The 60948-nt window shown below is 53.4% G+C and overlaps 1 long non-coding RNA gene across 2 annotated transcripts; it reads right to left on the bottom strand.

The window, feature by feature from the left end:
- Positions 1-13654: 13654 nt before the first annotated feature.
- LOC103348737 (uncharacterized) lies at positions 13655-34873 on the bottom strand. Of its 2 annotated transcripts, none has more exons than XR_007920443.2 (3): positions 18923-19507; positions 16052-16210; positions 13655-14604 (listed from the first exon to the last, which is right to left on the bottom strand). It is a non-coding gene; the product is annotated as an uncharacterized lncRNA (long non-coding RNA). The 2 variants fall into 2 exon arrangements; XR_517025.4 differs by lacking the exon at positions 18923-19507 and adding an exon at positions 34761-34873 and having other exon boundaries at positions 13665-14604.
- Between the last annotated feature and the right edge of the window lie 26075 nt (positions 34874-60948).

The following is a 60948-nucleotide window of genomic DNA, read 5'->3' as shown; positions in this document are numbered from 1 at the left end:
CTCACTCCCTCTCAGAAGGTGTCTCCTTGGTCATGCACAGAGAGAGTGTGTTGAAAGGTCCTTGTTCCCCGGGGAGCCAGCTAGAGGGCCACTTCACAGCACAGTCAGCGTCCGGGCCGCCGTGGGCCCTCTGCAGTCACCACTGCACTCCAAGTTCACAACATCCACTAGTGTTAGGGGACGTTGAGGAAGGGCTGTGCGCATCCCAAGCAGATGGGTGCACATGCCAGCTAAGTTTCCCTGCATGTTACACCCATCTCGTGTCCAGTCGGAGATGCAGACTTAACCGTTACAATGCACCTCCCATTTCCAGAGGTGAATTCAAGGGGATAGCGCTACCATGCTGGAGCCCTGAAGCCAGTCAGGGTGAGAATGGGGATTTTTTTTTTAAGATTCTATTTTTAAAAAATATATTTATTTATTTGAAAGTCAGAGCTACAGAGAGAGAGCAGAGGCAGAGAGGCAGGGAGAGACAGAGAGAGAGGTCTTCCATCTGCTGGTTCACTCCCCAGTTGGCCACAACGGCCAGAGCTGTGCCGATCCAAAGCCAGGAGCCAGGAGCTTCTTTTGGGTCTCCCATGCGGGTGCAGGGGGCCCAAGGACATGGGCCATCTTCCACTGCTTTCCCAGGCCACAGCAGAGAGCTGGATCAGAAGAGGAGCAGCTGGGACTAGAACTGGTGCCCATATGGGATGCTGGTGCTTCAGGCCAGGGCGTTAACCCTCTGTGCCACAGTGTCGGCCCAGAGAACAGGGCTTGCAGCGTCTTGATGAGAAGCAAGCAGCCACGGAGCTGTATCTTCGTCCACTCATCTGCCCTGCCCCAGCCTGCGAGGTGCCTGCTTATTACCTCTGCTTCAGTCAAGGCTGAGTGATTTCCTCTGGGGGGAAGGGGGTGTCGCTGTCACCCCACAACCATCAACACAGAAGACTTCTGTGACCTTATAAGGTACAGGTGTTTCTCCGCACCAGCCAGACAGCATCATTTCAGTAGGCGACACCAACTGAGTGTCTTCTAAGCCCAGTCAGTTCTGACACTGTCTCCCGGGAAGTGGCATCAGATCCCACAGATCAAGGGCTCTGTCCCAAAACTGCCCCACCCACTTTAGGTGCCAGTCGCAAGCTCCAAATCGTTTTTGTCTATGCTTCTGACCTTTTTTTTTTTTTAAAGAAAAAACTATTTATTTATTTGCAGAGTTACAGAGAAAGAAAGGGAGACACCCCTCCCCCAAACACACACACAGAGCTTCCATCTACTGGTTCACTCCCCAAACGGCTGCACTGGCCGGGGCTGGTCCAGGGTGAAACCAGGAGCCAGAGACTCCCTCCAGGTCTCCCACGTGGATGGCAGAGGCCCCAGCACTTGGGCTGCCCTCTGCTGCTTTCCCAGGCGCATTAACAGGGAGCTGGATTGAAGGTGGAACTGGAACCCGTGCTCCGATATGCGATGCGGGCGTTACAAGCAGTGGCTTAACTCACTGCGCCACGGTGCCGGGCCCCCTTCTGTGACTATCACCCCAATCCTACAACAAAGGAAACCGTGCGCTGAGAAGCTGGTGAGTGGCTGTGCCAGGATTCAAGGCCAGGCCTGCCCAGAACAATTTACCTAGTGAGGCAGGCGGAACTGAGACCCCCTCACAGTTCTCCAGTTCTCCGGGAAGCCCCGCCCTCCCCTTGTCTCGCCCCGCCCCCGGGGCACCCATCCTCCTGCTGAACTCACAGACCCCCAGACCTGGGCTCAAGGTTCTCATTGGACGGAGCCGGAGCCTTGCGCACCCGGGGACGCGATTTGGCGGGCGGGACGGGAGCACAGAGGCTGTGGCTCAGACGCGGGGGCTGAGGCCTGAGTCGGGGACTTTGGGATTGGCCCAGGGGACTCGGCCACTCTGGATGGACCTCCGAGTGCTCTAGGTGGGCAGACACCCGGGCGCCGCCCGATTCCCGTGCCGCTGCGTTGTGGCTTTCTCTCCCAGGCTGCGCTGCAGCCCTTGCGGCCCGGCCGCTTTCTGTCTCCGGGCCAGGGAGGCACCGGGCAGCCCAGCAGTCGGCCATTTGCTTCTCGGAGGAGCAGGTGATGGCTCCAGTCCTTGGGCCCCTGCCACCCACATGGGAGACCTGGATGGAGTTCCTGGCGCTAGGCTTCGGCCTGGCCCAGCCTGGGCTGTTGCAGGCATTTGGGAAATGAACCAGTGGATGGAAGAGTTTTCGCTGTTTTTCTGACTCTCAAATGAGTAACAGTTATCTAAAAAAAATAAATAAATAAATCTACTGGCAGTGTGGATGAGAACCCCTGATTGTCAGGTAAAATCATGAAAGCTGCTGCAGGTTGGATAGCTCCATCTTCGTCGGTGTCCGGGCCCCTGGCTGCCCCGCCCACGCCGCACGCGGCTAAATCCAGGGAACTCCCCCAAGCGCGCAGGGGGCCCGGCCGGTGCCGGCGCGGCGACTGCGAGCCCGGGCCTGGCGGTTCTCGGCTCTGCGCTGCCCCCTCCTGGCAGGTTGTTGCGATGCACCTGCAGAGCGGGGTTCGGCTTCCAGGTCCTGCCGGGAGCAACCGTCAGGCCACAGTCTGGGGGTGTGCGTGTGTGTGTGTGTGTGTGTGTGTGTGACGCAGGTCCTCAGCCCCTCTTAGTTATTTCAGCGGCTCCCTCAGGGCCTCCCCTGGAAACTCCAGGCCCCGGAGATCGCCCTGGTGATGTAGACACAGCTGAGGGAAATCAGGAAGACTTGGGGTGTCTTTCCCCCAGGGCCCAGGAGGAAGAGAGAAAGGAGGGGGTGAGGACTGGGATCTCCCCGGCTGGCGTCGCCCAGGGGGTCCCCACGTTCCCTGGGGCAGGAGGACCAGCGCGGAGCCCCCATTTCCGGCCCGCGGGAGCCTGCCTGGGCGCTGAGCTGCTGAGTGCCGCGGCCTAGGCCTGGGCCCCGCGTCCCTGCCGTCCGCCCATCTTGGAGGACCCTGTGTTTGGGCCGCAGGTGCTGAGAGCCCTGCGGGCCCTGGGCACCCCAGCCGTGTGGGGACTGCGAGACGGGGCTGCCGGACCCTGGGCCCCTCTGCGCTACCGCCAGATCCACCTGCTTCACGCGGGTGCTTGCAGGCTGCAGGAAGCTCCCCAGCCAGGAGCAGGCCGGGTGCGGGTGGCGCACCAGACCCTGACAAGGCCGGGGAGGCTCTGCCCGCCAGAGCCCTGCCCAGGAGGGCCTGGTAATGAAGTTACCCCTCACAGAGGACACTGTCAGCACCGCCGCACTGTGCTCAGCAGCCGCTGCTTTCGGGGGGGCTCACCTCAAAACTGAATGTGAGGAGGTCCCCGACCCACGGAGAAGCTGACCCTGCGGCTCCAGGAATGACAGGAACGCCCCACCCAGAGTCACTGAATAAAAAATAAGTATTTGGAAGGCAGAGAGAGAGATAGAGTTCTGCCAACCCTGGTTCACTCCCCAAGCGGTTGCAACAGCCAGACCTGGGCCGGGCTGAAGCCAGCAGCCAGGAACTCCCACATGGGTGCAGGGGCCCCTGGGCCATCTTCTACTGCTTTCCCAGGCCATAGCAGAGAGCTGGATCAGAAGAGTTAGACAGTGAGAGAGACAGAGAGAAAGGTCTTTCTTCCATTGGTTCACTCCCCAAATGGCCACTACGGCCAGAGCTACACCGATCCGAAGCCAGGAGCCAAGAACTTCCTCCTGGTCTCCCATGTGGGTGCAGGGGCTTAAGCACTTGGGCCATCCTCCACTGCCTTCCTGGGCCACAGCAGAGAGCTGGACTGGAAGAGGAGCAACCGGGACTAGAACCCAGTGCCCATATGGGATGCCAGCGCCGCAGGCGCCGGCCTACATATTCAATTTTTCATAATCATCTCCCAAACATCTCTTGTAACTGATTTTGTGGGCTCCGGATCCAATCTAGATCATGACACTTACATGTCATGGCTGTTTATCTGTAGTGGCTTTTTAAAAAAGATTTTATCTGAGAGGCAGAGTGACAGAGAGGGAGAGAGAGATCTTCCACATGCTGGTTTACTCCCCAGATGCTTGGGCCTCCATCTGCCGCCTTCCCAGGTGCATTAGCGGGAAGCCAGATTGAAAGCAGAGCAGCTGGGACTCAGACCAGGTCCTCTGATACGGGATGCAGGCGTCGCGAATGCTGGTTTAGCCCGCCATGCCCCAACGCCCGTCTCAGTGGTGCCTTTGCATTTAGGAGAATTCTCTTGGCTTCATAGCAGTGATGTGTTGGAAGCCCCAGCCAGCTGTCTTGAAGACCTGCCTCACTTTGGATTTGTCCATCTTTTTTTCCCCCTCACTGGAGTCAGTGGCTGCTGCGTGGGTCACATGAGGTCTTTCTCTGTGCATCGCCTCGGCAGGCACAGGCGCCTGGCCGCTGCCACAGCCGGTGACACTGGATGCGGTCACTTGCTGAGGACAAGTACCACTTCCAGATGGATGGAGCATCAGAGAGAAACGGAGACAGAGACAGAGAGAGAGAGGAAAGGAGGGAGGGAGGGAGGCAAGAAGGAAGGAAGGAAGAAGAGAAACAGACAGACAGAGAGGAAGACTCCAGGAGGAACTCCAGCCAGGTCTCCCATGTGGGTAGCAGGGAGCCAATGCACCTGAGCCTCACTGCTGCTTCCCAGGTGTGCATCGGCAGGAGGTCAGGAGCTGGGCGTGGGCACTGAACCCAGGCGCTGTGGTGTGGGCTGTGGGCGTCTCAACCACGAGGCCAAACCCCCACCCCAGTGTGAGTGGTTTTGATGCTCCAGTGGCCCCAGTGGTGGGCCGTGGCCATCTTGTACACCAGCTCCCGTGTCCTGCTTCTTTTTTTTTTTTTAAAGATCTATTTTTGTATTTGAAAGGCAGAGTTACAGAGACAGGGGGACAGACAGACAGACACACACACACACACACACACACAGAGGAAATCTTCAAGGGGCTGGCGCTGTGGCATAGTGAGTAAATCCAACACCTACAGTGCCGGCATCCTCTATGGGCACTGGTTCAAGTCCCGGCTGCTCCACTTCCAATCCAGCTCTCTGCTATGGCCTGAGAAAGCAATGGAGGATGGCCCAAGTCCTTGGGCCCCTGCACCCACGTGGGAGAGCTGGAAGAAGCTCCTGGCTTCAGATCGGTGCTGCTCCAGCTGTTGTGGCCATCTGGGAGTGAACCAGTGAATGGAAGACCTCTCTCTCTCTGTCTCTCTGCCTATGCCTCTACCCCTCTGTGACTCTGCCTTTCAAATGAATAAATAAATAAATAAATGCTTTTTTAAAAAAATCTTCTATCCACTGGTTCACTCCCCAAATGGCCAAACAGCCAGGGCTGGGTCAGGTTGAAGCCAGGAGCTGGGAACTCAGTCTGGGTCTCCTATGTGGGTAACACAGACCCAAGCACTTGGCGCATCTCCTGCTGCCCTCCAGGGCACACATTTTGGCAAGAGCTGGAGTGGGGAGCAGAGCTGAGACGCAAAGCCAGGCCCTTGGGGATGGGACCCGGGAGTCCCAAGCAGCAGCTTAACCCCTAGGTCAAACATTAGCCCCTCAAGGGGTTTAAGCCACTTGTCCAAGGCCAGCTACTCAGTAAGGAGTGGAGTAGGGATTTGAAAGCAAATTTGCAAGAAAATAAAGGATATTGCCCCTCGAGCTGCTCACAGCTATTGTGGTTAGGGACACACACACAGACACACATATGTGGACATACATGCAGACATGCAAGACATACACACACACAAAGCACGAAACACACACAGGCACAAAATACACAAACACACACGCCCTGGCCGGCGCCGCGGCTCACTAGGCTAATCCTCCGCCTAGCGGCGCCGGCACACCGGGTTCTAGTCCCGGTCGGGGCGCCGAATTCTGTCCCGGTTGCCCCTCTTCCAGGCCAGCTCTCTGCTGTGGCCCGAGAGTGCAGTGGAGGATGGCCCAGGTGCTTGGGCCCTGCACCCCATGGGAGACCAGGAAAAGCACCTGGCTCCTGGCTCCTGCCATCGGATCAGCGCGGTGCGCCGGTCGCATCGCGCTGGCCGCGGCGGCCATTGGAGGGTGAACCAACGGCAAAGGAAGACCTTTCTCTCTGTCTCTCTCTCTCTCACTGTCCACTCTGCCTGTCAAAAAAAAAATAAATAAATAAATAAAAATAAAAAAAAAAAAAAACAAAAAACAAAAACACACACGCCCTACACATGGGCTCTGGGGAACAGCAGTATGCACAGTGACCACCAGGTGGCGCCCCAACACCACAGTCGCGACTTTCGCTTCCGCTGCCGCTCTGAGAAGAAAATCAGGTAAGGCAGCCAGGTGGGTTTTGTGCATCTAATCTGACTCTCGTGCGGGGGCCCAGGTGAACTTGCGGCTTGGGCTGCGGGAGCCCAGTGTGGCAGTGGACACTGACAGGGGCTCACCTGCAGTGGTCCATGTGCCAGTCGCTTCCAGGCAGGGGTGGGTCAGCGCAGGAAGGCTTGTGCACGGGGCTATTTCTGTAAGAATTCTAGAAGTCTGGGATTCCATAATTGACCACGGGAAACTAACTGCTCAGACCAAAGCCAGTGTGGTCTGCCTGGATGCAGGGTGCGGGCCTGGGGCTGCTGGTTTGTCTGCGGTCCCCGCTCTGGGCTGACCCCACAGGGCGGCTCTTTCCAGGGTAGGTGTTTTCCGATGGGATGCTGTCTCCTGCTCTCCTATCTGAACAGGTGCGAAGTTGGGTGTGTAAGACAGGTCACCTCCTGCACTCCCCGACCCTGGATGCTGTGTGCATTTCCGGCGTCTGCTCCATGGGGAGGCTGGGCTTCCCTAGGGGTCACTGGCATTGGCCCAGGTCTAGGGGGCGTGGCTGACAGCATGGAGTGTGAGAGCATGGAAGTGAGAGGGGGGCTGTGTGTGTGCATGCGGGCACGTGTGTGTGAGGCAGGCTGTCCTCGGATGCCATCTGGGGCACCTGCTCTGTGGGTCCTCACCGGTCCCAGGCTCTCCCTGTGGCTTCTCTGCCAGCCTTGGACACTAGGAGACACAGGAGTCTCTGCTGGCTCCCTGCGGGGTGGGCTCAGGTCCCCTCTGCCCATCTTGGGTGTTTCAGGTCAAGACTGGTAGTGCAGTTTTGGTGTCTCAGAGACTCGAGGGGAGTGGCTTTCTGGGCTGGGGTCCAGAGACGTTGAGCACCTGTAGTCAGGGGGATGTGGGGGCTCAGGGGTCAGCTCTAGGAGGCACCTGGACAGGACAGGAAGACTGGGGCCTCAGGACAGGACCTGGAAATGACACGCTGAGAGGGGAAGGGCCCCTGGGGCAGGACAAGTGCAGCGGGGGCAGTGTTGGCCATCCCTGTACCCCTCATCCTTCCCCGTCACTCTGCTGAGAGCGAACTGCTTTATGCTGTGGGCAGGCATCCAGCCCAGCTGTCGAGATGCCCGCGTCCCACATCAGAGCACCTGGATTGCAGCCCCAGCTCCGGCGCCTGACGCCAGCTCCCTGCTAATGCAGACCCTGGGAGGCAGCAGTGATGGCTCAAGTGGTTGGGTCCCTGCCACTCACAGGGGAGACCCGGATTGAGTCCCTGGCTCCTGGCTTCTGTCCCAGCTAGGGGGCATTACAGGCATTTGGAGAGTGAAGCTGTGGTAGGAGTTTCTCCCCCACCCCCACACCTGTCACTCTGCTTTTTGGATAAATAAAATAATCTTTTTAAAAAAAATGCCACATAGCGGCATCCAAAATGCAGGCACCAGGTCTTCTTTTTTTTTTTTTTAAGATTTATTTATTTGAAAGGCAGATTTACAGAGACAGATACACACACACACACACACACACACACAGAGAGAGAGAGAGAGAGAGAGAGAGAGAGAGGTCTTCCATCTGCTGGTTCACTCTCCAAATGGCCGCAATGGCCAGCCAGCAGCCAGGAGCTTCATCTGCGTCTCCCAAGCAGGTGCAGGGGCCCAAGGACTTCCTCCCTCTCCCGCACACACGGTGCTGCAGGCCCACCTTGTGCTTGCTGTGACCGGGCCTGGCTTGAGCTGTGGCTCCCAGGACCCTGGTTCCGGTGACTGGGATGGAATTCAGAAACCACAGCCTCAGTGCTGGCTGTGCCCGGGGCTGCTGGGCTCTCACTGCTCCGGGGCCCGCTCCGCAGATGGAGCTGGGAATGTCCCCTCCCGCGCCCCCATCTGTCTGTGGAAAAGCTCGAGTCACGCGGAGTCCCCTGTTCCAATCCAGCATCGTCAGGGTCACTCTCTTTCTGGAGTTTTCCGAGCGCTCGGACCCTCTCGTGAACACCTCGCACAGTCCCCACGGATCGGGTCCCTGTAGGAGCCCCCTCCTCTGTCCCCTGTGCACCTGCCACTCTCTCCGCCCTGCTCTCCTGCCCCTTGCGCATTCTCAAGGTCTCTTCTCACCCAGGCCACACCTTGCAAGCTTGGGTTCGTTTCTCTCTGCACGATCCCAGGAATCACAGATTACGCCAAAGCCAGTTGTCTTGGGACTGGCGCTGGGGCACAGTGGGTTAAAACCCAGGCCTGCAGGGCCGGCATCCCCTATGGACTCCGGTTTGAGTCCTGGCCGCTCCACTTCCGATCCAGTTCCCTGCCAATGTGCTTGGGAAAGCAGCAGGGTTTGGAGCGGCGCTCAGATAGGTGATGCGGGTGCGTCAGGCCGCGGTGCCACCAGTCCTGCCCTTTTCATCAAAGCTTCCTGCCCCACTCCCCCCCCCCCCCCCCGCACCCTGCAGTTCCCCAAACTGCTGGCCTCTGGCCTACTCTTCCTGTGCGTCCCCTGCACACGAGCAGGCACCTGTGTGCTTTTTTCTCCTCCCCTCTTCCTTCCTTGAGACACTGCTGGTCACAGACACTCTGTAACGCTTTGCGTATTTAACATCTGAGGCAGAGAGATCAGCAGAGAGGGCGCTCCGGACCACGCGTTCGTTCTCCAGAGACCTGCGCTGGCTGGGGCTAGGAGCAGGAGGTCGGACCAGGTCTCCCACGTGGGTGGCAGGGCCCGGGCGCCCGAGCCACCGCAACTGCCCCGAGGCCCGCCCTAGCGGGAAGTGGAAGCAGGTACGCAGCCAGGCCCTGAGCCTCGGTTCTCCGACGTGGGGCGCGGGTGTCTTCCCTGCCGCGCGGTGCCACCCCGACGTGTCACTTCGTCAATGTAGCAGGACGGCTCGGCTGTCGCTCCCTTCCCGTCTCTGCCCTGAGCCTCCGCTCGGTGGTCCACGCCGTGCGCGCGCGGCGCCCCTCTCTGCACCTGCCGCGTCCCCGGCGCTGTCCTTCCCGGGGCCCGCGGGCGGCTCGGGGGCCTGGTCAGGCGCGGGGGCGGCTTCCCAGGAAGGCCCGGGTTCTGGCGCTCCTCGGTGGGCAGCGCCGGCGTCGGCAGTGCCCGCGCCCCGCCCGGGTCCCGCAGCCGCCTCTGCCGCAGCTCGGCCACTCTCGTCCCGGCCGTGCGCTCTTCTGGCGTCCGGAGCCGCCCGGGGACTTGCGCAGAGCTGCGGCTTCCTTTCAGCGGCTGGGTCGGGTCGTCCCTCGGGATTGGGGGCCAGATGGCCGAGGGGTCTTCATCTGTCAATCACGGGCGCGAACCGGCCCCGGGGCCGCCTCCCCGGCTGTACTACCGGAGCCGGCCGCTAGAGGGGGGCATCGCCCCGCCAAGGCCGCCTCGCACCGCTCGTTTCCCGGGCCCGGGCCACTAGTGTCTGATCTGGGCCGGGCAGCCAGGCCGCGCCGCACCCGGGCTGCCCCTTACCGCCGCCCCGGGGCCGCAAGGCGAAGGACGCCGTAGAGGGAACCCCGGGCAGGTCCGGGAGCCAACGGGCCAGGCACAGAGGGGCCTGTCCTGGAGCTTCCGGGCAGCCTCGCCCTGCGCTGTGCGCACCACCGCGGCGGATTGAGGCCGGAAGGCCAGCTGCGCCTGTGTCTCTCCTCCCCGTGCCCACGGTGGCCAGGGCTGAGCCAGGGCGAGAGCCTGGGGCTGGGAGCTCGGTCCAGGCCGCAGGAACCCAGAGACTTGAGCCGTGCCCGCTGCTTCCCGGCTCTGCGTTCGCAGGAAGCCGGGGTCGGGAGCTGGAGCCGGGAAGTGAGCCCAGGACCCTACAGGGACATGGGTCCTGCACCAGCGTCTCCCCGCCGGCACCAACACCTGCCCCGAGGGAGCACGAGTGAGCATTCCTACTTTAAAGAAACCCACACAGAATCGATTTTCACTGTGCAGAGCCCTCTTTAGAGTGAAAAACCAAACGTTGATAAAAGAGGAGGAAAACTCCCCATGGTCCTGGGTCCTTCTCCTTTGTCCTCAGCCAAGGACCTCGTCCGTGAGCACTGGGACACCGAGAGGGGGCCTCGGCCCACATGGCCAGCCCCCACCTAGACCTCCTCGCGGCAGGTGCTGCCCTCTGATGCCGGTGTCGATGACGCCCGCGTGTGCCCGGCTGGCTGAGCCCCAGGCGGGAATCAACGACCCAAGGAGTGTCCCAAGCCAGCCGAGGGAGGAGCGGCGCCACCTACTGGCGCCAGCGGCTTCCAGCACACGGGCTGGTGGGCGCCCCACCTGCCCCCTTACTGATGCACAGCAGAGGCGCACATTTCCCGCCCACTCAGGAGGGTTTGGGAGCCTATGTGAGCGCCGACTCAGCAGGTGGAGGGAGGCAGGTGCCCATGACCCTGACTCTGCCCTCTTGAGGTCTGGCCTGTGGGAAGTCGCTGGCCAGGGCTGCAGCAGGGCATGAGGGCCCCGCTGTCCAGAGCACAGGCCCTGGGCCCTGGGCCTCAAGCTGCAGGGGCAGTGTGGTGTCAGGGAAGGGAGGATGTGGTCCCGGCGCCCAGGGCTCTGACCCGGCCCCTCCTGCCCTTGATCTTGAGTCCCTGGGAAGGTGACAGCATCATAGCACTCGGTGTGACAGGTGTCATGCAGCAGGGAGAGGCAGGTGCAGGAGACAGGGGCAGGACGGCTGGGCGTGGCCACAGTTGTGACTTCCCAGAGTTCCAGCAAGCCAGAGCAGCAGGGCCTGGAGCAGGGGAGAGGCTGGGAGCCAGGCAGGCAGGGGCAGAGCGGGGCGGGCAGCCGCAGGGGCTCCTGCGTCAGGCCCGCATGGCCTGCAAGGTGCGGTGAGAGTGTCCCCAAGGCGAGGAGCAGGGGCTGGCCGCGGGGCAGCAGTGGGCAGCCAGAGGGACCTGCGGCAGCAGTGGGGCTCTGCCTTCAGGCTGCTCACCTGTGACACGGATCACAGGAGCCAGCCAGCCTCCCTCACCACGCTGTGGTCAGCAGCCCAGGCCAGGAGAGAGGGCCCCCGGGTTGGGGTGGGGGAGGCTGGCCCGGCGCATCAGGGGGCCTGGAGCTGCACCTGCAGGGCCTCAGCCCCAGAGCTGGGAACAGACTGGGGCGCAGCATGGGAGAGAGAGTCCTGGCCAGGGAAGGGACTGCGGCTGCGTGGCAGAACTGCGGCAGGTCCCCCGCTAGGCTGCCAGGAGTTCCCACGGGGGTCCCAGCAGGACCCGAGGTGAGTCATAGCGATACGCGGGGCACAGTGGGTGTCGCCCCATGTGACACACCGTCTGACCTGTGTCTTCTTCATCCCCACCACATGGACGGGGAGTAGGGCTCAGCAGGTAGTGAGTGCCCAAGGCTGACACGCAGCTGGGCGGAGCTGGGGCAGCTCAGACTCCAGGGCGTGGCTCCGCCTACCCCCGCCTGCGTCATCAGAGGAGGATGAGCCTGGGCTCCTGGCTCGGGAGCTCAAGCCCCAGGGGAAGCTACTGTGGCAAGGCCCACTTTTAAAAGCACAATGGGCGTTGTGGGAAGCCCATTAAGCTGCCCCTCAGGATGCCTGCATCCCATGTAGGAGCGCTAGCCGCTTCCAGTCCTGGCTACTCTGTTCCCATTCAGCTTCCCTGGGCCCCTGCCACCCACCTGGGAGCCCTGTTCCCTCGCGGACGTCTCTACTGCAGGCCAGCAACCCGCGCGCGCCCCCTCGGGACCGGTAGCGAATACTGCAGCGCTCCTCGGGGCGCTGGGGCTGCGCAGCTCGTGGGTCGTCTCTCTCTGCCCTGAAGACCCCACCGCGCGCGCCCCCTCGCGGCCGGCAGCGAGCACTGCAGCGCTCCCAGATGCCCCCCGCGTGTGGCGCCCACTGAGACAGTGGGGCCGGGGTCACCCCGCGGGACGGTGCCGCTGCCGCCTGCACGCCCTCGCTCATGTCCTCTCGCCGCCTCTCTGCAGGGCGCGTGCTGCGGCTCTCGCCGTCCGGGGGAGGCAGGCGAGGCTCTTAGGCGCTGCCACCCAGGACTGCACCCCCTGGGTCCCGGCTGAGCCGCAGGGGCGCCCTCTGGGTCCGAATCCGGAGGCGGGTAAGGCAGCAGGGAGCCCCATCCCGAGCTCTGCCGCGCGGCTGGTCACAGCCTCGTCACAGGGGCCGCGAACAGAGGAGTCCCCGGAGGGAGCGGAAGAAAGCAGCCTTCGGAGGGGGCCCCGTGGGAGCGCAGGGGGCGCGGGCTGGGCCAGAGCAGGAGGCGAGCCTGCCCGCCCGCCCGCGTCCCCAGGGGTCCGCGAAGCCTGCTGTGAGCAGGGAGATTGTCCAGGGGAGGCGGAGCGGGTCCCCCGGGCGGCAGGAGGGGGGTGGCCGGGCACTCGGCTCGGCACCTGGGGACCCGCACGGCGGCGTCTGCGCACGCACGGACGGGGACAGCAGTGTCACCCGCGGGAATGCCGGCGTCGCTGCAGCCGCCCTTCTGCATGACGCCACAGACGTGCCCCGGGTGAGAGCGAGGAGCTGCCAGGGGCTTCTCGGGCTGTGACCCCCAGCACCTGCCCGCGGCACCGCACCCGCACTGGAGCTCGTGGCAGGGGTCCCAGGACGGGGTGCGCCAGTGGTGGGCTCTCGGGGTGGCGGGGCGGGTGCCATGGGTCGAGGATCCGGGCTCGGACGAGGAGGAAAGCAAGGCGACGGCACGCTGCTGCCGGGGACCAGAGCACTGGTCAGGGCCACAGGCAGGCGGGCGGCCCGGGCACCGTGAGACCCTGGGAGGAGCCCCTGCGAGAAGCGGGAGGGAGCGCTCAGGTCCCTGACCAGGAGGTGGCCCTGACCCGCGCTTTCGTGACCGACCCTCCCCGACCTCGGAGGGGACATCAGCGTGAGTCGGGGGCTTCCCGTGTCGGTCACCAGATCCCCAGGTCCTGTGTGCACGCGTCCGCAAGATGGCGCCTTTGAGAGGGGCTGCGTCCCCAGGGCTGCCCTCCCCAGGAACTGGGGCCTCCCCGAGCTGACGTCATCACAGCGTCGGGTGACGTCATCGCAGCGCTGGCTTCCCTGTGTGAGGAGTCTTTGATGATGACACGCACATTGTGAAAAACCTATGCGTGGATTCCAAGCTTTTTGCGCTGAAATAAACGTCTTCTAATTCCTTTTGCCTTGATGAGTGCGAGTTCTCCCTGGCTCTCTCCTGCGGCCTCCTTCCTCCCCCCGAGATGCGCTCCCAGATGGCAGCCACCGAAGGGCCAGGCCCAGGGCTGGCAGGACTCCAAGGGCAGGCCCCAGGGATGAGCGCTCAGCTCCGGGGAGCAGCGTCTTCGGAGAGGGGCGTGGAGCCCACCCAACACCAGACCTGGAGCACCCATGAGGAGCAAGACCACTGGCGAGGAACCAGCCCCGCTGGAGCTACGCTCACTGCTGGAGCAGACGGTCCCAGGGGCCGCTGCAGGAACTCTCCAAGGACAATCCGTGGCCAAAAGGGGCGGGCCTTGGGGAGGGTCAGCTTCCAACGTCTGCCTCAGGTGCAGCTGGCCTCAGCTCTCTGTGCGGCTTAGTGGGCTGCGCCCTCCCCTGGAACCCTGGGAGAGACGTGACTTGGGTGTGGCTGGGCACAATGACCACCCAGAGAGTTCAGGGGGTGGCAGGCGGTCAGATCTGGTCAGAGGGACTCGGCCCCATGGCTGTGGTAGGAACCATCGGGAAAGGAGTGTCCCGGGCCAGGCTGCTCGGGTGAGAGGATGGGGGCTGGACACCATGGTCTGTGTGCGTGCACACATGTGTATGGGAACATGACAATGATCACACCCATGTGGCCTTTCTACGTGGACTGTAACTCCTGGCCCTCGCACATGACGCCTCTCTAGCATCCATCACCCTTCCTTCATCCAGGGCCCATGGATAACCCTGCTTCCTCCTTCCCACGTGGACCGATGGTGCTCAGCCTCAGGTCAGGCCCAGGCCCAGGCCCAGCAGTGCATCTCATTTGCATGGCCACAGTCACTGGTGCAGAGCTGGGCACATGATCTAAGCTAGGCCAGTCAGAGTCAGCCTTCAGAATTTTAAAGGTGCTGGAGAGGCGAGGTTCTCCCTTGCTGGGATGGGGAATGGTAGAGTGTCTGTCTTTGCAGCCCTCTTGTCATCATGAGGCATTGTCTGAGAAAAGAGCTCAAGGGAAGTAGATCCAAGGAACAGAGAAAGACAGAAATTAGGTCCAGGGTGTTGGTCCTAAATTGAATTGTGTTCAAAGCCAGCTGCCACTCTGCAGCATTGTTGAGCCAAGGCGTTTATGTTTTCATGTGGTCTTTTCTGCCCCTTCCAGTTAAAGCAGTGTCAGAGCCAGCGGTGAGAAGAGCCCCATTCCAGGAACTAGAGATGATTGGCCAACCTGGAACTGAACAGAAAGCAGTAAAATAAATGTGATTGCAACATTTAAAAATACAAAAAATACAGAAAACAGTCATGAATAAAAGAGGCAAATCTGATAAAAAAATAGATTTTAAGAAATACAAAAACATAGTAACTAACACTGAAACTTCACGGATCAGTGAGAGACATGATGAGATGTGGCTGGAGAGGGAGGGGGTTGGATTGGAGCTGAGAAAGCTGCAGCACCGGTGATGAGGAGATGGCACACGTGACAGTGATGTGGAGAGATGGGCAGGCAGGACGAGATGGCTCAGATACGGAGGGAGGGAGCGGTGAGGAAAGACTGGAGAAGCACATCAGGTTCCAAACAAGGGAAACAGATGCGGCTCCACACCGGACACATCACTGCAGAACATCAAGCACACAGACAGGGAGAGGAAACAGCACAGTGAATGTGGAGCGAGGATTCAGCTGACAGCGGACTTCTCAGCTGCAGCTACTGACGCCGAAAGGCAATGGGATGAATCCTCACCCAAGCAAAGCTCTGAGCTGCAGCTCATCGTCCTCCAGCTAAACAATCACCCAATAACGGGATGAGCTCCACGGTGTTCAAACAGAGACTGAAAGGGTTTGTTATTCACACTTCTCACTTGAAAATTGGTAAAGGATTTTCTCCATGAAGGAGCAGTGTAATGAAGGTTGCAAAGTAGGCAAAGAAATCAGCAAGAGGATTGGTGAATCTAAATAAGCACTTATTGCTAAAGAAAATACTAATTCATGGCGGAGGGGTAAATGTTAGGTGGAAGTGAAGTTAGACACACATGTTGACACTCCATGTCAGCTGGAGACAAGCTCCATGCTTAGACAAGCATGTTGACACCCCGTGTGGGCTGGAGATGTCAGCTCACCTCAGACATGCATGGTGATGTGCAATAGGATAGCAGGACAGCAACAGAAAAGGGTAAGCTGTAAAAACTGGACCGGGAGCCGGCGCCGTGGCTCAATAGGCTAATCCTCCACCTTGCGGCGCCGGCACACCGGGTTCTAGTCCCGGTTGGGGCACCGGATTCTGTCCCGGTCGCCCCTCTTCCAGGCCAGCTCTCTGCTATGGCCAGGGAGTGCAGTGGAGGATGGCCCAGGTGCTTGGGCCCTGCACCCCATGGGAGACCAGGAAAAGCACCTGGCTCCTGGCTCCTGCCAGGATCAGCGCGGTGCGCCGGCTGCAGCGGCGGCCATTGGAGGGTGAACCAACGGCAAAGGAAGACCTTTCTCTCTCTGTCTCTCTCTCACTGTCCACTCTGCCTGTCAAAAAAAAAAAAAAAAAAAAAAAAAAAAAAAAAAAAAAAAAAAAAAAAAACTGGACCGGGAACAGAAATATAAATTCCATCAATACAGTGATGATGCAGAAAGAGAAAAAAGTAAACAAAGGAGAAAGGATGAACCGCCATAAAATTAGATGGTGGAAGGAACACCTGATGGCTGGGTGATCACAGAGCCTGAGCGAGCCCTGGTGCAGGCAGCTGTGTGCGTCTCTGGCTCCCTTGGCTGTTGGAGGGCTAGGCCTGCAAGCCGGAGGACGCTGTGACTTCTGTCCCATGTGGCACAGTGCCTGTCCCATGGCCTCGGGAGGTCTGTAAAGAAAAAATAAAACAACTTGTTTATTTTAATTAAATTGAACAATGGCAGCAAAGGGAAAAACAACTCTGAAGTCTTAGTAAATTATAGCCATAAGGAAAACACAAGAAAGGACATTCAAATGTTAATGAATAGTAAAATGCAATGTTACTGGAACTCAACTCAAACTGCAAAGTTTTACTGTTTTACCTATCAGAGACAGGTTTTTTTTTTTTTTTTGAAAACTTTGTATTTGAATGGCAGAGTAACACACACACATACACACACACACATGCAGACAGGGAGAGGGAAGCTGGGAGTGAGAGAGGGACAGGGAGAGAGAGAGAGACAAGTCCATCCAACAGATTCACTCCTTGATTGCCTTCAACAGCCAGGGATGGGCCAAGAGCCCAGAACTCCATCCAGGTCTCCCACATGGGTGGCAGAAATCCAAGCACTGGGCCTTTCAGATGCATTGGTAGGGGCTAGATCAGACGCAGAGGTGAGATTCTGCCCCAGGCGCTCCAGTATGGGATGTGGGCATCCCAAGCAGCAGCTTACCCCACTGTTCCACAATACCTGCCCCAGAGCAAGATCTTGTTGTTGTTTAATTATCTATGTGTTTGAGAGAGAGAGAGAGAGATGGAGACCTCTCTCTCCCATCTGCTGGTTCACTTCCCAAATGCCTACATTAATTGGCTGGTCTGAGGATGAAGCTAGGAGCCTGGAACTCAATCAAGGGTTCTTAAGTGGGTGGCAGGAACTCACAATTACTTGAACCATCACTGTAGCTAGAGATCAAACCAAGGTGCTCTGATATGGGATGCTTTACTTGAAAGGCAGAGTTATAGATGGAGGGAGAGACAGAGAGAGAGGTCTTCCATCTGCTGGTTTACTCCCTAGATGGCTGCAAGGAATGACTGGAGCTGCACCAATCCGAAGCCAGGAGCCAGGAGCTTCCTCCAGGTCTCCCACGCAGGTGCAGGGGCCCAAGGAAGCAGGCCAACTTCCACTACTTTCTCAGGACACAGAAGAGAGCTGGATTGAATCTGTGCCCATATGGGATGCTGGTGCCACAGGCGGAGCCTTAACCTACTGTGCCAGGATGCAGGTGTTTTAACCAATGCCCTAACCACTAGGCAAAATGTCCACTCTAGAGGAAGATTTTTAAATGACAATATTAATATGGGAAGTGAGCAAAGAAGTGTTTGCTTATACTGTAGGACAGATTATAAATTGCTTCAAACTTTTTGGTAAAGAATTTCATTTCCAAAATTTTATACCATTTGGGGTTGTTTTCATTACAACTGACCACAAATCATTTTTTAAAGATTTATTTATTTATTTGAAAGAGTTACACACACACACACACACAGAGAGAGAGAGAGAGAGAGAGAGAGAGAGAGAGAGAAAGAGAGGCAGAGAGAGAGGTCTTCCATCTGCTGGTTCACTCCCCAACTGGTTGCAATGGCCGGAGCTGCACCGATCCGAAGTCAGGAGCCAGGAGCTTCTTCCGGGTCTCCCACTTGGGTGCAGGAGCCCAAGGACTTGGGCCATTTTCTACTGCTTTCCCAGGCCACAGCAGAAAGTTGGATCGGAAGTGGAGCAGCCGGGTCTCAACCGGTGCCCATAAGGGATGGCGGTGCTTCAGGACAGGGCATTAACCTGCTGCGCCACAGCACCGGCCCTGAACCACAAATCATTTTTAAGTGGTTTAAAAGAGAATTTATTGCCCCCAAATAGTCAGAAATTTGTGTGTGTGTATGTCTGTGCAAATGTGTATATTGTTTATGTGTATGGTCTATGGTGTTCCCTCCTCTGAAGCCTGTTCTTTATGCTCATAAAGTGACTGCTACAGTTGCACACGTCACATTCTGCTGTGTAGAAGGAAGCAGATCATCCTTTCCTAGTTGCCTGAAATTCCCAAAAAAGGTTGCATTCTACCTTGCGGGTGTTGTACGTGGTGGATTGCTGAACCATAGTCATTCTTAAAACGTAGCAATTCCAGAGTGAGTGTTTTGCCTAGCAGTTAAGATGCCTGCCTCCCACGTTAGAGCACCTGGGTTGGATCCCTGGCTCTGTCTCCTGACTCCAGCTTCCTGCCCGTGAGCACCCTGAGAGGCAGAAGTGATGGTTCAAGTGATTGGGTTCCTGCCACCTGTTAGGGAGACCTTGATTGTGTTCCCAGATGTAGAGGGCATTTGGGGAATGAGCCAGCAGATGTGAGCTCTGTCTGTCTTTCAGATAAATGAAATTTAAAAAATTTTAAGTAGCAATTGGGAACAAAATATGATGTAAAATAGAATAGGGAAGACAAAGACAGAAGAATCCAGAAACTAAAACATCTGGATTGGATAAACAGGAAGAGTACACACAGAAGAAAGTTCTCAGCTCTTCCCCTGTCAGGCGGGGCTCCTACTCCACCCTCCCTCTGCTCTCCTTCTCAGCTGCTCGTAAGAGGCATGGAATCTTCACCAAATCCTAGTGTCTCTCAAGCTCTTTTCTATTTTTCCCATTCTTTTAGTCTCTACACATTTTCTGTTTTTTTTTTTTTAAGAATTATTCAGAGAGAATTTTTAAGAATTATTAGAGAGAAAGAGAGAGAGAGAAATCTTCCATCAGTTGATTCATTCCCCAAATGCCCCCAGTAGCCAAGGCTGGTCTAGGCTGAATTCATGAGCCCAAAACTCAATCCAGATCTTTCATGTTGGTGACAAGTTCCCAAATACCTGAGCCATTCCAGTTGCCTCCCAGGATACCCGTTAGTGGAAAGCTGGAATCACAAGTGGAGCTGAGACCTGAATCAGGTGCTCTTGATATGGAGGTAGGCATCCCAAGTGGTGCCTTAGCAGCTGTGTCAAGCTCCTGCTCGCTCTGTGTATTTTCTTCTTATCCGTCTTCCAGTTCACTAATCCTCTCTACAGCTGTGCTTAATTACGTCTTCATCTATTGTACTCTTAATTTCTTTTGTTTTCAGCGTCAGAACTTCAGTGTTTCATGGTTTATATTCTCTGCTGAAACCTTAATCTTGTCTTTCATTTCACTGAGCACATTGAATAGGAATTTAAAGTCTATCTGGTAACTCCACGTTCTGGATCTCCAGTGGATCTGTTGTTCCAGATGTCTGCTTTTTCTCCAACTTTGTGGTCATGTCAACTGGTCTCTTAAATGCTTCATTATTTTTGATTGCATGCCAGACATATTTGAAACACTCAGGTTTGATTGGAAACTCTGGATGATGTTACCATTTTTTTTTAGAGAGAGGATTTATGCTTGGCTTTGGCAGTCTGCTAGACTAGGGACTCCACAATCCCAGCTCACCTTCTAATCAAATGCGAGGCTTCAGACTCAGTGATTCACTATATCTTAGGATATAGTCTTTTGGGTCACAACTTGAAGCCTGAGATGTTTAACAATGGGTCCTGAATTCCAGCATCTGTTCCAGAACCCTGAGGATGTGCCAAAAGCTTAGCTCGAATTCTAATGTGTGCCTTGTTTCTTCAGGGGCTCCTGGGGGAAGCAGCCTCATGCAAGATCCAGCACTCGGGGCGCCTCTGCTCTCCCACATCTCAATGCCCCTGTTTCTCACGGCTTGGAGCTCTCAGTTGCCTTCTAACAGATGTTTATTTTCTTTGTTGTTGTTGTTTGTTTGTTTGTTTTTTGCCTTGCTGGTGTATCTCACCCAGAGTCTGCCATTGCCATGGTAGAGGTCATCATGGACTTCAGAATCCTTTTAGGTATGGGTTCAAATCTCACCTTGATCTTTCAATAGGTAAGCGACCTTGGATTAGTATTTCACCTTTCTGAGCCCGTTTTCTCTCTGTAATAAGGGGCTAATACCTGCTCTGCTGTACTGATTTCAGGCACAGAAATTACATATGTCATGGACCTGGGAATGTATGATGCATGGTAGGTAGTCAAAACATTTAGCTCTGTTTTTAAAGCTTTGCTTTATTTATTTATTTATAAATAAGATAGATCAAGAGATTGCAAAATTGAGAGAGAGATAGAAATCTTGTGGATTTTGTATCTCCTGGTTCATTCCCCAAATGCCCATAGTAGCCAGGGCTAAGTCAGGCCAAAGCCAGGAGCCAGGAGCTTGGTCTGTGTCTCCCATATAAGTACATGAAACCCAAGTTACTTGAGCCATCTGCTGTTGCCTCTCAGGTGCACTAGCGCAGAGCTGATAAGAAGTAGAGGTGGGCCGGCGCCATGGCTCACTAGGCTAATCCTCCGCCTTGCGGCGCCGGCACACCAGGTTCTAGTCCCAGTCGGGGCGCCGGATTCTGTCCCGGTTGCCCCTCTTCCAGGCCAGCTCTCTGCTGTGGCCCGGGAGTGCAGTGGAGGATGGCCCAAGTGCTTGGGCCCTGCACCCCATGGGAGACCAGGATAAGTACCTGGCTCCTGCCATCGGATCAGCGCGGTGCGCCGGCCGCAGTGCGCTGGCCGTGGCGGCCATTGGAGGGTGAACCAACGGCAAAAGGAAGACCTTTCTGTCTGTCTCTCTCTCACTATCCACTCTGCCTGTCAAAAAAAAAAGAAAAAAAGTAGAGGTGGGGCCTGGTGCTGTGGCACAGTGGGTAAAGCCACCTCTTGTAGTGCTGGCATCTTATATGGGCACTGGGTTGAGTCCTGGATGCTCCACTTCCAAACCAGCTTTCGGCTATGGCCTGGGAAAGCACTAGAAGATGGCCCGCGTCCTTGGACCCTGCACTTGCGTGGGAAACCTGGAAGATGCTCCTGGCTTCAGATTGGTATAGTTCCAGCCATTGCAGCCATCTAGGGAGTAAACCAGTGGATGGAAGACCTCTCTCTTTCTCTCTCTCTCTCTGTGCCTCTGGCTCTCTGTAACTCTGCCTTTCAAATAAGATAAATAAATCTCAAAAAAAAAAAAAAAAAAAAAGAAGAAGAAGAAGAAGAAATAGAAGTGGGACTTGACCCCATGCAGTAGGGTGTGGAATGAGGGCGTCCCAAATGGTGTTTTAACCAGTTGTGCCACAAGGCCGCCCCCTACCGATATTCCAATGAGTCACACCTTGGGGCCCTAGGGTCTGCGATGCTTTCCTGGAAACTGTGGGCATGAGGGCCCAGGAGTTTTATAGGGACAGTGATGAGTGTCTGGGTCCTTTGTGCCAAGCGGGGGTGGAGTCGGTGACACTGTGCTTCCCAGCCTAAGGTATCTTCGAGATCACAGGGTCTTGACTAGTTGAGGAAAGAGGTCAGCAGCGGTCACAAGAGAAGCTGAATAGACTCGTGGATGAGAGGCCGGTCTCACCCTGGAAGCAGTGGGCTCTCAGGAGGCAGAGGAGGGGACACGCAGCACTCAGGAGGTCACACACTGAGCTCACTCGCTGCGGACCGGGAACAACCTGGATTACAAGTAATGGGCTGGGACTGAGGTTTGGTACAGAGGTGGCCATCAGGGCTATGGTAGGCCCTCGAGGTGCATCAGCCCCTGGGATATGGGGCAAGATGCAGCGCCCCTTTTGGGATCCCATTTTGCCCTCAGATTTTGACTCTAGCCTTATGCATTGAGGACACTGGGACCCCGAAAACACTTGAATAGGATGAGGCCAACACATGTGGAATCTCACTGAGAAACTTCTTCAGATCAAATACTATGCCAGTTTAATGCTGTTTTTTTTTTAAATCTTTATTTTATTTTATTTTTTGAAAGAGTGACAGAGAGAAGTAGAAACACACACACACACACACACACACACACAGATCTTCCATCTGCTGGTCCACTCCCCAAATGGCTGCATCTGGAGATGAGCCAATCTGAAGCCAGGGGCCAGGAGCTTCTTCCAGGTCTCCCACTTGGGTGCAGGGACCTAAGGACTTGGGCCATCTTCCACTGCCTTCCCAGGTGCATTAGCAGGGAGCTGGAATGGAAGAGGAGCAGCCAGGACTTGAACCAGTGCCCCTATGGAATGTCGGCCCTGCAGGCTGGGGCTTTAACCCTCTGCACCACAGTGCTGGTCCCTACAATGACTCTTTCTGTTACATTTTTCATGTGGTATTTTATGAGATGATTTTTATCAAATTCTTTCCCATTTAATTTTTATAACAAAATTTTGCAACTAATTTATAGATGAGTTTTTGTGCATTTATAATCTTAATGATTGCAGTTTCTGCTATTGTGTGTGATCATATGTGTGAGTGCAAGTGCATGTGTCTGTGTGTATGCATGTGTGTACATATGTGTATGCATGTTTATGTATGTTCATGTGTATGCACATCTATGTGCACATGCACACGGATGCGTGTGAACACATGCATGTGTGCATGTTTATGTGTGTGCTCATGGGTACATACATGTGTAGGCATGAGTGTATGCATTCATGTGTGAACATGCATGCATGTGTATGTGTGCGTTCGTGTATGCATGTGTGTTAGCCATTATTTCTTTTTTTTTTTAAAGATTTATTTCATTTATTTGAAAGGCAGAGTTACAGAGAGAGACAGAGACACAGAGAGAGGTCTTCCATCCACTGGTTTATTCCCTAAATGGCTGTAACAGCCAGAGCTAAGCTGATCCAAAGCCAGGAGCCAGGAGCTTCTTCCAGGTCTCCCACGTGGATGCAGGGGTCTGAGTACTTGGTCCATCTTTCACTGCTTTCCCAGGCCATAGCCGAGAGCTGGATCAGGAGTGGAGCAGCCAGAACTCGAACCAGCACCCATATGGGATGCCTGTGCTGCAGGCCAGGGCTTTAACCCACTACGCCACAGCGCTGGCCCCTCGCTGCTATTTCTACCAAGTTCAATGTCTCTTGATCACATTGTACAGGTCTAAACTTAATAAGGAAAATTCTCTCTCTCTCTGTCTCCCACTCTCTGTCTGTAACTTTGCCTCTCAAGTAAGTAAATAAATCTTTTAAAAAATTATTTGGCAGGCAGATACACACACACACACACACACACACATACATACATGGGGAGAGGGAGAGAGAGAGAACCATCCGTTGACTCTCTCCTGAAATGCCTGCAACAGTGAGGGCTGGGCTGGGCTGAAGCCAGGCGCTGAGACTCAGGTCCAGGTCTTCTACATGGGTGGCAGGAACCCATGCTTGAGGCATCACCTGCTGCCTCCCAGGCTCTGCATAGCAGGAAGCTGGAGCCAGAAGCTGGAGCCTGGTGTTGAACCCAGGCACTCTAACGCCTACTCCCCTAACTTTCTTTCTTTGATAATCTATACGGAATGTGTGAACAATTTTGTTGAATGGGGAGAGAGGAGATCAGACACGAGAGGAAAAAACCGAAATGCTCAAATGCCATGTGGCTCCAGACATCAAATACCGCTAGGTTCAAAATGCCTGGCTTCAGGGAGAATGGCAAGGGTGTGAAACAAATGACAGGTCCCAGCCTCGGCGCCAGTGGGGAAAGAGCTGGCCCACGTGGTCAGGAGACCTGGGCTGAAAGTCGGCGTCACTTTGGTGCTAGGTCCAGGAGGGTTGACAACAGCAATGGCAGGTGCTCCTGCAGCCCGTGTGCCTTGTGTGGCAGTGCAGCTGGCTGGAAGGCACTCAGGCCTCCCAGAAGGCTGCATCTGGCTTTTACCCTGCTTGCCGTTCTCCGGCACACATCCCGGACAAGCCACTTGACTTTGAACGCTCTGGCTTCCTCCTCTGAAAAGCGGGGTTACTTTCCTCCAAGGGCTGCTTTTTTTTTTTTTTTTTTTTTTTTTTTTTTTTTTTTTTTTTTACAGGCAGAGTGGACAGTGAGAGAGACAGAGAGAAAGGTCTTCCTTTGCCGTTGATCCACCCTCCAATGGCCGCCATGGCTGGTGCGCTGCGGCCGGTGTGCTGCGGCCGGCGCACCGCGCTGATCCCATGGCAGGAGCCAGGTGCTTTTCCTGGTCTCCCATGGGGTGCAGGGCCCAAGCACTTGGGCCACCCTCCACTGCACTCCCTGGCCACAGCAGAGGGCTGGCCTGGAAGAGGGGCAACCGGGACAGAATCCGGCACCCCGACCGGGACTAGAACCCGGGGTGCCGGCGCCGCTAGGTGGAGGATTAGTCTATTGAGCCGTGGCGCCAGCCTATCAAGGGCAAAAAGGAAGACCTTTCTCTCTGTCTCTCTCTCTCTCTCACTGTCCACTCTGCCTGTTAAAAAAAAAAAAAAAGAGTGATGCATGACCAGATAGGCAAGACAACTGACCCACAGAAGACCTGTAGCAAGGGCAGTTATCCGGCATGGTTAAGATCCAACTTCCGACACTTGCTCTCTTATCAGAGTGCATGGTGTGGGCCCTGGCTCTGCTTCTGGTCCAGCTCCCTGCGACTGAACACCTTGGGAGGCAGCAGGTGTTGGCTCAAGTACTTGGATCCCTGCCACCTCCTTGGTGGCCTAGACTGAGTTCTTAGCTTCGGCTGGCCCAGCCCTGGCTGATGCAGGCATTTGGAGAGTGAACCAACAAATAAGAGTCCTCTCTCTGTGTCTTTCTGCCTTCTCAAATAAGTAAAAAATTAATAAAAAGCCAATTTTTGTTGTTGTTAAAAGAAGACACTTAGCAAATGATAGCTCTTGGGACTCTATCCGTGCTCCCTGGGCACACAGGGACAGAGCCAGGGAGCTGCGGGCACACGTGAGGGAAGGAGACCTAGCAGAGGGACCCCGCCCACAGGAGTGGGCAGGGTGGGGACCGGGAGGGAGGGTCCAGCACGGTGAGGCTGCTGCCAGGGGGCCCGCCCTACTCAGGGGTCTAGGGGTGAGATAAAGGAGATGAGGGTCTGTAAAGAGAACTGGGGGACCCGCTGGGAGACGGCCCCAGAGGAATAAGGACCCCATGTCAATCTCCTGCTCAACCCCGCTGAGGCTCCCCAGGGCCAAACCCCATAGGAGGCAGGTGGCCAGGGGGGTCTGCATTCCGTGGCTGACAGCAGGATGGGCAAGTGGTGACCCCAGTGCAAGCCGCAGGTGCTGAGCACGGGCCCAGGAGCCGTCCTTTCCACGTCCTGCCTTCCTTGCACCGCTCAGCGCCAGGCTCCAGGCGGGAGTCTGGGTTTGCACATGTGGGCGGAGGATGGGACAGGCTCACCCTCTCCAATTGCTTCCCAGTGGCCACGGCTTGGCCATCGCTCTTCCCAGAAAGGTCAGAGGTAATATATTCCTCCTCCCCACGACCAAGGTACAGCCAAAGCCCATTGACGCTGACCCCACAGCATTTCAGATTTGGAACTATTCAGACGGGATTTCGGCTGAAATTTATCTTCGCTGTATTTACACAGAGAGACCTTAAAGGGCCAGTCGATCGTGTAAACAAGGGTAATTATAATAGTTCAGGAGAGAAGGTTTGACATACCAAAGCGGGAGAGAAGGCAGTTTTCGAGAGCACAGTCAAACCCACGGCCGGATAAGGGGAGGATTGATAGTCCTTAGGAATGTTAATCTCACAGACGAGAAGCTGTGTGCTCCTGCAGGATCAGGGAGCAGGCCGACGGGATGTGGTCCTGTTGGTCCACGACCCGAACAGTTGATACCCAGCAATGGTTAATGGCCCAGCTGCTCTGTCCAAGGTCAGATTCAGGATTTTTCCATGTAGAGGGTGTGTGGGAAGCTGAGGGAAGCATGATCTTTGGGGCCAACAGGCTGGGATGGCACCTGTAGGTCTTTTGGGTCCTACGAGCCCATGGTGCCTCTGTTTTTCCATCCATGAGATGGGTGGGGGCAATTCTTGTCTCATGGGATTTTTACCCCCAGGTTCTAGAGTGAGAGTTCCCCACTTCTAAGTCTCCTCCCCAACTGCTGCTGCAAAGGTGGGCTGCCTGAGGACCCTCCCGCTCTCCTCCTGCTCTTCTGCCCTTGCCCAGCCCCCAGCGTGAAGGCCAGCCAAGGAGCGTGGGCTGGGAGGCAGAGAAGTGACCGGCTCCGGTCATTTGGCTTAGGCCTGACCCAGTTTCTCCCAGGCCTTGGATCTAGCCTGTAGGTTTATATCAGAGAAAGCTTTGGCCCTCAGAACAACTTGGGCATTGGGGTCACTCAAGGAGAGAGCAGGGTGAGCTTTGGAATCAGACCTCATCTCATCTAATCCCAGCCCTGCCAGTTACCTACCAAGAGCCAAGTGCTCAGCCTGAACTCCCACCCAAATCTCCTTTGCAAGAGGGGTCAAGTTCCTGCGCCAGCACTTGGTCATTGCAGCAACAGCGTGGTGGGTGGCTGTTGTGGTCTTTGGGGCTTGAGTAGCCTACTCAGATGCTGCTAAGTTGGTCAGAAAAATCTGGCTTTCCTCTCGATGGGAAATTGCCAGCTGTTGGGAGAATCTACCAGGGAGAGGGGACTGGGTGGAGGAGAGAGGCTGGGAAGGCATCCGGCTGTGTTTTTGCCCTCAAAGCAGGGATGCACTGAGCTGTCAGAGGGCTCTCCCAAGCCAGGGCATTTTGAAGTCCTGGCCCCATGTCCTCTGGTTGCAACGATGTGAGTGTGGTCCCCTGAGCTTGTGTCCCAGCCAAGGGAGCTCAGGACATATCCTCTCACACAGGGGTGACCTCCCCGAGGAGGAGATGAGTAATGAAGCTCAATGGCTCGCCCAAAGCTGCGTGGAAAAAGGCGTCCATCATCTTAATGGCACCCCGGAGCTGCCTGGCTGACCCGCGGCCCCCTTCCTTGGGAACACCCCTCCCGAAAGCACTCGGGGTGAGCTATTCCTGGCATGTCCTGTGGTACAAAAGCACGGTTCATCTTTTCAAGGAGACATGGGGAGGTTGAAAGTCAAAGCCATTGGAACAAACCTTGGCTTTGGAGAAGAGTCAAGTGCTTATTCTGCAAGCCCTCGCTTTCCCTCAGAGGAAGGCGGGTGGGGAGCAAAGCAGAGTTGGGGGCATTTGGTGATAAGGACAAGAAAGGAGTGATGTCTGTGCAGTACATGCTGTCTCCAGGGGCACAGCTGGGCTGTTGGGCAGTTGTCTGTTCCTGGAGGAGCTCACAGGGAACAGCAAGTTCCTTGCAGGGTCTAGGTAGGGAGAGGACTGGGCTGGCCACTCTGCCCTGGTGGGGTCTGGGGCTCAGCATGGCTGGGTTTTGGAAGAGAGAGCTGTACCGTCCCCTCCAGACCCTGACCACCAGCTTTGTGGCTGCAGTGGGCCTGTTGCTGTGAAGAAAGGTCTGAGCTGGGGCTGCAGATATCTCTACTCTTGCTTTACTGCAAGCCTGCGCCTCCTTGGCCTCACTTCTCCATCAGGAAACCGGAGCTTATCTATGGTCGCCTCCTAAAGTGGACTGGAGACGGAGGCCGACAACAGTGTATCTTGTAACCATGTCTCATCAGAAAGGGTATTCTCACATCTCAGGAGGACTTGCTGGGCCCGCCCTAGCATCCTGTGGGTGGAGGAAGGACTCAGGATGAGGGTTCTGTGTCTCCCTAGGGGCTCTTCTGTCTGCTGACAAAGAGTAGGTGCTGGAGAACAACCTTCACAAGCACAAGGAACGCAACGGCAGGCTGTGGCCAGGACTCCCTCCGCAGCAGGGGAAAGTGAGTCAGCAAAGCCCGTGGAGGGCAGGGGACCATCTTGTGCACATCCCTGGGGCTGCTGCAGGGGCTCATAATGAAAGCAGAGCTGGGTGGGACTTCCCACCTTTTCATAAACGGAGCCCCTAAGCGTTGGTTTCTTCAACAAGTCAAAGTCCTAGTGATGATTTCCAGCGGATGGAAGATTTCCTTGCTGACAAGCGCTAACGCCACTGCTGGAAACCACCGGCTGGTGGCACTGGGAACTCCTTGCAAACCTCTGGCTTCTCCTCCATGCCAGGATCTCTGTTCCAGTTTTCTGTAGCTGCCTTACAGACAGGCCCCTAGTGGCTGACAGTAGGTACTTACCATTTTCTTCTGGAGGTGGCTGGGTTCAGCTGGGCGGTTTTCTCTTGAGACCTCTTACGCGACTGCAATTTAGATGGAGGCTGTAGCAGAAGCTGCAGTCCTGAGGCTCAGTGGGGCAGGTCTTCCTCCAGGAATTTCTCCAGGGAGAGCCGAGCAGCAGCCAGATCACTATCTCTCCTGTACAGACTCCTCATGCCATGGCAGGCTCGGGGAAGTTAGAGTTTCCTCCAGAGTCCGTGAACCAGAGGTCTTGGCAGAAGTAGCAAGGCTTTTTTTCCCTCCAAAATTTAGCTTTGAAAAACACAAGCATCACTTGTAAGGACATTCTACTGCTCAAAAGCTAGTCATAAAGTGAGAGAAAATGGGACAATACAAGTATGGATTCCAGAAGGCCAAGTCCATTAAAAGACTGTTACAACCTGGCTGCCTCTGTCTCAGAAGGAAGGAACACGTCCCTACAGCCACATCAGAAGTTCACCTTGGGGGCCGGCATTGTGACATAAAGGGTAAAGCAGCTGCCTTGATGATGGCATGCCACAGGGGCACTCGTTTGAGTCTAGGGTGCTCCACTTCCCATCCAGTTCCCTGCTAATGGCCTGGGGAAAGCAGCAGAAGATGGCCTGCATGCATGGCCCCCTGCCACCCACGTGGGAGACCCAGATGAAACTCTTGGCTCCTGACTTTGTCCAGGCCCAGTGCTGGCTGTTGTGGCCATCTGGGGAGTGAATTAGCAGATGCAAGCACTCGCTGTCTTGCTCTCTTTCTCTCTCTCTCTCTCTCTCTCTCTCTCTCTCTCTCTGACTTTCAAATAAATAAATCTTTAATTAAAAAAGTTCAATTTGGGGCCTTGTCCAGAGAAACTCATCCAAGCTCCAGAATCAGAGTTGGCAGAGTGGGTGAAAGGAAGCTCACACCTTGCTACTTGCCTAAAGTTCTTTATTATTCTTATTTTTTTTAAAAATTTTTGACAGGCAGAGTGGACAGTGAGAGAGAGAGAGACAGAGAGAAAGGCCTTCATTTGCCGTTGGTTCACCCTCCAATGGCCGCCGCGGCCAGTGCGCTGTGGCCGGCGCATCCCGCTGATCCGAAGCCAGGAGCCAGGTGTTTTTCCTGGTCTCCCATGTGGGTGCAGGGCCCAAGCACTTGGGCCATCCTCCACTGAACTCCCGGGCCACAGCAGTGAGCTGGTCTGGAAGAGGGGCAACCGGGACAGAATCCGGCGCCCCGACTGGACTAGAACACGGTGTGCTGGCGCTGCAAGGTGGAGGATTAGCCTAGTGAGCCGCGGCGCCGGCCTATTATTCTTATTTTCATTCTTAGCAGGCAGAGAGAGACAGAAAGAGAGAGCTATAGAGATAGATAGATAGATAATACATAGGTAGAGAGGAAAGTGCTCTCACTCACTTGTTCACTCCCCAGATGTCCACAATGGACACAACTAGGCCAGACTGAAGCTGGGAGCCTGGAACTCAATCCAGGTCTCCCACATGGTGGCAGGAACCTAATTACTTGAGCCGTCACCGCTGCCTCTCAGGGTTTGCAGTAGCAGGAGCTGAAGCTGAGGCTCAAATCCAGGCATTCCTCATGTGGGATGTGGGTATCTTCTTCTTGTTTTTCAATGTAAGACATTTTATTTGAAAGGCAGAGTGACAGAGACGAAGGGAGAGACAGAAAGCAGGAGAGATCCTCCATCGGCTGGTTCAGTCCCCCGTATGGCCACAATGGGCAGGGCAGGGCTGCACCAGGCCAAGGCCAGGAGTCTGGTGCAGCGGCTTCACCTGCTGTACCGCAGTGCTGTAGAGGCTGCAGTCCTGACCACCAGGCCAAGTGTGTGCTCCCGCACTTCTTTCTGTAGAGCCCAGCGGCTTCCATCCCCTGAGCACTGAGCAGAGGAAGGGGAACAGACTCAGCCCCTGTGCCGCTGGAGGGGACCCACACCTCCACACACAGCCCTACGATGGTGGAACAGGGACGCCTGTGCTTCTGTCCAGGCCGAGAGGCGGCCTCAGCTGGCCTCACGTTCCTGACAGCTGCCCTTATGGCCAGTCTGACAGCAGGAGTCAGGCCACAGGTGGGCAGCACGGGAGAGGCCAGGTGTGGGCTGGGCTTCCCCTGGGCCCACGCTGGCAGGAGACCTCTGGCTCCCTGGAACTCCGGCTCAAACTCAGGCTCTCGGAATAGCGAGTTTCAGTCCCACAAAGGCTGGCAGCAACGGAATCCCGGTTTTGCTCCGGCTGTCATCTTTCCCAGGGACCGAAGGGACTCCCCGGCTACGACCCAGCATAGCCGTCACTGGGCAACAGCGGATTGTCGGGGCTGTCAGTGGCTCTGCTGTCTTCCAAGAGGTTGGCCCTGCTGCCGATCGCACGCCTGAGTACCCAACTTTAGGGGTCACGACTTTGGGCAAAGTGGGGCAGCTGGAGAAACGGCAGCTCGGGATGTGACTCGGTGGGCTGACGGCTGAACTATGTGGAGGCCCGGGGTGGGGGTGGGGCTGCTGTGGGCAGCATTGGCCTTGAGCTTCCTGCTGACCTCTGACCCACTGGGGACCCACTCCTGCCCCTCCCACCAGGAGGAGAAGTCCTCGGGCTGCCGTGTGGAAGTGACTGAGCCGAGAAGGGAAGAGGGTGTGAGGGAGGGGACCCCACCCCCATGAAGCAGCTGCCGCTTTATCCAAGGAGGGGAACTCCAGGGAGCCCTTGAACTTGGTGTCCCTCCTGCCATGCCTAGGGAGATGCGCAGGAGAGCGTGAGCCTCCGTCAACAGCTGATAGGCAGCCAAAGTGCCTTTGTTCCTGAGCGCGGAGAGCTACCCTGAAAAAATAAATTGCTTTTCTAGAACATTCATCACAGCAAGCGGCTCGCTTCCCTGTCCTCAGACAACCTTTGCATGGCCCTTCATGCCATCAGACGCTCCTCCAAGGTGGGGAAGTTGGTAAAGACACTGAGTGGAGGTGAGGGTGGCGGCGGTGACGTGGGGTAGGGGGTGCCCTGGGAGGACCCTGGGTAGAGAGAAAAACAGCCAACATGCGGGCTCTGTGATGCGCCGCCACCCCCGTCCTCACTCCTGGGCAGGGCCTTCCGGCTCCACAGGTGTGAGTCTGCAGGAGAGGGGCAGGGTGCTGCCCTTGAGGAGGTCCTTCCTTCTCAGGTCCCCACCCTGTGCCCTGTGCCCAGCTCGCGGGGGCCTCCAGAGAAACCGAGGGAGGGGAGGGGCAGCAGCAGGCCCTGTCCGTCACTCTGTGCCCTGTCATCTGATTTTTTATAAAGGATTTATTTATTTATTTATTTATTTGAAAGGCAGAGTTACAGAGAGGGAGGGGACAGGTGGGGGGTGGGGGGAGAGGCGGGGAGAACCATCTGCTGGTTCACTCCTCAAAGGCCAGGAGCTTCTTACAGTCTCCCATGTGGGTTCAGGGGCCCAAGGACTTGGGCCATCTTCTACTGCTTTCCCAGGTTATAGCAGAGAGCTGGATCAGAAGTGGAGCAGCCGGGACTAGAACCAGTGCCCATATGGGATGCCAGCACTGCAGGCGGCAGCTTTACCCACTACACCACAGCGCTGGCCCCAAGGGTCATTTTCATTATCATGTTGACAAGCTTGGACCCTCTTAACTCATAACGAATCCATACACTACTCAGAAATCTCTGAGTCCGTGATGTCTGTAGAAAACTCCCCAGCCTGCAATGTTAGCAGAAGCACACAGAGGTGTGTGGACCACACCCTGCCCAGGTCGGGTTTAGCAAAAAGAGCCCCTGCACCCCTCCCCAGCGAGGGTTGTCTGTCTTTCAGGTAGCTGTGGAGAGTAAGACTGCCCATCAATCTGCAGTCAGAAAGTTCCAGAAGGATCTGGACACTCAGTCAACACCTATTTGTTGAGTTGAAGGGTCTCTGGTGGAACTTGTGACACAAAGGAATGAATGAGTGAAGCTCATTGAGAATCGGGCCACGGAAGAAATAAATGCAGGGGCCCCAGGCGAGGGTGGTGGGCAGGGGGCAGAGGTGGGTGAGGGGTGCTGAGGCAGCTGCAGCCCCACCTAGGTTGGGCAGAGGTTCTGAGGTCTGCAGAGGCCACGCTGGTCCCGCACCTGGGCCTCCCTGAGACCCGCACAGCCAGGAAGAGGGCTGGGGAGGCCCCTGTGAGGGATGGGCGGGGTAGGTTCCTGGGGCGTGCGGAGGCTGCTCTCCTGCCTGCACCCCGAGTCGCCACAGCCCCGCCGATGCGGAGCCCGCCCTGCCCAGCCCCGCACGGCAGAGCCGGGTGACTCCACACTGCGCTGTTTGGGTTTGAGAACTAGAGACCGACACAACTTTGTCTTTCTTAGCGGACAGAAAGGGCTCCTTTTCAGGCCCTACTAAGAATAGCCTAATTTATTCCCACTCTCCCGGGCTGGGAAGCGGGGCCGCGAGGCGCGGGCGGCGGGCCTGGCACGTTGCCCGAGCGGTGGAGAAAGCCCGGCCGGGAGGCCCGGACGCGCTGCGCATTCAGAGAGGCGCGCCGGCCGCCCGCCCCTGCCCCGCCCCCGACGCGCCCATTGGCTCGCCCGCCGCCTTCCCGATCTCTCATTGGCTCGCACGGGCCCCCGCTGCGGCTGCCTGACGGCGGCGCCCTCTGCTGTCGGGGAGGTGAACTGCAGACTCTGGCCTGAAGGATGCAGAGCCCTGGGCCAGGTACCTGGGCTGGAGGTGTAGGGGCGCCCAGAGACAGGGCCGTTTACTGAGTGACTCCCATGCACGCTAGGCTTTCCATTGTTTAATTCCGTACTTCCAATAGTGGTGCCCAGTTTCAGGAAAGGAAAGTGGCGGCCGAAAATTTCAGCGGCATGACCACAGTCACACAGCCCGCATGTGTCCACAGTGTGTGCTGGCTGCCGCCAGAGAGTGCTGGGTGCTGGCGTCGCCCTGCATGCTGGCATGGGAGGCTCAGGGCAAGCGTCCGGAGGGAAAGGACACTGTCCTGCCTTCTGAGGACACGTGGGATTTCAGCATCAAGAGGTCGTAGGAGCGAAAAATTAGCCAGAATAGCTCTGGCAGGAGATCAGTCACGTGGTGACAGCGCAAGAGCCATCCACGCTCCTGGGTACTGCGCAGCATCTTACTGTGAAGGTCTGTCCACCCACTGTGGTCTCACCAATCCACAGAATCAGACTGCAAGGCTGGACAAGGAGGACCGCAGAGGACACCATGGCCCCCTCTCCTGGACTGGGGACACCTTTCTGCCCACGTGGTTCTCAGGACAGCCTAGGAGGTAGGCACTGTTTGCCTCATCCCGCAGAGGGGCACACTGACCTTCAGAAGGGGTGAAAGGACTTCCTGGTGGGGTTTGGGAGCAAGGCTGTTCCTGACTCCACCCTCCCCCCCCCCCTTTGTTTATTTATTTGAAAAGCAGACTGACAGAAAAAGATTGAGAGAGAATTTTCCATCTGCTAGTTCACTCCCTAAATGCCTGCAATGGCCAAGGTTGGGCCAGGCTGAAGCAAGAAGCCCAGGACTTCATCCAGGTCTCCTGTGTGGGGAGCAGGAGCCCAAGCACTTGGGCCATCTTCTGCTGCTCCCCCAGGTGCATTAGCAGGGAGCTGGATTGGAAGCAGAGCAGCCAGGACTCCCACACCTGCTCAGATAGGGGATACCAGCGTCATAGGTGGTGGTTTCACCCACTGTGCCACAATGCTGGCCCCCCGCGGCCTTTCTGTTAGCTACTCTGCAGGTCCTTCGGCTACTGAGCTAGACTGAGAAACAGGAAGGGCGGTGCTTGCCCAGCAAGTTGAAGGATGGCAGAAAACCCCATGCCCAGTGTCCCTTCCTCCCCCTTAACTCTCAGCTCATGGCTCAGACATCACCACTGACTGTGGTTTTGTTGGGTTAAACATTGTTTGAGCCAAGAGAGCCGTCAAATGTGAATTTCCCTGCCTAGGAAGAAGGCGTTAATTCCATAGCATGACTGGGAAGGGGGAAATGTTTGGAAAGTGCACTGGGATTCTTCACCGGGCTACATGATGGGACTGTCTTTACCCTGCCTCCTGCACAGGACAGCCCCATGGTGGACAGAAGGGAAACTAAAAAAAAAAAAAAAAAAAAAAAAAGGCGGCCAGAGGTCCCACCTTGGGGCTAGACCATGGTAGGAGGTGGTGAGCCTCAGGCTGATCCATCCTGGAAAAAGCTGGATGAATTATAAAAGGTGCATTTTAAAGATATTAGTGAACCTTAGTGGGCAAGACGGGACCAAAGATCGAGATGGAACAAGCCCTTTCTAGGGAAGTTGGGGTACCTGGGCCCCTGCTTCTGTGAGGTCATCTACTGACTCTGGGGCTCGCTGCAGACAGAGGGAGCCCTCCAGGGGAGGGAGAGGCCTGCCCCTTCTGACTGAACAGGAGCAGAGTCCAAGTTCACTGCTCTCCCTCCCTCCGGATCGCTGAGTGCCGGGGCAGGAGCGGGTGCTCAGGGCTGAGCTAGCAAAGGTGCAGGCTTACAGGCCTGGGGAGGCAAAGTGCATCTGGAAGACAGGGCCTTCAAGAAATGTGGCGTCAGTGCTCTCTGGGAGATGCTGCTCACGTGTGGGGGGAGGGGAAGAGCTAAGCTCCACATCTCTAAGAGCACAAGGTTCAAGGCCAATCAGAGCACGACCTGTCGCAGCGTCAGAGACTCAAGGGGGCTGGCCGTGCCTGAGAAGGAAGTTGAGCCGTACAGCTCCGTGGCACCTGGGAAAAAAGTCCTGTCAGAAGGGGGCAGCACCAAGCAGGCGACAAGGCTCACCTTTGCGACATCCGACAGCAGAAGTGCGCCGACTCCAGCCCAGCTCACCCCTGACCTCGCAGCCTCACAGAGGGTGGAGGGCTCCTCTTTGGGGAAGAACAAGAATGGCCTTACGTCCTAAGATTCTTTTATGTATAATGTCGGAAATGGAATTTAAAAGTGAAAAGTTGTGCGCGGCGGTGGGGTGGGGGTGGGGGTTAGCCCAGTGTTTAAGATGCCCACATCCCTCATTGGTGTGCTTGAGTTTCCTGGATTCTGACTCCAGCTTTCTGCTTAATGCAGACCCTGGGGAGGCAGCAGTAGTGGCCCAGGAAGCTATGCCTCTGCCACCCATGTGCGGGACCTGGATTGAGTTACCAGCTCCTGGTTCTAGCCTGGGCCAGCCCTGGCCATTTTGAACAATTGGAGGATGAGCCAGTGATGGATTCTCTCTCTCTCTTTCTCTCTTTCTCTCTCTCTTCCCTCCTACCCAAATAAGTAAATTAAAACTTAACAAAATCACAAGCCATGTGATTAGGTAGGAAAACATGACCAAAAACACAGGAGAGCAGATTATGAAAGTTCAGGTTGCTATAGCTGTGATTGACATTGGGGAGAGAAGGCCCTCTGTGCCCTCCTTCTCCTTTTTAACATTTATTTGTTTATTTGAAAGTCAGAGTTATAGAATGAGAGAGAGAGAGAGAGAGAGAGAGAGAGAGAGAGAGAGAGAGAAATATCTTCCATCTACTAGCTTACTCCCCAGTTGGCTGCAATGGTCAGGGCTGGGCCAGTCCAAAGCCAGGAGCCAGGAACCCCATACAGGTCTCCCACATGGATAGCAAGAACCCAAGCACTTGGGCCATCCTCTGCTGCTTTCCCAGGCATATTAGCAGGGAGCTGGATTGGAAGAGGACCAGCTGGGACTTGAACCTGTGTCCATAGGGATGCCCGCATTGCAGGCAACAGCTTTACTCACTATGCCACAGTGCTGGCCTCCTCCTCCTTCTTCAAAGGGTGCCCCTCCCACAGTATGACCCCATGTTAGTCTAATGACCTCCCGCAGGCCCCATCTGCAGCCACTGTCACTCTGGGAGTCAGCACTTTGACATTTCTGTGCCGGAGGAGGCACACACATTCACTGTACAGCACGGGAGTCAGGCTCCGTCTTTGATCTGCAGCTGCTGATCAAACCTTTCGCATCCCACACCTTTCCATTCCTCTGGCTCACTTCTGGGACAACTGACTGGCGCGCCCAGGTATGGCTCTGGCTTCCTGTCTTGCTGCGTGCCCTCTCCCTTTCATACATGATCCTGCTACAGAGTCATCTGCCACGAGATCATCCCTGGAGCTGAGCCAATGCCAATGCTGTGTCCTTGAACCTACAGAACTATGGGCTACAGCAGCCTCTTTTCTTGATCAAGTTCTCAGCCTCAGGTATTTTGTTATAGTAACAGAAAGTGGACTGCTCTAGAAAATTGACCGCAGCATGGCATCAATGGCTATAACTAAACTGAAAACCGTAGGAATGATTTTGGACCTGGGTAACAGTCGGAAGTTGGCCGAGTTTGCAGAAGCAGGCTGGAGAAAGTCTAGAATGCTGCCGCAGATCTCTGTGAGCAGTCCCAGGGGAGCTCAGAAGGCAAGACTAGGAAGCTAGATGGAAAGGAGGGTTCTACTGGAAACTGGAATAAAGGCGACCCTTACTAACACTGTGGCAAAGAACTTGGCTGAATCGTGTCCATACCCTGGAACTTCATGGAAGACTGACTTTAAGAGGGATGGACTAATTTATTTGGTGGAGGAAATTCAAAACAGCAGAGCGTTCAGACTGTGAAATGAGTGTCAATGGCCACTTTGAATCAGGTGAACAGAGAGACTCAGGGGCAACAGGAAGCAGATTGAAAAGATTGGGAAAAAGCAGAGCCTGGCCAGGGAAAGAATGCAAAGGCATCTTTGGGAAAACAAAATAAGAGTGTGCATAAAAGGGGGTCGTGTGCTGATTGGCAAGACCGTGAGAAAGAGGTCTCAAGGGCTCTCAGAAACGGTCAAGGGTGCCCCTCTCTTCACAGCCCTGGAGGCTTTCCAGGGCAGCACTGTTTCAGGGAAGAGCCCGAGGACAATATCCCAGGCTCACGGCCAAGTGTCACCTTGGAATTCTGTGGCTGCTCCAGCTATGGCTCCAGCAGACGCAGGCGCTGTTCATGCTGGCGGTAAACCTTGTTGGTCCCCGGGGTGGTACTGATTGTGCAGGTGCACAGGATGCAAGAGTGGGGGAGTTGTGATGGCTTCCACCAAGATTTCAAATCAAAGTGTGGGAGGCAGGGTTGGGGACTTTGTCTTTTCCTCTGGAGAATGCCTGGTGGAGTTGTGGGGCCACCACTGAAACCTCAAGCAGGTAGAGCAACCAGCAGTGTGCTGGCCCATTGGGGAAAGCTACAGGAAACATACAAAGCCAGCCCAAGAGTAACAGTGGGATCTGCAACCAGCAAAAATTTAGGGGTAGGGCTGTCTGATGCTTTGGGGGCCTACCCTCTGCTACAGGGTGGGTAGGATGAGAGACCTGGAACTTGAAGATCTCTGCCTGTCCGGCTGGGTTTGGGTCTTGATTTGGGGCCTTGATTACTGCCTTCTACTTTTCTATCTCTCCCTTCTGGATTAGGCATCTTTGTCCTATCCCTGTCTCACCCTTCTATCACGAAGTCTATAACTTCTTTTTGATTTTTTTTTTGACAGACTCACAGCTGGTTGGAAGTTTCCTTGAGCCTCAGATGAGACTTTGGACTTGGGGATCTCTCTTGCACAAGGTTGATGCTGGGACGAGTTAAGACTTTGGTACAACTGGGGGGAGTGGTTACATTTTGCATTGTGAGAAACGTGTGAGTCTCGGAGGCCAGGGGTGGGATGCTGGGGTTTGAAGGTGCTCCCCAAGCATTCACAAGTTGGGAGCTTGCAACTCAGTGTGGTGTGAGAGGTTGTGTGGATCCTTTAAGAGGTGAGGCAGAGTGGGAAGTAGGTTATTGAGGGAGTGTGTGTGGGTGATGTCATCAGTCTTGACATTTGAACCACGTTTTGGGTGGAGGAGTTTATTTTACCATCACAGCACAGATGATTAAATGACTTGAGTCATCAGACAACAACTTTAAAATAATTATTATAAAAAGATTATACACAGAAAGATAGACGAAATGAATGAAAATAGGGAGAATACAGAGAATTGGAATCTGTAAAAATTCAAATAGACAGAAACCAGTGTGGCATATCGGATAAAGCTGCTGCTTGTGGTTCTGGCATCTCATGTGGGTGCCAATTCAAGTCCTGGCTGCTCCACTTCCAATACAGCTCTCTGCTGTGGCCTGGGACAGCAGTGGAAGATGGTCCAAGTGCTTGGGCCCCTGCACCCGCGTGGGAGACCTGGAAGAAGCTCCTGGCTCCTGGTTTCAGATCAGCACAGCTCCAGTCATTTTGGTCATTGAATCAGCATATGGAAGACCTCTCTAGCTTTCTCTGGCTCTGCCTCTCTGTAGCTCTGCCTTTCAAATAAATAAATCAATCTTTAAAATAAATTCCAACAACTGAATGTGTTGAATGTGAAATTAAGAATTCACTGAAATCTGCAGATTCAATATAATCCCTATCACAATACCAATGACATTCTTTACAGAATTAAAAAAAGCAATCCTAAAATTCATATGGAATCACAAAAGACCCAGAATACACAAAAGGATCCTGAGCAAGAAAAATCAAGCTGGAGGCATCATAATATCTGACTTCAAAGAATACCACAAAGTTACAGTAATTAAAACAGCATGGTACTGGCATAAAAACTGGCACATAGATCAATGGAACAGAGAGCCCAGAAATCAATCCATGCACATACAGCTGATTGATTTTTGACTAAAGTGCTGTGACCATACAGTGGAGTAAGGATAATATCTTCAACAAATGTTGCTGGCAAAACTGAATGTGTATATGTAGAGGAATAAAATTAGATCCATACCTCTCACCATATACAAACATCAACTCAAGATGGATTAAAGGCCTACATTTAAGAGACTATGAAGTTGCTGGAAAAAAAACATAGGGAAAGCATTCCAAGACATTGGTGTAGGAGATGACTTCTTGGACAAGACCCCCAAAACACAGGCAACAAAAGCAAAAATGAACAAATGGGAGTACATCAAACTCAGAAACTTGCACAGCGGAAGAAACACCCAATAAAATGAAGTGAAGAGACATCCAATGGAATGGGAAAAATGTTTGCAAATTACCTGTCCAACACAGGATTAATATCAGCAACTTAAAAAACTCAACAACAGGAGACCGTGTTGTGGTGTAGTGGGTAAAGCTGCCAACTGCAATGCCGGCATCCCATATGTGTACTGGTTGGAGTCCTGGCTGCTCCGCTTCTAATCCAGCTTCCTGCTAATGAGCTTGGGAAAGCAGTAGAAGATGGCCCAAGTCCTTGGGCCCCTGCACCCATGTGGGAGGCCCAGAAGAGGCTCCTGGCTCCTGGTTTCAGCCTGGCCCAGCCTGACCATTTTGGGAGTGAACCAGTGAGTGGAAGACATCTCCTTCTGCCTCTCTTTCTGTAACTCTGCCTTTCAAATAAATAAAGTAAATCTTTTAAAGAAAACCTCGACAACAAAAAAACAACCAAACCAGGTAATAAATGGGCAAAAGACCTCAACAGACAATTCTCAAAAGAAGAAACACAAGTATCCAACAAATTATGAAAAAATTATCAACATCTCCAACTGTCAGAGAAATGCAAATCAAAACCACGAGGAGCTATCACCTCACTCATGATGTTAGAATGGCTAAAATCCAAAACACAGAGAGTAGCAAATTCTGGCGAGGATGTAGATAAAGGGGAACACTGACACACTGCTGATGGGAATGTAAATTAGTGCAGCAACTATAGAAAACAGTGTGGAGATTTCTTTAAAAGCTAGAGATAGACTCTCCATGTGACGCAGCAACCCCACTACTGGGCATGTACCCAAAAGACATGAACACATTGTGTCTAAGAAATTCCTGCACCACCATGTTAGAGCAGCACTGTCCACAATAGCCAAAATCTGGAACTAACCAAGGTGTCCATCATCAGATAAATGGAAAAAGAAAATGTGGTCTATATACACAATGGAGTATTTTTCAACTATAAAAAAGAATGAAATTCTACCATGTGCAGCAAAATGGATGCAATGGAAAGCATCCTGTTGAGTGAAATAATCCAGACCCAGAAAGACAAATACTGCATGTTCTCCCTTGTATGTGGGAGCTAAAATAAAAAAAAGTAAGAAAATAAATAAATGCTTGTGTGCATCAGAACAGCAGCAACACAAAAAGAATTAATTGAGGGGGTTGGCATCGTGGCACAGTGAGTGAAGCCACTGAATGCAATGCTGGCATCCCATGAGGGCACTGGTTCCTGTCCTGGCTGCTCCACTTCCAATCCGGCTCCCTGCTAATGGCCTGGGAAAGCATCGGAAGATGGCGCACATGTTTGTGTCCCTGCCACCCATGTGGGAGATGTGGAAGAAGCTCCTGGCTCCTGGCTTTGGCTTGACTCAGTCCTGGCCATTGCAGTCACTTGGGGAGTGAACCTGTGGATGGAAGATCTCTCTGTCTCTGTCTCTCCCTCACTCTGTGTAACCCTGATGTTCAAATGAATAAATCATTCTTTTTTAAAAAAGAATCCATTGAATAGATTTATTTCACATCAGCCTAAACACAATAGATGAAGGAGTCAGGAATACAGAAAATACCCACAGTGAAGCACAGAGAGAGGGGAAATGATGAGATAACACGTTAAAGTGTAAGACACGTACTAGAACACAGCCCCACGGTTTCAATGCTTAACTGGATTCTTAGAGAGGACAGAGGGGGGCCAGTGCTGTGGTGAGGCGGGTAAAGCCACCACCCACCTGCCGTGCCAGCATCTCATATGGGCACCAGTTCAAGCCCTGGCTGCTCCACTTCCAATCCAGCTCTCTGTGTGCCCTGGGAAAGTAGTAGAAGATGGCCCAAGTCCTTGGGCCCCTGCACCCTTATGGGAGACCTAGAAGAAACTCCTGGCTTCGGATCAGCTCAGCTCTGGCCTTAGTGGTCATCTGGAGAGTGAACCATTGGATAGAAGACCTTTCTCTCTCTGGCTCTACTTCTCTGTAACTCTTTCAAAAATAAAATAAATCTTAAAAAAAAAAAAAAAAGAAAGAGGAGAGAGGGAAATAAGGCCAGCAATACTTGAAGAGATAATGGTCAAGAAGTCTCAAAATCAGATAGAGACATTAATTACAGAATTACAAAGTGCAGCGAATCCCAAGGAGAGCGAATACGGGGAGAACTACTCACGGGCACTTGACAGTCCAGCTGTGAAAAAAGGGCTGCAGCAGGGTAAGCTGCTCCCTGAGATGACCACAGCCATATTGCAGCACGAGTTTGAGTTCTGGCCATTCTGCTTCTGACTCTTGGGGCAGGTGGGGAGTAGGCATGTGCAGCAGATGATGGCCCAAGAGCACGGGACCCTGCCACCTACCCAGCTGCTCCCTGGGTGGAGTTTCCAGCTCCTGGCTTCCACCCGGCTCAGCTCTGGCTGTTGTGGAGATTTGGAGGGAAACTAGCAAATGAAGGTGCATTCTTGCACCCTCTCTGTCTCTCTCTCTACCTTCCAAGAAATATGAAAAAAATAAATAAACATTTTTTTAAAATACAATGAGAAAATGTAAATACAGTCACAAAAAATAAAGCACACTCCTTTGGGCTAGGCCAAAGCCAGGAGCCAGGAGCCTCATCTGGGTCTTCCGCGTGGGTGGCAGGGGTCCAAGCACTTGGGCATCTTCCGTTGCCTTCCTCGGGAAAGCTGGGAAGCAGGGGAGCTGGGCTGAGGCACTGCCCTGTGGGACGCTGGTGTTGCAAGCAGTGGCTTAGCCTACTGCACCACAGCGCCAGCCTGCATTTTGGATTTATTGCAACGTACATTGGGTTCATCGGGCTGAAACCTTATTGTAAATTGAGAAGAATCTTTTTACACATATGTGCCCACACACACATCTACAGTGAACACACACACACACACACACACACATCTAAAATCCAGAGTTTCTCTATAATTTTTTCCACTAAACGGGAACGAGAGACACCAGGAGAAATGGTTGATTCCAGGACTGGGGCAGGGAAGGCATACGATGAATCCATGTGCCAACATGCCAGAAAGTGCTCAAAGACTGATGGGAACATGTCAGAAAGACACAGAAGCCGCCCCTAAGTGTCTTCAGGCATAAATAGGATCATCAACACACCTAGTAGTAATGGACAGAACCCTTTCTGTAAGAGTAAACCACAAGTCTATATAGATATAAATAAACAAAATGAGTTGGCAGTTAATCCATCACCCAATCAACCAATCACTCACCAACCCAGAAACTTCAGTAAGGAACAGTGCCACTTACAATTTTAAAGAACCTGCTATGAAATATAGATTAATTGCAAAGTAAGTTTCCAGTAGAGCCTGCTGGCAGCTCTCACCATAAATCAAGTGATCCCAGCGAACAGGCCCAGAGACGGGAGAGGTTGCTATGCACCTGCTAGTAAACAATGAGGCAAACTCAGCTTCACCCCCATGATGGGTCCCTCAGAGCTACATCACCTGAATGCAATGCTGACACATCAGAGCCTGAGACAAATGCAAACGGACGGGTGCTCTGGATGCATCCAGCTTGGGGATCTGCAAGAGAGTCAGCAGCATGAAAGCCCAGGAGCTGTCGGCCAATGGGACTCGGGTGCTGGCTAGGGTGGCGACACATCACTGTTCATTTCCTGCGTTTGGGGGGTGCGCCGTGGGTATGCCACAGGACTTTTAGGGGGGTTACTTGCCACAGGATTCAGGGGGTGATGAGGCATCAGGTTCGCAAAAGACCCTCAAGTGGTTCAGGCTAAAACTGTTCTTTGTTGTGGACTTTGTATTTTTCTATAACCTTCTCACTGTTACAAAAACCTTTAAAAGGCTGAGGAAAGACATTTCCAGACTGACGAAAACCTACCCTCCGGCAGACTCTCCCGAGGGAGACGGAGCTGCAGGATTCCATGATGGGCATCGGGAGGCGCATGTGGGGAAAGCAGAGGTGCACTGACTTTTGTTTTTTAAAGGTTTATTTATTTATTTGAAAGTTAGAGTTACAGAGAGAGACCAACATCTGCTGGTTTACTCCCCCAGGTTGCTGCAATGGCCAGTACTGAGCCAGGCAGAAGCCAGGATCCAGAAGCTTCTTCCAGTCTCCCATGTGGGTGCAGGGGCCCAAGGACCTGGGCCATCTTCCACTGTTTTCCCAGGCTATTAGCAGGGAACTGGATTGGAAATGGAGCAGCTGGGACTCGAACCAGTGACCATATGAGATGCTGGCTTCGCAGGTGGCAGCTTTACCCACTGTGCTATTGACTGAAGCAACAGTAACAGCTGTGTCCTGTGGGATTCATAAGAATTGTGGATGTGAAATATACAACAAACAGTGTTGCAAAACATAGTTGCCATAGAAGGATGTAAACTGTTTAAGGTCCCTCCATTATTTGGGTAATGAGAAAGGTCAACTCTGAAAGTTAATGACGCATCTCTGAGTTAATCACCAAAAAGTCATAAAAATCTAATTAGAAATTTGACCGAGGAGGCAAAAAATGAAACACACAGAAAGAAACGGAGGCATAAAGATTTATTTATTTATTTTTAGGTTTATTTTATTTACTTGAAATGCAGAATTAGAGAGAGAGGGAGAGACACACACATGAGAGAGGTTTTCCATTTGCTGGTTTCCTCCCCAAATACCCACAACAGTTGGGCCTCAGCCAGGAGCCTGGAACTCCATCTGGGTTTCCCGTGTGGGTGGCAGGGACCCGAGCACTTGGGCCATCTTCTTGCACTTTCCCAGGTGCATTATCAGGGAGTTGGCTCAGAAGTGGAGCAGCCGGGACTCAAACCCATGCTCTGATATGGGGTGCTGGTGCTGCAGGCCACTGCTTAACCTGCTGTCCCACAAGGCCAACAGGAGGAATAAAGCTTTGAAGGTGAGATGGGATAAGTGTTTCAAAAGGAAACACTGGCAACAAAAGAAAAGACAGGTAGAGTGGCCTTCATGAGTTAAAATTTTTGAAAGATTTCTTAAAAAATATTTTTATTTATTTATTTATTTGAAAGGCAGAATTAGGAAGAGGCAGAGAGAGAGGGAGAGAGAGAGAGAGGTCTTCCATCTGATGGTTCACTCCCCAAATGGCCTCAACGGCCGGAGCTGTGCCGACTCGAAGCCAGGAGCCAGGAGCTTCTTTCGGGTCTCCCACACAGGTGCGGGGGCCCAAGCACTTGGGCTATATTCTACTGCTTTCCCAGGCCATAGCAGAGAGCTGGATCAGAAGTGGAGCAGCCGGGACTTGAACTGGCGCCCATATGGAATGCGACGCCAGCCCTGCAGGTGGCGGCTTTACCTACTACACCACAGCACTGGTCCCTGCATCACTTTTCGTAATGTGTATTTTCCACGCACTTTTTGAAGACCCTGTCTGTCAAACCAAGCAGACAGGAGCGCCAGCAGCAGTGGTGGCGATGAGGAGGCCGTTGCTTGATGCTGTGGGGAACAATTCAATGAGACGGCATGGAGATCACAGACACGCATGCACCTGGTGCCGGAGCGCCGCGATGCCTGCCGTGGCAAACAGCGGGAGACAGGGCACAGCTGCAATCATGGCTGGGGATTTTAGCAGATCTCCGTCAGCAACTGCTAGAAGAATCAGATAAAGAACTCAACAAGGGCCGGCGCCGCGGCTCAATAGGCTAATCCTCTGCCTAGCGGCACTGGCACACCGGGTTCTAGTCCCGGTCGGGGCACCGGATTCTGTCCCGGTTGCCCCCTTCCAGGCCAGCCCTCTGCTGTGGCCTGGGAGTGCAGTGGAGGATGGCCCAAGTGCTTGGGCCCTGCACCCCATGGGAGACCAGGATAAGCACCTGGCTCCTGCCTTCGGATCAGCGCGGTGCGCCGGCAGCAGCGCGCCAGCTGCGCGGCGGCCATTGGAGGGTGAACCAACGGCAAAGGAAGACCTTTCTCTCTGTCTCTCTCTCTCACTGTCCTCTCTGCCTGTCAAAAAAATAAATAAATAAATAAATAAAAGAACTCAATAAGTATATAGGAAATATGACCAACAGGATTAATCAACTTGACTTAATGGACATTTATAGCACACTACAGGCAGCAACTAGAGGATACACGTTCTTTGCCAGTGCGTATTTACCAAAATAGGACATGCGTTGCGCCATGAAGCATGTCTTAACACACTTGAAAAGGTGAAATCATTCTAGGAGTGATCTATGACCAACATGGAATTGAGCCAGAAATGAACACAAGAAAAGGTTATTAGAAACCCCAAATAAGGGAGAAATCACATGAACTGAATGAAAGTAAAAGCAGTCCACGCAGATGCCCGCGGTGAACAGCCCGAGTCAGGATTAGGAAGACGCGAATAGCTGTACACGCACATTTGAGGGTATTTCACAATAGCTGTGGAAAACAGAAGGAAAAGGTAAATTTACTTTGTTGTGAAATGTTCTGAAACATAAAGCAGATACACAACAGAGGTTTGTAGAGCAACAAGGGATGTTATTGAGCAGACAAGGAAATTGAAAACTCAAAGATTACCAAAACACAAGTTATCATTATCAACAATGAAAAAGATACTATGGATATTAAAAGATACAAAGGCTACTATATTAAAAAAAAAAAAAACCTTCAAAGGGTTGGCGCTGTGGCACACTAGGTTAGTCCTCCGCCTACAGCGCCACCATCCCATATAGGAGCCAGTTCGAGTTCCGGCTGCTCCACTTCCAATCGAGCTCTCTGCTATGGCCTGGGAAAGCAGTAGAGGATGGCCCAAATCCTTGGGCCCCTGCACCTGTGTGGGAGACCTGGAAGAAGCTCCTGGCTCCCAGTTCCAGATTGGCCCAGCTCTGGCCGTTGCCATTTGGGGAGTGAACCAGCAGATGGAAGACTTCTCGCTCTCTCTCTTTCTCTCTCTCTGCCTCTGCCTCTCCCTAATTCTGCCTTTCAAATAAATAAATAAATAAATATCATTTTAAAAAACCTTTCAAAAACTTTAACTCATGAAGGGCACTTTACCTGTCTTTTCTTTTGTTGCCGGTGCTTTTGGTGTTGGATCCATGAAACAACTGCCCAATTCAGTGTCACGAAGATTTTCTCTACGTCTTATGGCTTTAGCTCTCTTTTGGGATCTTTTTTAAATTTTAAGATGTTATTTATTTATTTGAGAGGCAGAATACAGAGAGAGAGAGAGAGAGAGAGAGAGAGAGGTCTTCTATTTCCTGGTTCACTCCCTAATTTGCTGCAGTGGCCAGAGCTGGGCCAGACTGAAGCCAGGAGCCAGGAGCTTCTTCTGGGTCTCCCACAGAGGTGCAGGGGCCCGAGCACTTGGACCTTCTTCCACTGATTTCCCAGGCCATAGCAGAGAGCTGTATTGGAAGTGGAGCAGCCGGGACTTGAACTGGTGCCCATATGGGATGTCTGTGCTTTAGGCAGAGGCTTAACCTACTATACCACAGCGCCGACCCCAGTATGTGATCTTTTAAAAGATGGAATAATCTTATGTATGTTGCATGTCTGCACACATGTGGAAAGATTAAAATCCTCCCCTCCAGGGGTGGTGGTGTTAATGGAGGGAGGGACAAGGAGCTGAAAAGGGCTTTGTGCCTACAATAGTTTAAAACAAATTGGTAGCAGAGGGCTGGTGTTGCTCCACTTCCAAGCCAGCTCGCTGCTAATGTACCTGGGAAGGCAGCAGAGGATGGACCAAGTGTTTGGGTCCCTGCCACTTATGTGGTAGACTCAGATGGAGTGCCTGGTTCCTAGCTTTGGCCTGGCCCATCCCTGGCCATTACATTCATTTGAGGAGTGAACCATCAGATGGAATATCTTTGTCTCTCCCTCCCTCACTCTGCTTTTCACATACATAAATTAATAAATCTTAAAACATGGGAAGCAAACATGGTTATGGTTATCAATCAGAAGTACAAATTCTTTGTCAGTGCAGTGCACTAGTCAGCATAATAAATCCCCAAGCAGGTTAACTTTATTTATTTATTTTTTTTTATATTTTATTTTATTTAATGAACATAAATGTCCAAAGTACAGCTTATGGATTACAATAGCTTCCCCCCCATAACTTCCCTCCCACCCACAACACTCCCCTCTCCCACTCCCTCTCCCCTTCCATTCACATCAAGATTAATTTTCAATTATCTTTATATACAGAAGATCAATTTAGCATATATTAAGTAAAGATTTCCACAGTTTACACCCACACAGAAACACAAAGTGTAAAATACTATTTGAGTACTAGTTATAGCATTAATTAAACACCTAAGAGTAATTGTGTATTAATTACAGAGTTCAACCAATCATTTTAAGTAGAACATAAAAAATACTAAAAGGGTAAAGTATTAAGTTCTTTTTTTTGTTATATAGTTATTTTTTTATTTAATAAATGTGAATTTACAAAGTGCAACTTGTGTATTGTTGTGGCTCCCCCCCCAACCTCCCTCCCTCCTGCTCCCCTCCCCTCTCCCACTCCCTCTCCCATCCTGCCCTTCATCGAGTTTCATTTTCAATTACCTTCATATACTGAAGATCAACTTAGTATATAGTAAGCAAGGATTTCAACAGGCTGCACTCACACAACTGCACAAGGTATAGGGTATTGTTCGACTAGTAGTGTTGTTTTTAAGTTTCATAGTTAAACACATTAAGGACAGAGATCCTACGTGGGGAGCATGTACCCAGTGACTCCCGTTGTTGATTAACAATTGGCACTCTTATTTATGATGTCAGCAATCACCAGAGACTCTTGCTATGAGCTGTCTAGGCTATGGAAGCCCCTTGAGTTCACCGACTCTGAACTTGTTTAGTCAAGGCCGTATCACAGTGGAGGTTCCTTCCTCCCTTCAGAGAAAGGCGCCTCTCTCCTTGATGGCCTGATCCTTCTGCTGGGGTCTTGTCCACCAGGATCTTTCATTTAGATTTTTTTTATTTTTTTGCCACCGTGTCATGGCTTTCCATGCCTGTGAGACTCTCATGGACCTTTTAGCCAGATCCGAATGTCCTAAGGGTTGATTCTGAGGCAGGAGTGCTGCCATTCTATGAGTCTGCTGTGTGTCCTGTTTTTCCTGCAGGATCATTCTCTCCCTTTTATTTCTATCCTTCATTATTTCCAAGCAGGTTAACTTTATAAAGAGAAGAGTTTTATTTGGCTCACAGCTCTGGGGATTCAAGGGCCAGGCTCTGGTGGGGGCCTCGTGGTTGCACCACCCAGTGGCAGAGGCACCTACAGGAGGGAGTGCCTCGTCTTGGAACAGGCAGCCAGGGTCGGGCTTCTAGGGCAACCCTCTCACAAGATCTACTTAATCCCTTCTCAGGGCAGAGCCCCCAGCCACCCAAGGACTGCCCATTAGGCCCTGCTTCTTCCAAGTCCCACTGTCTCAACCCCCCGCCATGGGGGACCCGGTCCCCCACACTCAGACCCAAAGCACATGCAAGCCATAGCGAGCAGCAACGGGACACCAATACAGTGCTGTTTCCAGGGAATGGGGTTCTTAAGCATAGTGAGAATTTGCATCAGAGTGACTGTGACAGAGGCAGCATAGAAGCAGGACTCACTGAACCCCTCCCAACCCGATGTGTGTCCAGCTCCAGCTCCCAACCAATCAGGAGCAAGGTGCATCCGGACCCTCACTGCAAAAGGTCCTCGTTATAACGCACCCTGCTGGTGGCTTCTGCAATCTGCACGCACGCCCACAGTAGTCCAATATGACCCACAGGTGACCTTCCTGGGGTAGCAGTAGGGAGCAACTACCATTTTGGGCTCAATTTTTGCAAAGAAAAAAAAAATCCCAGCAGCACCTGCAAAGGACACTGTGCTGGGTGCTAACCTAGTTGGTGGGTGTTGAGGGGGCTGAGGCAGAGCTGCAGGGCCCTCCCTGAGGGGGAATTGCCACGCCTCCTTCACCCCTGCAGTGCACCTGCTCAGCTGCCGAGGGCGAGCCGGTGGGCAGAACCTCGCATCAGCCTCCAGTGAACCTTGTCAGGGCTGCCCGTTGGCCTCTTGTGACTTCCTATTTGCAAGAAAGGCACGGCCGGCGCCTTGGCTCAATAGGCTAATCCTCTGCCTTGTGGTGCTGGCACACCAGGTTCTAGTCCCAGTCGGGGCGCCGGATTCTGTCCCGGTTGCTCCCCTTCCAGGCCAGCTCTCTGCTGTGGCCCAGGAGTGCAGTGGAGGATGGCCCAATGGGAGACTAGAAGCACCTGGCTCCTGGCTTTGGATCAGCGCGATGCGCCGGCCGCGGCGGCCATTGGAGGGTGAACCAACGGCAAAAAAAGACCTTTTTCTCTGTCTCTCTCTCTCTCACTGTACACTCTGCCTGTCAAAAATGAAAAAAAAGAGAGGCAGAGAGCCCGTTGCCAGTGACACAGTGGCATTTCCATTCCCACACTCTCTTCCAGAATTTTGATACTCCTGCATCAAAGGGGAGGGGGAGCTGTTTTCCTTCCCTGGGTTCTGGGTGTCTTTGCTGCTGCTTCAAGGAGGGAAGAAATGTGACGTTCAAAGCTCCAGCACAGAAAGGGTCACAGCTTCTGCTGGGCTTGTTTTCTCCCTCTGGGCCATGTCCTTGGGAGCCCCGAGCCAGCGTGGAAGGAACCCAGGCATCCTGAGGTCCACAGAGCTCACGGAGGGGGACAAGCAGAGGAGCCCTCACCCCTCAAGCCCCCTACTTGCTAGATTCTCCCCAGGGCACTCAGGAGTCAGCTGAGTGGGCCTTCACCCTCCAGCCTTCCACCCAGCCCATTGCTGGTAGAGCCGGAAAGAGCTGCCCTGCCACGCCCTGGTCCAGTTTCCAGACTTGTGGGCAGCACCAGTGTCCAGTGTCATCATTTTAAGCCACTAAGTTTGAGAGCGGCTTGTTCCCCAGTGACAGCCAGAACAAGTGCCCATGGTCCATCCCAATCACTCCGGGGGACACTCAGGGAACAAATCTGCCCTATAAGGACTGAGAGCTCCCTGTTTTCAGGGCTCAGCTCTTAAATGCACAGATAAGCCAGGATTAGCAGACAGCTGGTGAAAATTCTAGCATCAAGGGGAGACAGCAAAGAAAACAATAGGAAGCAACCTGAAAGGATAGGGTCTTTGCAGAAGAAGAAAAGTTTTTATGAAAAAAGAAAACCAAAGAATCAAAAAAGATGGCTTTGTTATATATGTTCTAAATTAATTAATTAACTTCGGGAGTAAAGGGACAGAGAAACAAAGAGGAAGAGAGAGAGAGAGAGAGAGAGAGAGAGAGAGAGAGAGAGGTCTCCCATCTATGGGTTCACTCCCCACAGTTGGGTGGGAGGGAGTTGGGCCAGGGCCAGATTCGGGAGCCAGGAACTCAATCCAGGTCTCTCAACTGGAGAGAAGAATCCATCTACTTGAGCCATCACCTGCTGCTTTCCAAGATGTGCATCAGCAGGAAGTTGGAGTTAGGCGCTGGAGATGAGACTTGAACCCAGGCACTCTGATCTGGGAAGTGTGTGTCCCAACCAGCATCTTTTATACCCAGGCCAAATGCCCTCTCTGGTGTTGATATCTTTAGCCTGACAGGAACAGATGCTGTGTCCATAACACGAGAACCAGATACTACAAAAGGGAGTACTCAGTAAAAACAACAAAAAAATGTAATACAGAGAACACAGAACAGAGCAGAAAGATATCATTCAAAGATCAGAAAATAAATCCATTATTCAGAAATAAGAAAGCCCAGACAGAAATAGAAAAAATGGGCAAAAAAATTGAATAGTGAGTCAAAAAATCAGTTCTAGACCAGGCGTCCAATATATGAATTTCAGGAAGAGAAAAGAGAAAGAATCGAGGGGAGGGAATTGTCAATGAACCAATTTAAGAAAATTCCCCAGACCAGAAATCCATGAATTTTCTGGATTAAATAGTTCCTCAGGGACCTAGCACAGTGCAAAATGCAGACTTAATGAAGCAAACCATTGTGTAACTTTAGAACCCAAGGGATTCAGAAGGTGCTACAGCCCCGGGGGACTGGGGGCAGAGGACTGGTCGTGGAATCACAGTGGTTTGGGGTTTTTCAACAGCAACTCTCTAGAGCCAGAAGATCTTAAACTATGAAAATTGCAAAGGAGAAGGATTTCCAACTACCATATATGCATTGCCTCTTCCTGTGTGACAAATCATCCAGAAACTTAATAGCTTAAAACAACACACACTTAGTATCTCAGCAGTCCTGAGGACCAGGAATTCAGGGGGAGCTTAGCTGGGTTGCTGTGGCTCAGGATCCCTCCTGGCATTGCACTTGAGCTCTGGGATAGAATTGCGTTATCTCAAGGCTCAGCTGGGGCTGAAGAATTTGCTTCCAAGCTCACTCATGTGGTTCTTGGCAGGGATTTCAGGGCCTTGCCACAAAGACCTTTCCTTGGGCTGCTCATGACGTGGCTATCTCTCCAGGGACTAAGCCCACAGGAAGCCCATAAGAGTCTGTTATAACCTAAACTCAACAGTGACATTCCATCACTTCTGCCACATCCCATTAGTCACAGACCAACAGTGCAGGAGAGTATTACACAAGGGTCTGAACACCGGAAGGCAGGGTCACCAGGGCCACTCAAGGCTCCTCTACTGTACCAGGGAGCAATGCTATAGCCAGCAAAAGGCATCGACCAAGTGTGAGGATGTAATAAAAGTATTTTAAAACATGAAGCCTTTACTTCTCAAACACCTTTTCTTAGAAAGCGACTTGAGGACAGGCTCCACCGAAACAAGGGAGTAAACCAAGAAACAGAAGAGCCAGCCCAGGAGGGAGAATGAAGAACTCCTCAGGGTGATGGAGAAGGGAGGTGGCAGTATGGTGGCTGGCCAGCCCAGCCTGCAGCAGGTCAGAAGATTCCAAAAGGGACTTCTCCACACTGATGAAATTGAGAGGACACCTGATAGGAAGGAACAAATTGCAAAGAGAGTGAGGCAACTGACAGTGAGTATGGAGTTGAATCAGTGATGCGTTTATAGAAAACAAACAGAAACAAGACAGTTAGTACCTCCCAGGAAGCAAAGGGTATGCAGGGAAGGATGAGTTGACAGTTTGCTACTTAGCTCAGCTCTGAGGCAATAGCCATAGCACCACAGGCACCGAATGCTTATCCAGCCAATGGCACCACAGATCTCTGCTTGGAGTTGAACGGGAGGAATGTGTTTGTGTGTAGGTGGGACAAAGGATGGCAGAGGGGAGCTAAACTCATTATCTTTCCAAATCCCAGAGCTGGAAGTCACCAGATAATGTCTAGAATGAAAACATCTGGAAGTAGCAATACTTCACATGATTTTGTAGAGGTGTAGAGATAAATATTTTTAAAAGATTTTTATTTACTTAATTGAAAGTTAGAGGTGCAGAGAGAAGGAGAAACAGAGAAAGAGAGATCTTCCTTCCACTGATTCACTTCCCATATGGCCACAACAGCCAGGAACTCCAGCTGGGTCTCCCATATGAGTGGCAGGGGCCCAAGCACTTGGGCCACCTTCTGTTGCTTTCTCAGGTGTGTTAGCAGGAAGTTAGATTGGAAGCAGAGCAGTCTGGACTCAAAACAGCGCTCATATGGGATGCTGGCATCACAGGCATCTGTTTAATCCACTGCACCACAATGCTGGCCCCTAGAGATATATTCTTTTAAAAAATGCTAAAAGGGTCAGGTGTTTGAATTAGCTGATGGCTTCAAGACCCTTGTATCCCATATCGAGTGCCTGGGTTCAACTCTGGAAGGTCTCTCTCTTTGTCTCTCCCTCTTTCTCTGTAACTCTTCCTTTCAAATAAATGAAAATAAATCTTTAGAAAAAAAGATTGATTTATTTGACACACACACACACACAGAGAGAGAGAGAGAGAGAGAGAGAGAGAGAGAGAGAGATTTTCCATCTGCTGTTATACTCTGCAACTGGCTACAACAGCCAGGGCTGGGCCAGGCTGAAGCCAGGAGCCTGAAACTCCATTGAGGTCTCCCATGTGGTTGGCAGGGGCCCAAGCACTTGGGCCATCTTCTACTGCCTCCCAGGTATGTTAGCAGGGAGTTGGACCAGAAGCAGAGCAGCCGGAACTTGAACCAGGGGCTCTGATGTGGGATCTGGTGTTGCAAGATGCTGTGTAACTCCCTGCACCCCAACTCTGGTCCCTTCCATCACCTTCTGTCCTGAAGCAGCTCTGCTACTGGTCCCACATTGCATTCCAGCGGGCTTCAGGGTCCAGACAGGTGCTGCCCTGGACAGGAGTGGAGGAAGTCCTGTGCCCACCTGGTCTGGGGAAGCAGATTTTGGGAGGCACGGCCACCCAGAGGTAAATCATGTCCATGTTACTTCCTCTCAACCCACCCTGAGGGCCGCCACAGCCTGGAAGCCCTCCTGGCACTGGAACTGAAGCTGTGTTCCCGCAGCTTTTGAACATCGGTTGCACCTGCCCTCCCTTCATACTGTCTAGACGCTCAAAAGTCTTTGTTGCGGGAGTGAGTCCTCAGCTAGGACGGGCACCTGCTGTGCGTCCACCCCCCCCCCCCCCGCAGCTGCTTACGGAGGGGTCCCAAGCTGACCTCATCTTGGGACGCCTACAGGAGATGTAGCGGGGGGGGGGGGGTGTGGGGAGCAACTCGGACTAGACTAAGTTACTGGAATTAAGACTTATTCTATGCATCTGCTCTCCCACAATATGGCGCTGGGAGAGAAGAAAACAGCTTCTACACAGCTGCCTCCAGTTCAGCCAATAAACTGTAGGACTTGCTCCTGATTGGAGGAGAGCAGCGTACTCGGCGTGTGGGCAGCCGAGTTGGGATTGGCAGAGGAGGACTATAAAGGAGGAGAGAGACGGCATGCACCAGGAACATCTAAGAGGAACATCTAAGGGGAACACCTGTGCAGCCCCCGAGAGAGCCGGCCGGCGGTGTGCCGCTCCCCTGCGGAAGTGGGGAAAGTGGCCAGGGGGAACCGCCCTTCCACGGAGGTGGAAGGGACAGTAGCCAACCCGGGAAGAACCAGCAGCAAACCCGGGGAGGGCCGAGCAGATGAAAGAACAGCGCAGGGTCCTGTGTCGTTCCTCCATGAAGAGGGGGAGCGACATAATGGTGCCGTGACTCGGATATGAAGCCTAGGCAGGGTTTAGTGTCGTTCCTCCACGAAGAGGGGGAGTGACGGGGGGGTGGGATAGGGGGTGGGAAGGGTTACTCACAATGGCCCACCTGGGAAAGACCCCAGTGTCGGTCAACAGCAGAACAGAGGAGCCCCTCGTTGTGTGGTCACACCACAGGGTAATTGGCGGCGCTGACAAGGAGGGAGCTGAGCTCCTTGTAAAACAGGATTTAATCTTGGAAACGCACCTCCAGTGAAGGAAGCCGGACGCAGTGGAACACGTAGGTGTGATTCTATTTCTGGAAAGCTAGAAGCTGCTGGCAAAACTGAAGAGCAGTGCTTCTGGCTGCCTGTTCAAGGGGTCGCAGGAGGGTGTGAGAGGGCTCCAGGACTCTTGTTCCTGCTCAGCTTTGGAGGGGTGGGAGGCGGGGAGTGGGCTTTGGGGGCGCCACAAGCCTCCCAGCTCTGGAACTGGCCTGTACTAGTAATTTGTTAAGGTGTGCATGTAGTTCTGTTTAATTAAAATCACTTATTTAGTTGGAAGACAGAGAGACACAAAGAGAGGGATAGACAGAGATCACAGACATCCATCTGTGTGTGTGTGTGTGTGTGTGTGAGGGATGTGTGTGCAAAGATGTTCATTGATTTTTATTTACCTGAAAGGCAGAGTGACGGATGACAGTGAGAGAGAGAGAGGGAGTGTGTGTGTGTGTGTGTGTGTGAGAGAGAGAGAGAGACAGAGACAGAGATCTTCCAGCTGCTGGTTTGCTCCCTAAGTGCCTACAATAGGGAGGTCTGAGCCAGGCAGAAGCCAGGAGCCTGGAACTCCATCCGGGTCACCCGGGTGCCAGTGGCCCAAGTCCTTGAGCCATCACAAACAGCCTCCCAGGCGCATTAGCAGGAAGTTGGGTCAAAAGTGGAGTAGCCAGGACTTGAACCAGGCACTTCCATGTGAGATGCAGCTGTTCCGAGTGGTGGCTTATCTCGCTGCACCACACTGTGAGCTCTGTGTGTGTATTTTTGATGCATATTTTTCTCTATGTCTTATACAGTGGGCCTTCCACTCCTCATCTGTGACTTCAACCAACCATGAATGTGACAAAAACAGAACAGAACAAGAAGCCTCTGCACTGAGCTCTGGGTATGCATTTTCTTCTTGTCATTATTCCCTGAGCGATGCAGTACAGCAACTGTTCACACAGCGTTTACATTATGTTAGACCTTGTGTGGACTCTAGAGATGATGTGAATTCTGTGGGGATCCCGTGCACAGGTTCTGTGCAAGTCCTACCCCACTTAACCTATACAGACTCGGCCATCTGCACATTTTGGTATCTGAGAGGTTTCTGGAATTGATCCCCCATGGATACTGTGGGATGACTGCATTTCACATATAAAAGGCTGAAGAAATAGAATCCATAATATTTTTAAAGACTTCTTTATTTGAAAGACAGAGTTACAGAGAGAGGTAGAGACAGAGAGAAAGGTCTTCCATTCGCCGGTTCATTCCCCAGATGGCCGCAACAGCTGGAGCTGTGCCGATCCAAAGCCAGGAGCCAGGAGCTTCTTCCGGGTCTCCCATGTGGGTGCAGGGGCCCAAGGACTTGTGCCATCTTCTACTGCTTTCCCAGGCCATAGCAGAGAGCTGGATCAGAAGTGGAGCAGCCGGGACTCGAACTGACGCCCATATGGGATGTCGGCACTGCAGGAGGCAGCTTAACCTGCTACACCACAGCACCAACCCCATAATCCATAATATTTTAAAAAAATTATTGGAGCTAGCTCTGTGGCATAGTGGGTTAAGCTGCAGCCTGCAGTGCCAGCATCCCAAATGGGCACTGGTTCATTGCTCCTCTTCTGATCCAGCTCCCTGGGAAAGCAACAGAAGATGGCCCAAGTGATTGGAGCTCGCTCGCTCTTGCTCTCTCTCTCTGCCTCTGCCTCTCCTGCTCTGTAACTCTGCCTTTCAAATAAATAAATAATTTCTTGTAACTTAAGATTTCTGTAAATCTTTAAAAATTTATTTATTTATTTTAAAGTCAGAGTTATAGAAAGGGAGACACACATGCATACACACACACACACAGGAAGAGACAGAGATCTTCCATCTGCTAGTTCACTCCTCACATGGCCACAAAGGCTGGGGTTGGGCCAGGCCCAAGCCAAGAGCCAGGATCTTCTTCTAGGTCTCCCACATGGGTGGCAGGGGCTCAAGCACTTGGGCCATCTTTTGCCGCTTTCCCAGGTGCATTAGCAGGGAGCTGGATCAGAAATGGAGCAGTGAGGGGATTGGCGCTGTGGCGTAGTGGGTAAAGCCGCCTCCTGCAGTACTGGCATCTCATATGGATGCTGGTTTGGGAACCAGCTGCTCCACCTCCGATCCAGATCTCTGCTATGGCCAACTTCTTGGGCCCCTGCACCCATGTAGGAGACCCAGAGGAAGCTCCTGGCTTCGGATAGGCACAGCTCCGGCCATTGCGGCCATCTGGGGAGTGAACTAGCAGATGGAAGACCTCTTTCTCTTTCTCTCTGCCTCTGTCTCTCTGTAACTCCAACTTTCAAATAAATAAAAAAATCTTTAAAAAAAAAAGGTGGAGCAGCTGGAACATGAACTTGTGCCTGTGTGTGATGCCAGCATTGCAGACAGTGGTTTTACCCACTACACCACAATGCCAGCCCCCAAATCCTTAAATTTTAAAAGGGGTGGGATGTTATGTGAGAATTTGAGGACTGGGACCCTGTGAGGTGGTTACACTCTCTCTTTCTCTTTTCCCTTCTTGCATTCCTCTTCCCCCCTCCTTCATCAGCATCTCTCTCCCCTCCCTGCTGAAAGCCCCTGAGCCCCCTCTCACCCACCCCTTGGCTGAGCACAGGCAGCCCCCACACCCAGCTTTCATCCCCTCTGGGAGCTGGCAGAGTCCTTCCAAGTTCAGATCCACGGACCCAGCACCTGGGAGACCCCTGCTGGACACCTGCTGCTCCTAGACAGGCTCTGTCTGGTCCCAAGGCCACTGGCCCAGGACAGGTTGGTGGACGAGCAGGGACAGCTGCTTCGGCAGTGGCTGAACAGATGGGACAGCCGTCCCAGCTCAAGGCGAGGCCAGGATGGAGGGGCTGGGCTCAGGGCTGAGCAAAGGAAAGCAAATTGTTTCAGGCACCAGCGACATGAGAGGCCTGACTGGGCTTGGAGAGACCCAGGAGCCCGGCTGCCCACGTTGCCCTGTCCTGTGGGACCTGGGCCCCCCGCAGGTGTGTGTCCGCAGGTGAAGCCAGGCCCGGTCTTTCTGTTTGTGTTGGCAGCTGGGCCCACTCCTTTCCAGAAGGAACACTCCCAGGTTGGTAAATACTGGCGTAGCCCCGGGAGCTGTCAGTTCATGGTTTTTAAAATACTTCTCCTCTTGTCGTCCTGTCAACATCCTGCCCGCTGCACTTGTGCGTCTCTGGGAGGCAGTGGGGCAGGGCAGATCCGTGGGTCCGTGTTTCTAAGGAGCTCTCCTTGACCTTCCTGGTCAAGATCCTCCTCCCCCGTCAGGATCCTCTTCCCCACCCCCCACAGTGGTCCCGCCAGGGCTGTTGTCTCCTCGGGCCTTCGCTATGGCCCTGCCTGCTCCACCGGGGCTGTGTTTGCCCTTGCAGCTCTGTGACCTGCCACATTGAGCGTGCGCACCCCAGGAAGATGGCTGAGGACAGCAGTGATGAGTGGGGGTGGGGTGGGGTCCTGCATGAGTCTCCCACACAGAATCCCTTTCCAGGTCACAAAGTCTTACCAAGGTGACAACTTCCCTCCTGCTGCTGCAGCTTGGGCTTAAGGGGTTCATGCAACTTCTGGGGATCCACCAGGTCACCAGGGGGCAGAGCCAGGATTGGACCCTGCGCCTGCCTAGTTCAAGGCCCCTAGGGCTGCCCAGGCTGTAAACTTCTCCAGCGTGGTCGTTTGATTTCCTTTCTATTCTCCCCTGAGAGGCAGACCCTGGGCTTTTTAGAAAATTAATGAATTAATTAGAAAGGGAATGTGGGGCAGGGGAGATCGATGATCTTGCATTTAGTCCCCAAATGCCTGCAACAGCTAGGACTAGGCCAGGCTGAAGCTGGGAGCTTGGAACTCCCAGTATTTACCTGTCTACCTTCCTACCTACCTATCATCTGTCTATCCATCCGTTCATCCACCTGTCCATCCACCTGTTCATCCACCGCTCATCTATCTGCTGTCTGAGTAGACAAATAGACTCGTTCACCTATTTATCTTCCATCGACCCACTTACCCATTTATCTATCTGTCTGTCTATCTATCTATCTATCTATCTATCTATCTATCTATCTATCTATTTATCTCTATCATCAATCTATCTCATAGATACATAACTAGGTCTTCAAAGAATTCACAGAAAGTATATTACAAAAAATACCATGCATGGATTTCAAAAGTTCTTTTTTTCACCAAAATAAACTTATCTTTTTAATTCCATTTTCCACAGACTTGGAGGGGGAACAGAGAGAGCAGTGAGCAAAAGAGAGAGAGAGAGAGAGAGAGAGAGAGGAGACACTCCTATCTACTGGTTTACTGCGCAAATACCAGGAACTGTGGACTCAATCCAGGTCCCCCACATGGGCGGCAAGGAGCCAACTACTTGAGTTATCCCCTGCTGCCTCCTAGAGTGAACCTTAGCAGGAAACTGGAACTGGAAGTAGAGGAGAGACTCTGATAGGGATGTGGTCATTCCAAGTGGCTGCTTAATCCATGAACTCTTTGAAACAGCCTTGTGCATCTATCTAAAATACCACCCATGAGAGGAGTATGCACTGTGCCAGGGGACTTTGAACTTGGGCCTAGGAATGAAGTCAGAGAAGTGCCATTCTTCCAGCAACCGTGTCCTGGCACCTTGTCTGGTCAGGTTCTGTGCTGGACACCAGGGAGACGGAGCAGGGAGGCCCACAGCACTCTAGCGGTCCAGAGAAGCCAGCCTCAGCGGGATACTACCATGGGCTTTGGGAGGCAGGGGATGACACTGGGGCCCTGGGTGGATTTCCTAGCAAGAGGCTGAGAAGGGTCTGATCAGGAGGGAGTGAGTCCCAGCTCGCCGGCCCTTGTCTGTGGCTTGGGAGAGGGACACGGTGTCGCGTTCTGCACAGGGCCACCCTTCAGCGACAGCCGCCTGCAGGGGAGCTGGGGAAGCACCCTCTCCCAGCCGCCAGCCTAGCAGGGGACAGTGCAGCCTCTCCGTGCCCTGGGCTTCGCGTTGCGAAGGTGCGTGTGGCTGCAGCCACCCAGCTCGCTGCGGTCTCTTCTCCCGTGAGACTGCCGCGGCCCATTGTCCTCCATTCTGACCCCTCTCCCCTAGACACCGTTCACAGTGTTTCTCGCGCAGGGGGAGGGAACTCTGGTGTCTGAGCCACTCTCCCAGTGTCACGGACCCTGGCTGAATGAGAGAGAGGAGCCTGCGGGCCCTGGGGGCCCCCGGCCTGGGCAGAACCCTCACTCGCACTGTGTTCTGGGTCAGGGCAAACCTTAGCCCAAGGGAGCAGACCACGCGCCCTGTGGAGGAGGAGCCTCGAGATCGGGGAGGAGGAAAGGCCAGGGCCACCCTTTGCAGTCTGTCTTCTGGCCGCCACCCTGGCTCTGGCTGGCACCCACTGTTGCCCCCGTGAGCCCACAGCGTGGCAACAAGAGATGCTGCAGTGGGGAAGATGGTGGGTGGGGTGGTGCCTGGTGCCCAGTGCTGGTGACTGCTGTCTGGGAGTCCTTACTCCAGGGTCAGCAGCTCCTTCTCAGAATTTAACAGTGTTGCGTTTTCATTTCAATGTGGCCATGAGCACAGCCCCGGGTCTTCATCTTTCTAATCTGTGGATCTGGGGCCACACAGCCCCCAATTCATGGCTATGGGAGGCTGAGGGGAGAAGCACTCTGACACTACCAGAGTAGTGCAGGGTGTGCGCACGGCTGTCGGTGAGCTTTGGAAGAGAAGTGCAGAGGGAGGGAAACTGAGTCACGGCCGGCAGTGCAGTACTGGAGGAGCCTCTCCAGCAGCCAGGAGTGCTTCCTGTCACCCACAGCACTTTCTCGCTGGCTGCTTTGCCTCACCTGCCCCTGTGAAGTAACGCTGTCCCTGTCTGCAAGCAGCGGGGCTGGGAGGAGACACTGGGTGCCCAGCGAGATGGGATCCATCAGTGATGGAGAGTAAGCCTGGGAGCTGGGCCTCCCCAGCAGGGGCGTCCACCGCAACCTGGCCCCATGGGGACTCAGTCACTGGCAATATCCAAGCTTGCTTGAACGCCAGGCACCAGGTGCTCATTGCTAGCCCTCCAAGAAACCAGTGAGGGAAGTACCAGGGGGACCTCAAGCGGTTCATGGACAAATGGAATTAAAAGGCAAGTTTATTTCAGTGCCCAAAAAATGAAATCGGTACATAGCTTTTTCATCATATAAATAAATAAAATAAAAAGAAATAGATTTATTCAAATGTAGTTACAGAGAGAGAGAGAGAGCGAGAGTGAGCGAGCGAGAGAAAGAGAGTGCTTCCATCCACTGGTTCACTCCCCCAAATGGCTGTAACAGCTGGATCTGCACCAGACTGAAGCCAGGAGCCATGATCTCCATCTGGATCTCCCACATGGGTGCAGGGGCCCAAGCTCTTAGGCTATCTCCCACTGTGTTCCCAGGCACATTAGCAGGGAGCTGGATCAGAAGTGGAGCAGCAGGGACTTGAACCGGCTCTCTGATATGGGATGCTGGCATCACAGGCTGTGGCTTAGTCCACTACACCACACCGGCAGCTCCCAGGGCAGAGAAACTCACCAAAGCCATGCAGCACTCCCACCAGCTCTGTCTTCTTTCGTATCTAGGACTCTTCCCAGCTCCAACTCAGACCCCTCCACCGGATGCTTCCCCAGCTGGGCAGCTCCCTTCCCAGGGCTCCTCAGGGCCCAGGTGAGAAGCAGGTGCATCCATCCCATTTTGACTTTCGCCAGCCTGCCAGGAAGCCCAGTTCCTACTCAGGGGATCAAGT

Source organism: Oryctolagus cuniculus, chromosome 3 (genome assembly GCF_964237555.1).
Source record: "Oryctolagus cuniculus chromosome 3, mOryCun1.1, whole genome shotgun sequence".
Lineage (NCBI taxonomy): Eukaryota > Metazoa > Chordata > Mammalia > Lagomorpha > Leporidae > Oryctolagus > Oryctolagus cuniculus.
This window is presented reverse-complemented; position numbering and strand designations above follow the sequence as displayed.